This window comes from Symphalangus syndactylus, chromosome 1 (genome assembly GCF_028878055.3).
Source record: "Symphalangus syndactylus isolate Jambi chromosome 1, NHGRI_mSymSyn1-v2.1_pri, whole genome shotgun sequence".
Taxonomy (NCBI): domain Eukaryota; kingdom Metazoa; phylum Chordata; class Mammalia; order Primates; family Hylobatidae; genus Symphalangus; species Symphalangus syndactylus.
The window spans coordinates 35,727,569-35,799,340 of NC_072423.2; the positions used below are offsets into that span (position 1 = coordinate 35,727,569).

Sequence of the window (71,772 nt, forward strand, 5' to 3'; positions counted from 1 at the left end):
CACACAGGACCCTCGCCATTCTTCTTTTTTTTTTTTTTTCTTCGAGACAGGGTCTCCCTCTGTTGCCCAGGCTGGAGTGCAGTGGTGCGATCTTGCCTAACTGCAACCTCCGCCTCCCAGGTTCAAGCAATTCTCCTGCTTCAGCCTCCCGACCCTTGCCATTCTTATGTTGAATTTTGCATCATAGGCCTTCAACCTGTGAGAAATCTCAATAAATCACGTAATCCAGCTTCTTGCTTTTACAGAGAGGGTTTTTTTTTTTTGGTTGATAAAGCAAACATACCAAAAAATTGGAGATTATATAAGTTTAATCTCACTTGTGGAAGTGTATCTGAGGTATCTGTACCTGATGAAAGCTGAGGGTAGCAGACCCAGGACCAAGAATGCTTTGAATTTTTCAGATGACAGATTCATTGAGCAGAAAAAATTCTTGATTTTGTTCCAGGTGGTTTAGTTGATGACTCATTTATTATGAGCTTAAGCAAATTATGGCAATCCATCTTCCTTTTGCCAAATATCTGATTTCCTTGCCTCTCTTTGCAATTGGAAGGAAGTGCCCATGTGGCTAGTTGTGGCCAAAAATATGTAAGAGGAAGTGTGCTGAAGGACTTCTCGTAAACACTTGGCTTTTCTGATTAAAAAATGTGGTTAGTGTTGCCCTTTCCCACTCATCCAACCCTGAATGTAGAATGATACCTGCAGACATGGTAACTATCACAGACAAGCAGAAGGAGGAAGCCCTGGCATAATGATGACAGCAGAGTAAGTAAAAAGATGGAAAGAATGGAGATCCTTGATGTCAGCCCTGAGCAGCCGACCAATGCTAAGGACCCCTATGTTTGGGTTTCTCTGTTGTGTTAAAAAACTGAAAGTATACAAAAACAAAAACAAGATTCTTCTATGAGTTATATATCCTGATACTTGATTGCAGTTAAAACCTTCCTAACTGATAAGGCCAGTAGGAATACATCAATGACCAGATCTCAGTCCTGTCAAAAGAACTTACTAGGTGCTGGGCACAGTGGTTCACACCTGTAATCCCAGCACTTTGGGAGACTGAGGCAGGTGGATCATCTGAGGTCAGGAGTACGAGACCAGCCTGGTCAACATGGTGAAACCCCATCTCTATTAAAAGTACAAAAATTAGCTGGGCATAGTGATAGTCTCCTGTAATCCCAGCTACTCGGGAGGCTGAGGCAGGAGAATTGCTTGAACCCAGGAGGCGGAGTTTGCAGTGAGCTGAGATCGTGCCACTGCACTCCAGCCTGGGCAACAAGAGCGAAACTCCATCTCAAAAAAAAAAAAAAAAAAAAAAAAAAGAGATAATTACATAGCTCGGGTTGGGGTGGGAAGAAGTAGGACATAATTGCTGTCTCATTTTAATGCCTCTCTGGGCCTGATAATTTAAAAGGGGTCACATTACTCAAATAAGAAGTATTTATATATATTCTTTTCTTTCTCAATGTCTTCTTCACTTGCACTAAATTGAAAGCAACCTGACGAAAAAGTTAAATTATTTAATATGTAAAGGAATAGCATTTTGATTACTTTGAAGTATTGACAGTATCTCAAGTTAATAAAATCTTCGTAGATTACTTAAGTGAATCTTACTTTCATAAACAGATAAGCTTTGTTTCTATGATCTACATGGATTTTACTTTAGTAAATAGATAAGCTTTGTTTCTATTGGTACACCAGAAAGGATATTCCTCAAATACCTGAAGGTGCTAAAAATTTAGATCTTTTAAGATATTTAAACCTTTCCCACATCAAGTTTGTTTGTATACCAATTACTGCCATTTGTCAGTTGCAAAAGTCAAACTTCAAATTAATCCTTGTCTGAATTACCATATATTCAAAATTGTGAGAGTCAATTAACTTTTACTACATATAAAAGATTGTTACTTGGATGAGGATGAGCATATCTAAAGTGAAGAGATGGAAACTAATTGGCTCAGACCACGACAGGAGATCTTTGAAATTGTCTTTCATTTTCCAAAACCATTGCTTACATAAAGCCGTCTTGACCTGTACTGTTGTGAGGATGGTTTATGAACAATAACAGGGAGGTTGAGCTAGGCAGATGGTATTGGAGAGACAGGGAGACCCTGCCTTGGGGGCTGGGGAGTGGAACGTGTGCAGATGACAGGGCCAGGGGAAATAAGGCTAGAAAAATAAAGTGGGGCAGAGCTTGGAAAGCTTTGAGGATCTGTATGAGGAGCCTGAACTTAAAAAGTTCTTGAGGATTCTAGGAAGGTCCACAAGATGTGAAATGATGTGAAGTGCACAGAGAATAAAATCAGGGCAATTTGTTTTGATTCCTTAATTAATCTATACACTTCTTCTATTTTTCATCTATTTGATCTCCTTGGCCATATTGTGCCCAAGATGTGCATTCAGAAAATATTCTAAAGGTCGGGCATGGTGGCTCATGTCTGTAATCCCAGCCACTTTGTGGGTCCAAGGCGGGTGGATCACTTGAGCTCAGTAATTTGAGACTCGCCTGGCCAACATGGTGAAACCCCGTCTCTGCTAAAAATACAAAAACTGACCAGGTGCATTGGCACATGCCTGTAATCCCAGCTACTCAGGAGTCTGAGGTAGGAGAATTGCTTGAACCCAAGAGGCAGAGCTTGCAGTGAGCCGAGATCTCGCCACTGCACTCCAGCCTGTATGACAAAGCAAGACTCCATCTCAAAAAAAAAGTGTGTGTGTGTATAAATATATATATACACACACACACATTTACATATACATATATTTATACATATATATGTGTATGTGTATCTATATATAAAATTGTTTACTGAACCCAAACCAATGAAGTGACAGGATTACCAAGAAACATATGCTCGAGGTTGAAGCCAGGAGACTCTGGAATTTTTGCAAATCTAGGGTGTCTCTCTGTCACCCAGGCTGGAGTGCAATGGCACGATCTCAGCTCACTGCAACCTCCACCTCCTGGGCTCAAGCAATTCTCTTGCCTCAGTCTCCCTAGTAGTTGGGACTGTAGGCATGCACAACCACACCCAGCTAATTTTAAAATTTTTTGTAGAGATGGAGTTTTGCCATGTTGCCCAAACTGGTCTTGAACCCCTGGACTCAAGTGATCTGCCTGCATTTGCCTCCCAAAGCACTGGGATTACAGGCATGAATCACTGCACCTGGCCTGCAAATCTTGCTAATTGATATTAAAGATAACTTGGAAGACAGAGGGCAGGTGGTTCTTCCTTCCCCCATTACCAGTTTAAATGAATAATGTGGCCCCAGCGCACCTGAGGCTGAGTAACATCGGTATAGGTTCACCTTCGTTACTTTCTCTTTTGTTCAGATCTGCAGGTTGTAGAACCCCAGCCTCAAAGAACTGGCTGGCTACTTTTAGAAAGCCCTAAATTCAAAACTTGAAAGCAGAAAAAATAGAAAATGATTTTTCATTTGTATTTCCTGTAAAACAACCAACTCTTGTTACCTAACTTTAAAATCTCATTGATTTTACAGAGCTTCCATCTTTATGTCACCTTTCCAGAAGCTTATTGATTAAACAGTGTGTGTTGTCTTTATTTACCCCCTGCCCACAACCTAGCCTCACTCCACAGCACGTCTCCTGGGTGTGCCCTGGAGCTTCCAGCGCTGGAAGCTTTCTGGTTGATAATGCCTATTTTGATTGCAGCAGTAAAGTCACCAAGGACTAGAAATCCCCTGCTTCCCACTTTAGCAACTGAAGCTCATTTCGTTTGTGATTGTTAGATATTTAGGTGGAAGAGCAACGATGGCTGGATGTGGGGAGAGGAGGGAGGAAAAACATCATAAAGGGCTCTAGCTAAGAGCTTTCCAGAAAGACAAGGGCTTTCCATTCAGTATTTGGAGTTTACTTATGTAAAATATTTTAGCAAAATTGCTATAGCTCTAAGCTGCATTGTCAAGTCACACCATGAAGACAAACATCTCATATAGCAGGTCCTTGCAAGGAAACAGCAAAGGGAAGGTGGAAGGGTTACTCCCTACTGCCAATGACTGGTCATAGGCAAGCTTTGGCTATTAAATTAATTCCCCATCAACATCACAAATGCCCAGGGTAGGGGGGCCACTGAAATAATTATGGTAGATCAGTCCCTTTCATGACCATTAGTGCAATTCTGCAAAGGCTCCCAGGCCACTAACTCTTTCAGCACACCATCTCAAGAAGTATCCTAACTATACTCTTAGATGACCATTTGGGGTACATGTTTGGGCGGGGGGTTGTAAATAATTTCCTACACTGATGATGTGGTGTGCCTTAGTGGTGGGTAAGGCCACATTCTCATCATCAGTAAAGAGATCATGCTATCATTAGGAGCTGCCCAACTGGAAGAGTGTCGCCACTGTAATTATTTATTAATTATAACTCATTGAATAGTGGTGTTACCCCAAGAAGTTGCTGTGGAGACCTTCACCCAATGAGTGACCATCTTTTGCTCAACAGAGAAAGTCTATTGTCATAAACAAGTTAACACCCTACCACACACAAATTATAGCAGTACTAAACAAAATGTATGTTTATTTAAGCTACTATTACATTTAATTAGTTGCTGGGAAATAAGAAATTCATTTTCTAACAAGCTAACTCATTATAATTCCTGTCTTGCTTCTGTAGAATCACATTCACGTGTTATGAATGCCTCAAACAAATGTTTGCTTCCGTGAAAGTGAAAAGAAACACTAAAAATGTGATAAGGATTTTAAAGACTCAGAGAAATGAAAGAATAATTTGCTAAAAGTCCATCATGTGCCAAGTACTGTGCTGGGGGCCATGGTTTGGAGTCAGGTCCCCCAAAAGCTGAAACACAGGCCTTGCTTTCCACAGGCTCACAGACCAGGGGCAGGAGATTCCCATGTGATAATTTGAATATAAATTGGTTAGTGCTAAAGGCCTTCTCAGAATTGCAGAGGGCATGGGGAGAGATTGGTCAGGCTGTAAGATCCAGGGAGGATTCTCCTTGTGGGGTTTAAACAAGGCCTGGAAAAAATGCTTAATTGGGGTGAGGTGGGGGAGCAATAGAGAGGGTTGCATAGTCCTAGACATGAAAATAGACAAGATGCCGGGCGCGGTGGCTCACGCCTGTAATCCCAGCAATTTGGGAGGCCGAGGTGGGTGGATCCTGAGGTCAGGAGTTTGAGATCAGCCTGGCCGACATGGGGAAACCCCGTCTCTACTAAAAATATAAAAATTAGCCGTGTGTGGTGGCGGGCGCCTGTAATCCCAGCTACTTGGGAGGCTGAGGCAGGAGAATTGCTGGAGGCCAGGAGGCAGCGGTTGCAGTGAGCCGAGATAGTGCCACTGCACTCCAGCCTGGGCAAAAAGGCAGGACTCTGTCTCAAAAAAAGAAAAAAAAAAAAGAAAAAGAAAATAGACACGAAATGTAGACATTTTCGAGGAAGTGAAAGGAGCTGACTGTGATGAAAGTGTGAGTCTGTGATGTCTCTGAGCTGGGAGGACAGCAGAAGGGAAGCAGATGTGGGGCAGCCATGTGGCCGGGTTAGGATACTGGCAGGCCTGTGCAACCCCGAGAGCAAACACCTCCTAAAATTCTCCTGGGACATGTGTCTTTCTGGTCTCACCTTAGTCCTGCCCCTGATTGTATCGAACAAACATCATGATGAACACTGGACAGAAGAGCCCAGCTTGCAACTTCTTTAAGGGCAGGAACCATATCGTTTTTTCAATTTTTTTTTTTTTTTTTTGAGACGGAGTCTCGCTCCGTCGCCCAGGCTGGAGTGCAGTGGCGCAATCTTGGCTCACTGAAAGCTCTGCCCCACAGGGTTCATGCCATTCTCCTGTCTCAGCCTTCTGAGTAGATGGGACTACAGGTGCCCGCCACCACACCCGGCTATTGTTTTTGTATTTTTAGTAGAGATGGGGTTTCACCGTGTTAGCCAGGATAGTCTTGATCTCCTGACCTCATGATCCGCCCGCCTCGGCCTCGCAAAGTGCTGGGATTACAGGTGTGAGCCACTGCACCCGGCCTTTTTTTTTTTTTTTTTTTTTGAGACAGAGTCTCCCTTTGTTGTCCAGGCTGGGGTACAGTGGTGGGATCTCAGTTCACTGCAACCTCTGCCTTTCAGTTCAAGTGATTCTCCTGCTTTAGCCTCCCGAGTAGTTGGGATTACAGGCACATGCCACCACGCCTGGATAATTTTTCTATTTTTAGTAGAGATAAGGTTTCCCCACGTTGGCCACGCTGGTCTTGAACTCCCTACCTCAGGTGATCCACCTGCCTCAGCCTCCCAAAGTGCCGGGATTACAGGCTTTAGCCACCATGCCTGGCGTTTTTCAATTTTATATTTACCTGCCTATTCCCTGTGCTCTAGTGCTGGACAGAGAGACTGGGACCTAGAAGATTCTCAAAAATGTTTATCGAATGAATAAATATTTGTTTAATGACACAGTCAGGGTAACCAAGGCAAATCTGGTAAGCAAATGAATATGGGAGTTTTAAATAATCAGTCTCCAAATAGAAATTCAGCAATAAAAGAGTATTTGTTGTGTTAATGTGTCAAGAGAAGACCTTGGCCTGGAATGAGTTCAGTATTTAAAACCCATTTTCCAAGGGGTAGAAGAATGGAATGTGTATAACTTTGTATCAAAATGTTTATAAGTTGTAATCAAACTCAAGGTCTGATGCTTTGACATTGGGACAAATACATGATTCAAAAGGCAAAACTGCAAAGCAGAAAAATGTTTTGTAAAATTTGTAACAGTTAAAGTGCTCTCCTCTGACATCCTTTACTGAAGCGAATTTTTTAAAAGTCATTTAATATAAATACTTCATCTTAAAAATAAACATATAAATGTCACTCTTTTCTTAGGTTTGAGGTTGCTATGTTACTTAATTACATTAAATGTAATTTCTGTTAATCAAAAGAAAATCTTTTTTTTTTTTTGCCCACTTTTTGTGGAATAGTGTATGTGTAGTCTAAGTGAATATTCATTTGAGGCCGGGTGCAGTGGCTCACACCTGTAATCCTAGCACTTTGGGAGGCTGAGGCTGGAAGATCACTTGAGCCCTGGAGTTCAAGACCAGCCTGTGCAACATGGTAAGAACCCATCTCTACAAAAAAAATAAAAAAATAGCTGGGCATGGTGGTGCATGCCTGTAGTCCCAGTTACTAGGGAGGCTGAGGTAGGAGGATGGCTTGAACCTAGAAGGTCAAGGCTGCAGTGAGCCATGATTGCACCACTGCACTCCAGCCTGAGTGATAGAGTGAGACCTGGTCTCAAGAAAAAAAAAAAAAGTCATTTGGGAGAATATATTCTTAGCATAAAATTTATAATAATGAATTCAGTTTTACTTTATCATAATGGTGGTTTACATTTCAGAAACAAACGGAAAGCTAGAATTCTCCTTTATCTGGGGACTGAAATCAAAATGAGAAAGGCAGCAAATGTCATTCTTCTACACCCACTTAGTATGGTAGAATCAAGCAAGGACAGTAGGTTTCTAACAGCCCCTGGGTTTTTAAGTGATGGGCAGCTCTGCCTGCACTGTATTTATACTCCACTAGGACCGAATTAATAAAAGAAAGTGAGCTTAATGATATTCTTTTTCTATGATTAAATATATTCACTGTCCAATAGATACATGAATGTAGTATCTGTTTGTTTCCAGAAGCAAGAATTGTGAGGTAGAAATGCCCCTAGAGAACAGAGGTGCATAGAGGGTCTGTCTCCTGGGTCAGCACCCAGCCTTCACCACCTGTCTCCTGCCTCCCTCCCTTCCTTGGCCCCATTGCTATATCAAAAATCCCTGCAGTCTATTTTTTCATGTATTCTGCTGGGGGCATGTACACAGAAATTAAACAACACCTCTTAGACTTGTTTTTTGTTTTATTTTGAGACGCCTGTAATCCCAGCATTTTGGGAGGCCGAGGCGGGTGGATCACCCAAGATCAGGAGTACGAGACAAGCCTGGCCAACATGATGGAACCCCGTCTCTACTAATAATAGAAAAATTAGCTGGGCGTGGTGGCACATGCCTTAATCCCAGTTACTCTGGAGGCTGAGGCAGGAGAATTGCTTGAACCCAGGAGGCAGAGGTTGCAGTGAGCTGAGATCATACCATTGCACTCCAGCCTGGGTGACAAGAGTGAAACTCCAACTCAAAAAAAAAAAAAAAAAAAAGAAAGTAATAAATGCTTTCAGTGAGAAAATTCAAATAATATAGAAAGGTAAACATTTGAACTGAAAGCTTCCTTCTTCACCCAATTACTCTCTTCCTAGAAGGCTCCTGTTAATAATTTCTCAAGTGTCTTTTCAGAAAAAAGGGCTATGTACCAGCATATGTTTCTTTTTGAAATGTACATAAATTGAATTATAATATATTTTATTTTATACCTTGCTCTTTTCACTTAATAAACTTTGAACATATTTTCATTATCAGTATCCACATTATAGATCTTCTCATATTCTTTTTATAATGCTTCCTAGTATTCTATTGTATAAAGGTATTCTAATCTATTTATATACAGTGTGCCCTGCTGGTGGACATTTGTAATAATTTATTTTGCTGTTACAATGAATACCCTTCAATGAATACCCTTTTACATATAACTCGATATCATCTTTCATATGAATTCATGAGGTCACTGGGCCGTTGCATATAGTTACATAAGTTGTACACTGCATAAAGTGCCTTTTCTATGAGGGCACCATTCCGTTTGTAGACATCATAAATTTAAATAGTTATTATGATACTTTTCTGGAAGACAGACATAAAATCTCTTGATGAGGGGATACTTTATTCTAATTTCAGCAAAATCACCATGGCCCTGGGTAAATCAATATTAACAGAACAACTGAGTCAAAGGGCATATGCCGCCAGGCGTGGTGGCTCATGCCTGTACTTTGGGAGGCCAAGGCGTGTGGATCATCTGAGGTCAGGAGTCTGAGATGAAACTCAAACTCAGGAGTTTGGCGAAAGCCTGTCTATAGTAAAAATATAAAAATTAGCCAGGCGTGGTGGCGCATGCCTGTAACCCCAGCTGCTCAGGAGCTGCCTTAAAAAAAAAAAAAGGTATATGCACATGGACTTTAGATGAAATATTGTCAACTTTCCCTCCAAAATGGTTGTACCAAGAGAGATGGATTTTTGACAGACAATAGGGCTTGATTTACAAGATCTAAAACATACTGTGTTGTTTTAAGTCATGGTCAACTTTTATTTACCTGAGGTTATAAGAAAGAATGAGAATAGGAATAGCCAAAAGCTACCTCCCCAAAAATTCCCAATGAGAAAATCAGGTAATTTGCATGTTACCTGTTTTCCTTTCCTTTCTAGGGATGATCTAATGCACAAGCCCTTGAAGGACTGGATGCCAGCAGGTGACAAAATAATCTGCTCTAGTTACAGGGCACCTGAAACCTGCATAGTTGGTTCCTGAACATATATATGTTGATAAAAATGTTTGCTTTTGTTTTTTGTTTTTTTGTTTTTTTTTCTGAGACAGAGTCTCGCGCTGTCGTCCAGGCTGGAGTGCAGTGGCACGATCTTGGCTCACTGCAACCTCCACCTACTGGGTTCAAGTGATTCTCCTGCGTTCAAGTGATTCTCCCACCTCAGCCTCACCAGCAGCTGGGACTACAGGCACCTGCCACCACGCCTGGCTAATTTTTGTATTTTTAGTAGAGATGAGGTTTTGCCATGTTGGCCAGGCTGGTCTCGAACTCCTGATCTCAGGTGAGCCGCCCACCTCGGCCTCCCAAATTGTTGGGATTACAGGTGAGCCACTGTGCCTGGCTGTTCTTTTCTTCTTTACTGGAGAAATTAAATAAACAATAATGGGAAAGGTGCAGTAATGCTGTGATGGATTTGTGGTGGGAAGCTGGTATTATGGGATCAAAGACAGGATTGTTGTAATGTATCTGTTGTGGGGTATATAAAAAAAGGTTCTACTCTTAGAGTCTTCTCCAATCTCTCAAGGAAGAGTCAACAGTTCCAACAATAGACTGGACCTTTATGACAGCAGCAGGCTGTTAAAGCACTTTTGGGCATGGGTTTATTGTTTTATTGGTCACATTGTGCCTGACATCACTCTCATTGTCATAAAATGCCTACAGGTTTGTCGCTTTGTGGGATTCGACTGGATTCTACTCTAAGTATAAAATTGAAGGACGAGCCGCGGAATGTTAAGACTATGGTTAGTTTAAGAGGAAGGAATATGTTAAGCAATGCTCAAAACAAACTTAAAATAGAAATAAGGCAGGTGGGGGTGGGGGACGGGGCAGAGAAGAAAACAAGTTGAGAAAAGATTTTTAAAAAGTGGGAGGAAGGAAGGCCATGGGAATAAGAACTCTGCCTTTAGAGGTGAAAGGCAGAATCCATAGAATGACTGGCTGGACAAAGCCCAAGAGGAAGCCAAACATTTAGATCCCAATCCCACCAGCTAGCTTTGGGGCTTTGGGGAAGTTCCCCACTCACTCTTCTCCGCTCCTCCAAGTTTCCCTATATGTCAAAGAAGCACAAGAATGACCCCCTTTCCAAGGTTGGGAGGAGAAAATGACAAATAGTCTAAGAACACTTTGAGGTGTTAAGAGCAGAGATCATAGGCAGTGTTGTCTGCAGGATTAGTTTGACGTCTCATGGTGCTGTTTACTGATTCTGTTATCTTCCACAATAAAACAAGTGTAGCTTTCTCACTGGGCCCTTGCACAAATAGGAAATGTAATGTGAGAATCTTAGAAGTTTGCAAAACTGCATCATTTAGAGTGTATCACTAGCAATTACCAGGGGCAGATAGCAGAGGCCTTATTATGTATTTCTCTCTTGTGATAAAACTCTAATCTGGCCTATGTTTCATTCTCAAGGACAAAATGTGGCTTATTGTTCACTGCAAGCTTGTTTAAAGGACAGAGATGTTTCTAGGTTGATTCATATTCACTCTTCATCAGGATGAGCACAGAGCGAGAAGCTAGCCACGATGTGCTCCTCATTGCCTAGCTCAGGTAAGACAGCACAGAACAGTTTCAGGATTCAACTGATTCTGTTAGACATTGTAGTTCAACACAGTTGATAGATTGCTATAGACTTAACCAGTTCAACTGAAAAATGTTTACAGAAGTTCATGATTACCTTTTGGAAGTAGGAGTGTTGGTGATGGTGTGGAAGTAATTAATATCTCAGGTAGGAAAGGCATTTAAACTTGAACTTATTTTTTATTTATTTATTTATTTATTTGAGATGGAGTCTCGCTCTTGTGGCCCAGGCTGGAGTGGAGTGCAGTGGCACGATCTCTGCTCACTGCGACCTCTGCCTCCCAGGTTCAAGCGATTCTCCTGCCTCAGCCTCCGAAGTAGCTGGGATCACAGACATACACCATCACACCTGGCTAATTTTTGTATTTTTAGTAGAGACAGGGTTTCACCATGTTGGCCAGGCTGGTCTTGAACTCCTGACCTCAGATGATCCTCCCATCTCGGCCTCCCAAATTGTGGGGATTATAGGCATGAGCCACTGTGCCCGGCCTTTTTTTTTGAACTTTTTTTTAAAAGACAGTGTCTTGGCTGAATGTGGTGGCTCACGCCTCTAATCCCAACACTTTGGGAGGCTGAGGTGGGTAGATCACAAGGTCAGGAGATCAAGACCAGCCTGACCAACATGGTGAAACCCTGTCTCTACTAAAAATACAAAAAATTAGCAGGGCATGGTGGCACACACCTGTAGTCCCAGCTACTAAGGAGGCGGAGGCAGGAAAATTGCTTGAACCCGGGAGGCAGAGGTTGCAGTGAGCCGAGATTGCACCATTGCACTCCAGTCTGTGCAACAGAATGAGACTCTGTCTCAAAAAAAAAAAAAAAAAAAGGAAGAAAGAAAAGAAAGAAAGAAAGAAAGAAAAGACAGTGTCTTGCTCTATCACCCAGGCTGGAGTGCAGTGGCATGATCATGGCTCACTTTAGCCTTGACTTCCCGAGCTCAAGCAATCCTCCTGCCTTAGCCTCCTAAGTAGCTAGGACCACAGGTACATGCCACCTTGCCTGGGTAATTAAATTTTTTTTTAACTATAGAGATGGGGGTCTCCCTATGTTGCCTAGGCTGGTCTCAAACTCCTAGGCTCAAGTGATCTTCCCACCTCAGCCTCCCAAAGTGTTTGGATTACAGGTGTGAGCCACCATGCCTGGCTAAACTATTATTTGCATTTGTCTTATACTGAATGTATTCCCAGGCCATGTTGTTTCTTCAGTTTCTTGTCGGATACCTTTTTCTCGTGTGTAAATATCTCTTCTGGTTTAGAAACAATTTGTTCCTTTTCAGCGAGGATCATCTCCATGTAGCAGGGGGATCTCTCATATGGGTTAATCTGACCATGAGCTCTGTAAATACGGTGTACATCTTGGCTTTGTTCAACTGAATGTGCTCAATGATCCAAGAATCTACATCTAAACCCTGAAGTTCAGCATTGCTCTCTGCATTTTTAAGCACATGCAGCAAAAATTCAACACACTTTCGGGCCACCAACCCTGCGTCCAGCCCCATTGTTTGGCCTGGGCACACATGCCAGCTCCACCTTTGTAATGATGGAAAGGCACACAGTGCCTCTGAAAAGTGACATATTTCAGGTACTTGGTGGTTTTTTGGGTAGGCATACCTTGATGGCCTGCGCAGTTACATGGGTGTTCTTAAAGCGAACATAAAGATTTGAACCCCTTGGTTTGCATGATTTTGTGGAGTCTTCTGGGTCAAGGGATAGGCAAACCATTTTCAGAGATTACCCCAGGCCAAGAGGCTACAGAAAGAGCTTGAATTTTTTCTCGCATTCTGGTACCAACAATAACTATCAAGTAACAAAATAGAGAAAATGGAAGGCATAACAGCCAGCTGGAGGGTTGGATGAGACAGCTTACTGTTTATAGAGTTTGGAGAACTGCATCTGGGCGTAAGGAGACCTGGGCCACGGGGCGCTCCTGCTTCCATGTGCTGGAGGGTATTTGAAGCGGAGGGATAAACCCCAATGCTTCTTCCTGCAGCATCTATTTCATTCAAAGATTAGCAGCCAAAAAGACCTTTGTTTTTAGATTAAAACACATAGGTAGAGGAGTGGGAAGCAAATGCGGCATGAAGTTTGGGAAGAGCCTCCCAAGGCTGTCTGCCTTGGAGGCGAGTGGATTGTGGAGGAGTCAGGTTAGGTGGCTCATCGGGGTGGCTAGCTGGCGGGCTTTCATGGCCTCGTGTTCTCGCTGGGCCTGCCTCCTGGGAGGCATTTCTCATATGTCTCTCTGTTTAACAGGTTTCGCTAAGCGCAGGGGTAGATGCTCCATCCTCTACAAAGGGTTTTCCCGAGTGACTGCCCTTTGACTCATTATCACCTCCTCTCCTTGGCTCTTATCAATTCCCGCCTTGTGCTGTGGGCACATAAGCCCCAGTCTCAAGTTCTCTACTGCTCGATTCTCCTTGAGAGCGCAGTCTGAGTGTTCGTCCCACCTGCCGAGCACTCTGCCTCCATGGAAGCAGGATCTCAATAAACACTGGAAGAAAGAAGAAAAGAATGAGAAGCTGGTAAACCCAACCTGTGGCTAAGGAGGTGACTAATTTTACTTCTTTTTAGAAGTGAAAATCAAGAGAGGGTTTAGCTTAGCTGGGGGGCGGGAGGTGGGGGATGTATTTCCTGAAAGAAGATGAGAGGGAGGAAACTTAAATCTCTCCCTTTAAGATAAATTTCCTGGCAGGGCCCAGTGGCTCATGCCTGTAATCCCAGAGGCGGGCAGATCACCTGGGGTCAGGAGTTGGAGACCAGCCTGGCCAACATGGCGAAACCCGGTCTCTATCAAAAATACAAAAAGTAGCCAGGTGTGGTGGCGGGCGCCTGTAGTCCCAGCTACTCGGTAGGCTGAGGCATGAGAATCGCTTGAACCTGGGAGGCGGAGGTTGCAGTGAGCCAAGATTCCCCCATTGCACTCCAGCCTGGGCGACAGAGTGAGACTCTGTCTCAAAAATAAAATAAAATAAAAAAGATAAATTTCCTGATTACACATTGTGCATGCACACACACAGGGAAGTGCTTCTGAAATACCTGAAACTGAAGATAAACCATTTTGATTGGTGACTCTCTTTTGTCCTTATCTCCTGTCTAAACGGAAGGTGAATTGTGGATTGCTTTAGCTTTGCCTGTTGCCCTTTTCATCAGTAATGCAGGCTAAATAATTATCCTCTTTGCTTTTTCCAGCTGTGTCAGCCCCAGTGTACTTCTGGCAATAAGGAAATGTTAATTGAGAATGAAAATAGAGTCATTAAACCCTTACATTAAATAATTATGGTGTGTTCTTTTAAGGACATCGTCTTATCAATATATAAATATGTTGCAATCAAGTTATCAAACTTGCCCTCTAGTTTCCAAAGAACTGTACTGTGACCCAGGGCCAAATAAGGAGAATCTTAGACTCTTGTGGACATCATGCGTTGATTTTGATGCTTCCCAAGTTTGTGGTGTGTTTGGGATTCTCTAGGGCAGTTAGCTGCATCCAGGCGCTTTATGAGAAGAGTTTAGTAGAGCTGAAGTCAGCACAGTGCAAGTATCAGAAAGGCTCCTGGATATGAATTCCAGTTCTGGCCCTGATATTCTTTGTAGTTTTAAGTCAAACAGGAAAATTTATCTGCATATTTGTTCTCCTATTTAGCAGTAGAGAAGATACTATTTCTCTGTCAAATGTCTTAAAACATGAATACAAAGAAACTTTAGACACAGGGGGTTATTAATAGTGTGTCTGTTGTGTTTCTGTTCATGGGGAGGAGGGGATGTAAATTTCAGTTCTGATTCACAAAAGAGATTTTGCAGAGAATCTTTACAATCATACTTCGGGCTTCCTTTCTCCAGTCTCCTCTGTTCTTTGGATAATCTTACTACCTTTTTGGTCATTCTAAGCACTACATGGATTAGTTCAGTATATAGATTATGGCCGTATAAACCTCATCCTCACTCTTGGCAGATAACCTAACTCTGGTTTTACTGAAAAGATTAAAGCTAATTTGGAAGAATTAAACTCGCCTATTCCTCTCAGTTTCGTGTTGATGTATCTTCATCTCTGTGGCTGCCTCCCAGTTGCAGACAGAGGCAGCCACCTTTCTTCCTCCTCCAGAGCTAACCCTTTCCCTTGTGCCCTTGATGCCCCCCTCCACCTCTTCCTATTACCACTACTTGGCACCACCCACATATTAGGGCTCCCTTGCAACCACTTTCAAACAAGGCCAGGCTTTATTCCATTTTAAAAAGCACACAAGAAAACCAAAATGCTTTTGCCTGACCTTGCTGTCTCTTCTAGTCTATTTATTGCTTTCCTTTTGCAGCAAGACATCTCAATTTCCTCTTTCCTCATAGCCCCTTAGTTCTGCAGTCTAGCTTCCTTTCTCTGTCACTCTATTGAAATTGTGTCCTCAAATGTCACAGTGGTGCCCTTGTAACTTAATCTGAAGAGGGTGGTGTTTTAGCCTCATTCTTCTTATTTTCTCAGCAGCATCGATTTTCTTTCTTTCTGCCTTTTTTCTTTCATCTTCCACTCTGACATAGTTCTCTGGTTTATATTGTTCTGTTTATCTCCTAATTGGGTTTTCTAGACCAGTTCACCGCATAGCATCATGGCTGAGTCCAATTTCTTACATTAGCCTGCCTGTGGCTGAATTTTAACTGCCACGAATTAACTGCATGACCTTTGTCAAGGTAATCTCCCTGTGCCTCAGTTTCTCCAGCCTTAAAATGGACACTATAGTAGGAGTATTAACCTTTGGTTTGATGTAACAATTGAATGAAATAGTCTGTAATATTTATCCCGACATCTGGCACACAGAAGTTTTAATTGAATGTTATCTATTAACATAACAATAAGTGCCTCAATCTTTTGAAAATATAAGTCTTCTTTTTTCCTTTTAGGACATATTTTCTGTATGACCCAATACAGAGCGAGACGATAACTTATTATTGTTAAATAGATTTATGCACATAGTTGGAGAATCCAGGGAAGGAGGGATGATGAGGGAGAGAGGCTCCTAAATTCTACAGGTGCTGTAATTCCCTGGTTTTAATTTTGCTTTGCTTTTTACCGATAGATCATTTTGAGAGCTTAAATCGCTCCTTTCGGGACATATGGTGTTTCTTGAGCAGGAAGGGAGGTCAGCGGTTAAAGCTTGCGTTGTTGGTGCAACAATCAGTCACGATGAGGCTGCTTGGCATGGAACACAGTGTCCCATCCTTAGATTAAATGCACTCTAACAGGATTATGTAAGGAAGAAGGCAGCCAGGGCGGCGGCTCTGTGCAGGGGCCGCCTGGAACCCGTCCATTGAGTCATGCCGCCATCTCGCGGCCGCATGGGGAACGGGCCTTCGCAGGGCGGTTTTGTTTGGTGCAGAGGGAAGGTCCCCAGAATTGCCTTCTGCAGAATTTCTGCAGAAAGTGTCGGCCAGGCTGGCATGAGGGAAGAATGAGGGGAAATCACAGCAAGGAGAAGGAAAAACACCTCAGCATGGCTTGGGGAAGCAAAGGGCGCAAGTGATGCTTGTGCCAGCCTACAATATTCTCGTCGGTTTCATTCCAGAACAAAGCCCTCCCCTGCCCAAATACTCTATACTAACTTTGACTTCCCCTCTTATTTGATTCTCACTTTCCATCACTCTGTGCCGACCCGTTATCCTGAACAGACCCTGCGTCACCTCCTAATTTCCCTTCTTGTATGTTAGGAATTCAGGGCTGGGAAAATTTCGCCGAGTCATCACATTTGGCTACTACCCGGGAAAGCAGCCCTCCCGAGTCAGGAACGGGCTCCAGTTCATCACGTGGCAGCCGCCTGCAGGAGCCGCAGGTAAGGGACACTGTTGGCCGGGGCAGCCCAGATGCAGCGGGAGGCGTCCTGGCTGCACTTGGGTTCCCAAAACCTTTCTGGAATGTCACTCTGGTCACCAGTATCAGAGGGAGTTCGACCTCTAGGGGGTAGGTATTTGGTAATGTTCTCTTTGTAAAACTGAAATGGGCAATGTTGACCAGGAAGCTGATTTTGTTTGCTTTTCACAAACTATGTTAATCGATCAATAGATGAGTTATAGATCATTCTATTGTCAGCAATATAATAGAATGGCAGGGACTCAGGGAAGATACTAACACTTCAAACTGAAATGTCCATGCGGTCTGTCTTCCCTCATTCAGCACACAGGACATTGCTGAGGAGCTGAACCTAGGCTTATAGCACAGTGACTGAAAGGATAGCTTTCAGAGTCCTAAAATCTGCTCTGCCACTATTTGACTTTGAGTTAATTGTTCAACATTACTTTTAGCCCCAGTTTCTTCTTTTCTAAAATGAAGATGATTTTTTAAATATTAATTTTTATTTATTTTTTTGAGACGGGGTCTTGTTCTGTTGCCCAAGCTGGGGTGCAGTGGCGCGATCTCGGCTCACTGCAACCTCTGCCTCCTGGGTTCAAGTGATTCTCCTGCCTCAGCCTCCTGAGTGGCTGGGACTACAGGTGTGCACCACCATGTCTGGCTAATTTTTGTATTTTTAGTAGAGGCGGGGTTTCACCATGTTGCCCAGGCTGGTCTTGATCTCCTGACCTCAAGCAATCTGCCTGCCTCAGCCTCCCAAAATGCTGGGATTTATAGGCATGAGCCACCACACTCAGCCTACTATTGTCATTTGTAAGTTCAGTGTCAGAAGGATTTTTAAGCAATCTAACAGTTTCTTCTGCTCATTTTACAGATGAGGAGATAAAATCAAAGTGTTTTATACTTTTGGCCTTCGTAATATACCTTTTGGCTTCAATAAATAAAAGGATTATTGACCAAAAATCTAGTATTTTGAATCAGAATCATTCAAGTTTGCAAAAGCAGATGGGAGTCAGTGTAAAGCATAAAACAGTCTTCTAAGTTACCCCAAATCCATGTATCTTCAGTAAGATCAGGTAGAAGTACAACATGGCAATGAACACAAGCCCCAGCCGGGGTCTTGAGGTTGGTGAAAACCAGGGGGTCTGCACAAAGCTCACTCAGGAGTATGTTCCAGAGGAAGAAGAATTCGTTGAAGAACGTGTGCAGAGATGAGTAAAACTATAAGCAGAGCTGTGTCTTTGGCTTCCAAATGGCCAGGTGACCTCCTGGTCTTGGTCATACAAAGCTAGGCATGTGTGGTGACCATAGAAACCCACCAGAAAATGTAATTCTCCTAGGAAAGAATGCCTGTCTTACGGGTGAGTGGGCTTGGAGGAGGAGTTAGAACATCCTAAGAAATCTTGGAATCTGTATACTACATTCATTCACAGTGTGTTTAAAACGATCGTCTCTGAGATCCTGTGTTGCAACAGATGAGAATGATCCTTTTGTTTTTGTTGGATTGGGTGTAAAGGACTTAATGTTTTAGAAAGGAGGGAGGCACTGCAGGCAAGAAGGAGGACATGGGGGTGGTGGGAGTTCTTTAAGAAGCTGCAAGTACGAGAAACACAAGGCTCCAGCGAGGGGCCTTGTGACCTTGATTTAACTCCTAATTTGTTTTATTTTTTAAGGAAACTTTTAACTGAAGAATAGCATCCGAGAAAAGTTGCATAAATCATAGACAAACAGCTGCTGTGATTTTAATTTTTTTTTAAAGTGAAATTCAAAGTGCTTCACAAACATATGGTATCAATCTCTTGTTCTCTGCAAAGACACTGACCTCTTTCCCTTTCTCATCCCTCGGCCCCAGCTCCCTCCCTGCCTTCCATGGTTTCTACTACTGCATGGGCTCAGCTTAGCTTTATTTAATTTCCAGGATACAGGTTCTTCTATACCAACAGGCGTATAGCATCACCAGGCACCACATACAAAAAGTGCAATGCTCAGGCCTGACACTCCCTGAGATTCAGATCCAATAATTCTGGGGCAGGCCTGAAGTTTATTATTATTATTATTATTTATTTTTATTTTTTAGAGACAGGATCTTGCTCTGCCAACCCAGCTGGAGTGCAGTGGCGCAATCATGGCTTACGGCAGCCTCAGACTCCTGGGCTCAAGGGATGCTCAGCCTCCCAAAGAGCTGGGATTACAGGTGTGAGCCACTGCACCCACCTCTGGCTTGGAGTTTATAATACGTACCCCGGGGAATTCTGATATAGAAGGTGCAACCAACACTGAGAAATGCTTTACCTTTCCTGCACCCAAGATTGAGATGATCCCTGACAACCTGTAAGATTAAACTACATCACAGTTTTTCTCTTGTGATGGGGAGGCAGAGTTTGCTAGAAGAGGTAATGAGCTCAAGATGGAACTCTGTGAGTTTCTCTAACCACAGATTGAATCTTCCAGGTGGAGCCACTCAGTTCTTATTTACTTTGCCCTGCACGGGGAGCATGACCTTGAGTTCTACTTACGCCTATGAAGGCAAGGCTGGCTGCTTGGTTTCTGAAGGCTGGGGAAGCTGTCTTGGCTGGCTAAAGCCCTTAGCTGTTATGCTAATCTTGCAAGAGAAGTCAAGCAGAAAGAACAGGGTAGCAGGTTTGTTTTCCTACCCAATGGAAAGGAGCTTCAGGCATGATTTTCTTATGCCTTGGAACAGAGATACCAGCTGTTTTATAATGAGGCCCGTGCCCTCCTTGGTGAGTGGGCCCTCAGCTTAAGGGAGTTTTGCTTCTTTTATTTTGATTTTGAAATTTGAGATTTTTTCATTTGAAGGTAATCTTAATGCTATTAAATTCATAAATATGCTAATTTAAATACCCAATCCTATTTATCTAAAATAGACATTGCAAGCATACAAATATCTATTCTCTCCACATGTCAGCACCCATTCAGATCATGGTTTGGAAATGGGAAGAATAGAATTCCCTTAAACTGCAAGTCAGCTGGTGTTTCTTTACTGCTACCGTTAGCAAAATTTATGCAAAACAGTAATTCACAATGGTCTTCTTTATTTGTTAACTCACAAGGAAACACCCTCAAAACTGTATTTTGTTAAAGTGTCTGTTGAGAAATGTGGAAAAACTGAACTATATAAATATTGAAAAGTGAAAAATTCCTTAATTTTTAATTCTTGGAGCCACTACCACAATTTACAGGGCAATATACCTGATGTAATGAAAAGAAAAAGAAAAAAAGCTACAGCAGATAAAAGACCATAGGGATGTTCATCTAGCCAACGCGACATTGCATTACCAATAGCTGCAGTTTTTGCAAACTGTGGCTATGACAGTCCTGAACAAGAAGGGTTTTCTGTTTAAGCTGCAGTAACTTTTCTAGCTATGTATCATCGTTCCTTCTGTGGCAGATTTTTAGTTCCTAATGCATTTGGGACGACTGTTTCAAGGTAACTTGCTGCTTTCCCAAAACTTCTTGTTCTTTCTCCTGCTAAGAACTGTAGCCCTTTTCTGCTGTTTTTATTTTTTATTTTTTTGGAGACAGAGTCTCACTCTATCCCCCATGCTGGAGTGCAGGGGCATGATCTCGGCTCACTGCAACCTCTACCTCCCAGGTTTAAGTGATTATCGTGCCTCAGCCTCCCAAGCAGCTGGGATTACAGGCACCTGCCACCATGCCCAGCTAATTTTTGTATTTTTAGTAGAGACGGGGTTTCACCATGTTGACCAGACTGGTCTCAAACTCCTGACCTCAGGTGATCCACTCACCTCAGCTTCCCAAAGTGCTGGGATTACAGGTGTGAGCCACCATGCCCAGCCTCCTTTTCTGCTGTTTTTAGAACCTTCTGCTACCATATCCACCATTTCCACTACCAGATCCATAACCATCACCATAGGGACTGCCTGAGCTTCTTCCACCAAAACTGCCCCCTTTCATAGGTTCATAATTTGATCGCTGTTTCCAAGATCATTATAGTTCCCACCACCACCGTGGTTACCACCACCAAAATTTCCTCCTTCATTGTAACCATCATATCATCCACCACTGCCACCATATCCACTACCTTGGTTTCCATATCCTGGTCCACCACCACCACGGCCTCCTCTACTATTATGACCAGGATCACCACCCATAGTGGCTACCATCACCTCCAAATCCATTCTATCCACCGTCATCTCCTGCATAACTGTCTCTGCTACCATCACCTTCACCACCATAGCCTCCTTTCCACCAACGTTCCCACCACGGCCAAAATTATCTCCACCACCTCCGAAGTTTCCTCCATGACCAGCCAAGTTGCCAGATCCACTTCCATGACCTCTTTATGACCCAGTAGACTCCATCTCATTTAGAAAGGACGCTTTTTACTTCACAATTATGCCCATTAATGGCGTGGTATATCTGAATAACAATTTCATCAATTGTTTCATGATCATCAAAAGTTACAAGAGCAAATCCTCTCTGTTTTCCAGTCTGCCTGGCTTCCATGACTTTTTTATTTTTATTATTTTTTGAGACAAAGTCTCACTCTGTTACCCAGCTGGAGTACAGTGGCATGATCTCAGCTCACTGCAGTCTCTGCCTCCTGGGTTCAAGCAATTCTCCTGCCTTAACCTTCCGAGTAGCTGGGATTACAGGCACGTGCCACCATGCCCAGCTAATTTTTGTATTTGCAGTAGAGACGGGGTTTCACCATGTTGGTCAGGCTGGTCTCGAACTCCTGAGCTCGAGTCATCTGCCCACCTCAGCCTCCCAAAGTGCTGAAATTACAGGCATGAGCCACCGTGACCGGTTCACAACTTCTGTGGTTTCAATCTTGTCACACTTTTCAAAGGAGTCTCTCAAATTATATTCTTCTGTCTCTTCCTTATTACTTCCTAACAAACATTTTCTTTACTGTTGGATGGGCACCAGGCTTTACAGAACCCTCTCTAGAAACAGCTGTCTTTGGTTCCACTATATGCCCGTCAACCTTGTGTGGTTGAGCACACTTTGCTGCACGAGCCTAAGTCACAAAACCAAGGCCCCCGAGATGTTTTGTTTGGGAGTTTCTCCTTACCACACAATTTGTGGATGTGCCCCATTCCTCAAAATGGTCTCTTAAACGGTCCTCTGTAGTTTCAAAGCTCAGGTCACCAAGAACCAGTTTTCTCAACTGCCCTGATTCCCACAGGTCATGGCTCTCCTCCCCGCCGCCACCTTCACTGGCTGCAGGGGCAGATGGTGATGGCCCGAGTTGGGCTGGGGGCAGTCGGGTGACAGCTTTATCTCCACTTTGAGTGTTTTTTTTTTTATTTGAAGGTAATCTTAATGCTATTAAAATTCACAAATATGCTAATAAATAACCAATCCTATTTGTCTAAAGTAAGATTGTGTTCAACCCCTCGTTCAACATGGGACAGGAGTTTTGCGTCTTTTAAGCTCCCTGTACCCATTGTCAAGCACCTGTCGGCTCTGATCCGGAGCACCTGACCTGAGAATCATTAGGTTCTATTGAAACATAAAGTCGTTAAAAGAAAAGCCCCTGAAAGAAACAACCAAGGGTGTTTTTTGACTCTATGTGAATTTTAAATTTTTAAATTTTATTTTAGTTTCAGGGGTACACGTGTGGGTTTGTTATAAAGGCAAATTGTGTGTTGCGGGGGTTCGAAGTACGGATTGTTTTGTCCCTCGGGTGATAAGCATGGTACCCAACAGGCAGTTTTTCCATCTTCACCCTCCTCCCACCCTCCACCGTCAAGTAGGCTCTGGTGTCTGTTGCCTTCTTTGTGTCCACAGGTATTCAACGCTTAGCTCCCACTTATAAGTGAGAACATGTGGTACTTGTTTTTCTGTTTCTGTATTAGTTTGCTTAGGATAATGACCTCCAGCTCCGTCCTTAATGTGAATTTTAAAATCCCTTTATTCTGGAGAGAAGCAACACCGTACTGCTGTGGTTTCTTTCTTTTAATGCAGTGGTTCTCCAAGTGTGGTCGCCAAACCAGCCACATCCCAGTGTCACCTGGGAGCTTGTTAGAAATAGAAATTATTAGGCCCTGCTGCCGATGCACAAAATCAGAAACTTTGGGGCCTGGGCCTGGGAATCTGTGTTTTAACAAGTCTGCTGGGTGATTCTGATGCACACTGAAGTGTGAGAACCACTGGTTTAATGAGGAAGCCTGTGGGAATACCTTCAATCAAACAGAGAGAATCTCGGTTCAGCCAGGTAACTGATGGAAAGAGAAACTCTTGCTAATTGGTGGGGGTGCAATTTTCTGGGGTTTTATTTTGGTTCCCCATTGCAGTGATGAGAAGATTCCTGTTGGCCAGATATGAAGGAGATATAGGTCCTGGAAGTTAGGCGGTGAGGGAGTGTTTTCATGGACCTCTCCAGAATGGAGCAAATCCACCTGGGGTTTCATGGACCAAATCCACCCAGGAAGCAAGGATGGCAGAGAAACTGAGTCCCCATGCACCTCCAGATCAAGTGAGTCAAATGTTCCAAAGTACAGCTGTTGAAAAGGGTCAGGTTGCATCAGAGAGGAGTGTGTCTTGGTTTGGCCAGGACATTTCCAGCTTTAGCACTGAAAGTCCCATGTCCCTAGAAGCTCCCCAGCCCTGAGAAAACCAAGGCAGTTGGTCACTGGTCACCGTAGTTCAGTGACTGCCTGCTGGAATTACTTGGTGGGCTTTAAAAAATATTGATGCCTGGCTCTCCCTCCAGAGATAATGGTAGACTTAGTCTGGATATTTAGAAGTTCCTCAGGTGATCCTAATGTAGCCAGGGTTAAGAACGGCTGCAGCTGCTTGCCTGCCATTTCTCCTATTAAAAAAAATAAAACACAAAACACACACAGGTCAATGGTTCTAATGCAGTTGGACCCCTACCATATATTATATACAAAAATTAACTCAAAATGGATCAATGACCTAAATAGAAATGTGAAAACTATAAAACGCTTAAAAGAACATATAGGGGTAAATCTTCATGACCTTAGATGTGGCAATAGATTCATAGATTTAACACTAAAAGCATGAGTAAAAACAACAAAAATAGACAAATTGGACTTCATTGAAAATAAAAACTTTTGTGCACAATGGACATTATCCAGAAAGTGAAAAGACAGCCCACAGAATGGGAGAAAATATTTGTAAATCATATGTCTGGTAATAGTCTCGTATTCAGAATATATAAAGAATTCCTACAATTCAGAAAAAGACAAATAACCCAACTGACAATGAGCAAAGGATTTGAATGGAAATTTCTCCAAAGAAGATATATAAATCACCAACAAGCACACGAAAAGATGCTTAGCCTCATTAGTCATTAGGGGAATGCAAATAAAAACCACAAAGGACAGACCACTTCATACCTACTAAGATGGATCTAGTAATAATAACAATAATAATGGAAAATAAAAGTTGGTAAGGATGTGGAGAAATTGGAACCCTCATACGTTGCTCATGGGAACGTAAAATGGTGTAACCACTGTGGAAAACAGTTTGGTGGTTCTTCAAAAAGTTAAACATAGAATTACCATATGATGGCCAGGCTTGGTGGCTAACGCCTGTAATCCTGACACTTTGGGAGGCTGAGGTAGGTGGATCACTTGAGGTCAGGAATTCAAGACCAGCCTGGCCAACATGGTGAAACCCTATGTCTTCTAAAAATACAAAAGTTATCCAGGCATGGTGGTGTGCACCTGTAATCCCAGCAACTCAGGAGGCTGAGGCAAGAGAATCCCTTGAACCAAGGAGGCAGAGGTTGCAGTGAGCTACTGCACTCCAGCCTGGGAGACTCTGTCTCAAAAAAAAAAAAAAGAATTACCACATGAATTCTTTTTCATGTGGTAATTAAAATTCTTTTTCATGTGGCCATAAAAAAGAATGAAATACTGATACATGCCACAACATGGATGAACCTTGAAAACAATATAGTAAGAAAAAGAAGCCAGTTATAAATGATCACAATAATGTATGAGTCCATATATGTGAAATATTCAGAATAGGCAAATCCATCAAGACAGAAGGCAGATTAACATTGCCTGAGGCTGGGGAAGGATGGAATAGGGAACGAATGCCTAATGGGTGCAGGGTTTTGTTTTGGGGTGATGAAAAAGTTTTAGTATTAGACAGAGGTGGTGGTTGCAGAACATTGTTTAAATGGCTAATTGTATGTTACATGGATTTCACCTAAATTAAAAGAAAATCATCAGGTTACTCATACCTACAAAGTACAATTGAAATCAAGCTCTTTAGAAGTCAGAGTCCTCCACAGCTGGCCTTTAACTAGCCTCTGTAGCCTATCTTCTGCCTCTCTCCTACTATGTTAATTGTTACTGCTACCATCACCATGTACTGCATGGGATCCCGTTGACTCCCAGTGTGTCATATACGCTCTGCCTCTGCTTCCAAGCTGACCAGTGTGCTTTGGGAAGTCTCCACCAGCTTTTCCAGCTCGTGGTCCTCTCTCGACTCCAGTGGCTCTTAACTTTATGCCCTACACATGTATACATATGCAACAAACCTGCACGTTGTGCACATGTACCCTAGAACTTAAAGTATAAAAACAAACAAACAAAAAACAACTTTATGCCTTTACCACTCAGAGCATAGTACCTGCTTGGAATCCCCTGGGAGCTTGGAAGAAAGGCGGAATCTTGAGTTCCCGCTGCAGACACACTGAACAAGATCTTCAAATTATTTTAGTGCACATTAATGTTTGAGAAGTGCTGGTTTGTACTAGTTGGCCCCAAGTCAGGCTGTGGATCAGAATCACTTGGTAAGCTACGTTTATGTATATTATATTCAATAATACATGCACATGGTAAAATTACAAGCTGTACATATACAAAAAAGGTAAAAAAAGTAAGTTCCCCTCCAATTTCAGTTCCTCGGATTTCCAGCCCAGAGGCCATCTCTCTTAATGTTTCTTGTGTATTTTTCCTCCTTCTATGCATATGCAAGCATATATGTACATATGTATTTCCTGCCCTCATTTTGATTTTACACAAGTGGTAACATACTGTACACATGGATTTGCACTTTTCACTCAACAGTATATCATGGAGATTATTTTAGCACATGTTGATCTGCCCAATATTCTTCTTAGTGATTGCCTAGCAGTCATTGTAAAGTTGTATAGTTGTAATATATGTAATTTATTTATGTTCAAACCATTGGCTGGGCACAGTGGCTCAAGCCTATAATCCCAACACTTTGGGAGGCTGAGGCAGAAGGATTGCATGAGCCCAGGAGTTTGAGACAAGACTGGACAAAGTAAAAAAAAAAAAAATTAATTGGGTGTGGTGGCATGCACCTGTGGCCTCAGCCACTCAGAGGCTGTGGCGGGGGGATTGCTTGACCTGGGAGGTTGAAGCTGCAGTGAACTGTGTTCCTGCCACTGCACTCCAGCCTGGGAGACAGAGCAAAACCCTGTCTCGAACCCCTGCCCCACTCCCCCTTCCCCTGCCCAAACCATTAAAGAACACAATATGGTTTATTACAGTGCTATGGTGGCTATCCTTTGTGTATATCTTTGAACATATGATGTGCTAATATCTATAGGATTAAAGAATTGCCAATTACATGTGCTTTAAAGTGGTAAGAGATAGTGCCAAATCCTCTCTAAAAACAGGTACCGATTCACATTCTTGGAGAACTTTTTTTTTTTTTTTTTTTTTTTTTATTATACTTTAGGGTTTTAGGGTACATGTGCACAATGTGCAGTTTTGTTACATATGTATCCATGTGCCATGTGAGAACTTTTAAAAACACAAAATTTGAGGCTACTCTGTATTTCAATTCATGAGAACTCTGTGGGCAGAGCCTGGGAATCTCCATTTTACTTCTTTGGTGAGAGTGATAAATCTGCAGAATGGAGTGGGGAACTAGAGGGCAGATCCCCCTTGACCCCCAAGCTGCTATTCCTCTTGGGCTGCCTTGGGTTGCTATTTATCTATTTGACTGTTCAATCTCCTCATCACGGTGGAAGGTTCCTAAAGACAGGCCTCGGGATTGCTGCCTCTTTATATTCTTACCCCAGTACAATGCATTGTACAACAATGTTTGTTGATAATGAGTGTCTGTGGCTCATGTGATTTTTTTTTTTCTTTTTTTAGTTCCATGGACCAAAGACAGAGGGGAATCCTGGGCCAGCCCCTTTCCACCCCTACTTCCCAGCCCAAGCAGAAAAGGACATCAATAATATGTTTCTTTTCCAAGGTCTGACACAAAATATTATGAACAAATTTCTCCTCCCAGCAGCTGTTTTGTAAGATGTATGTTTGCTTGGTCTGCGGTTAGTTAGGCCTGCTCCACTGAAGTTCCTTCTGTAAAAACTTTGATGACAGTTCTTTTAACATGGAAAGGATGTTTACAGGATGACAGGAAGATTAGTTGAGAATAATTTAACTTGCTGTTAACTTAATAAACAAATACGGAATGAGGCCGGGTGTGGTGGCTCATGCCTGTAATCCCAGCACTTTGGGAGACTGAGGCAGGTGGATCACTTGAGCTCAGGAGTTCTAGACCAGCCAGCAACATGGCAAAACCCTGTCTCTACCAAAAACACAAAAATTAGCTGGGCATGGTGGCATGCACCTGTAGTCCCAGCTACTCAGGGCTGAGGTGGGAGGATCGCTTGAGCCCAGGAAGTAGGGGTTGCAGCGAGTTGAGATTGTGCCACTGCACTGCAGCCTGGGTGACAGAGTGAGATGCTGTCTTAAATTTAAAAAAAAAAAAAAAAAAGGTAAGATAAAAAACGAATGAACTGTAACGAAAATCCAGGAATACTAATGAAGCTTGGAAATCACCAAATCTCATCCATAGCACCACTGAGATAGCTGAATCTCAAGCCAGTCTCCCCCTCTAGGCCCCTTTCTAAGGATGGTGGGGTGGTGGCTTTTGTCTTCTTTGATCTTGTCTGGATCTTTCATCATCTTGATTCTGACTCTAGTACATGTTGCTGTATTCTGGGTCCTGCTGTACACCAGGGTCTTCCTGCATGAGAGCTCGTAGGCTTGCTGCAAAGGCTCAGAGACTAGCCTATCTCTTGCCCCATCCCTGGCCCTGCAATTACTTAGAGTTTAGTGTTTGTGTTTGTTTGTTTGTTTGTTTCGGAGACGGAGTCTCGCTCTGTTGCCCAGGCTGGAGTGCAATGGCGTGATCTCAGCTCACTGCAACTTCTGCCTCCCAGGTTCAAGCAATTCTCCCTGCCTCAGCCTCCCAAGTAGCTGGGATTACAGGTATCCGCCACCACGCCCAGCTAATTTTTTGTATTTTTATAGAGACGGGGTTTCAGGGTTTCGCCATGTTGGCCAGGCTAGTCTCGAACTCCTGACCTCAGGCAATCCACGTGCCTCAGCCTCCCAAAGTGCTGGGATTACAGGCGTGATAGAGTTTAGTTCTTGAAGTACAGGTTTCTGCATCAGACACACAGTGTTCCCCAATTTGCATTATTCATGTATTTCTCTTCCTGCTCTTAATTGCATGCTCAGATGTATGCATTCTGGAGTTGGGATATCCTTTAAATGCCCTGAAATGTTTGTAGATGTGTACTAGATCAGTCCTGAAATGTTTGTAGATGTGTACTAGATCAGTCCTGAAATGTTTGTAGATGTGTACTAGATCAGTCCTGAAATGTTTGTAGATGTGTACTAGATCAGTCCTGAAATGTTTGTAGATGTGTACTAGATGTTTGCAGATATGCTTTTCTAATTGTGTCAAGTGCTATTGAGAGGTTGAGTAAGGTGACTACTGAGAACTGACCCTTGGAATTAGTCATATGGCAGGGTAGGGGCGAGGGGACATTAGGCTGATTGCAGAGGGTTCAAGAGGCAATGGGAGGAGACAAACGGGAGAAAACAAGTATAGATGTCTTTCAAGGCATTTGGCTATGAAGGAGAGCAGAAAAATGGGAAAGAACTGGAGAAGAAGGGGTAAAGGGAGCTCTTTGAGGAGTTACGGCACACCTTTCCGTGTGAAACGGATCCCTATTCCCAGGTCACATCAACACTGATCAAGTCCTCTTTTTTCAACTTCTATCACACCCATAGCTGCTCTAGAGCCCCTCCCCATAATCTCCTAAACCTACCTCAACACCAGCCTGCATTATCTTTATTGCCCTCTTTCTCCATCAATTTCTTCATTATGTAGACCAAATGAGTACTTCTCCAACAAAACCCAGGCATCTTTAGTAGGAGAAAGAAGGGGTAAAATTGAGCAGGCAATCGCGGGATTGCCCTCCCTCTTTAGAGGGAGGGATTGAGGTTGGGATTGGGTATGACTCTGAACACTCCCAAATTAATACATTTTTGACCCATCACCCAGGTCTCTTGGAAACTGAGGTTCCAGAAGCGGGAGCCTCTGAAGAATGTGTTTTTCATCTTGGCAGAAAGAGCTCGGGACCCCAATGCTAAAAAGCGTCACATGGCAATGAGAAGCCTGGGAACCATGGCCTGTGAAGCCCCTGACAAGGTAGGGAAGGAGAGTGGGGCTCAGCCAGCCCCCCAAGCCTCTCCAACCCTCTTGGTGTGGAGACTCCAGGGCTGGAGTATGGTCTCTGTTATATTAGTTATCTATGACCCCGGAACAAACCATCGCACACTTAGCGGCTTACAGCAACACGTGTTGATTATCTCGGGTTTTCATGGGTCAGGAGTCCAGGTGCAGCTCAGCTGGGTCGTCTGCTCAGGATCTCATGAGGCTGCAATCAAGTGTCTGCCAGACTGCATTCCTTCCTGAAGCTCAGGGTTCACTTACATGGTTGTTGGCAGAATTCAGTTACTTCCCGTTGTGGGACAGAGGTTTCTGTTTTTTTGCCTGCTGTATGCTGGGGGCCACTTTCAATACCTAGAGGCCACTCTCTCACAGCAGGCAGCTCACTTCCTCCAGGCCAGCAGGAGGGTATTGCCTCCTCCTGTCTGCTAAGATAGAGTCTTATGGGCTGGGCCGTAGTGGCTCATGCCTGCAGTCCCAGCACTTTGGGAGGCCAAGGCAGGCGGACCACTTGAGGTCAGGAGTTCAAGACTAGCCTGGCCAACATGGTGAAACCCCGTGTCTTTTATATTTTTGTAAAAATACAAAAAATTAGCCAGGCATGGTAGCATGCGCCTGCAATCTCAGCTACTCGGGAGGCTGAGGCATGAGCAGAGGTCACACCAGGCACTCCAGCCTGAGCGACAGAGCGAGACTCCATTTCAAAAAAAAAAAAAAAAAAGAGTCTTATGCAATGTAAAGTCATGTCCGTAGGCTGGAAGCGAGTCACAGGTTCCTTCTGCACTCAAGGGGAGGAGACTCATTCAGGGTGTCACTCATTCAGGGTCATCTTAGGCTCATGACACTTCAGCAATATCAGCTGTGGGAGACAGAGCTGCAGGAAGGATAAACTCACAGCTGTTACCCTTCCTGGTGAATTTAAGTGATTTTTTTCTAGTAATTTATGTTTGTTTCATAAAAGATATTTTTCCCACCTCCTCCTTTACCATCTGCCAACTTCAGTGCTCATTTTGTCTCCTCCCCAGTATAAAGGTACCTAGTTCTCCCCAGGCCCTGAGATCACCCAGGTCTGCCGCCCTATTTGAAGAGCCCCACCCAGCCTCACCCACCCACATGCCACACTCCAGATTGCTCTTTCTGTTTTCCTTCCTAGGCTGAGTTGGGCTCTTGGGTTGGGTATATGGAAGCATTTATATTTTAATGAGAGTTGTGCAGATCTTGAAAAACACCCTGGTCTGTTAGTTCAAGTCCTAGGTTATTAGTAGCTTAGATGTGGGGTTGCTTTTCAACCTATGGGGAGCAATTCCTGTGCTATTAATGCTTTTCAAACCTTGGTGACAGTTGAGAAAGTATAAGAAAATTGTCCTCGACCTGCTGGTGTATGGACTGTATGACCCTGTGAATTTGGAAGTCATCCATGAGAGTATGAAGACTCTGATCGTCATTCTGGGCAAGATCCAGGGGAAAGGTTTGGGTTCCTTCTTCATAGACATCACCCTTCAGACCAGGACTTTATTAGATGATGTAAGTATATTAGAAAAATTCTGGGTTATTGAAATCAAAATGGGATTAGAAATGTGACTGTGGGGCTGGGTGCTGTGGCTCACGCCTGTAATCCCAGCACTTTGGGAGGCCGAGGTTGGTGGATCACGAGGTCAGGAGATCGAGACCATCCTGGCCAACATGGTGAAACCCTGTCTTTACTAAAATACAAAAAACTAGCTGGGCATGGTGGTGCACGCCTGTAGTCCCAGCTACTCTGGAGGCTGAGGCAAGAGAATCACTTGAACTTGGGAGGTGGAGGTTGCAGTGAGCCGAGATCGTGCCACTGCACTCCAGCCTGGCAATAGAGCAAGACTCCATCTCAAATTAAAAAAAAAAAAAAAACAAGAAAGAAAGAAATGTGAGCTGTGGGTGGTTTGTTGCTGTGGGAACAAGGTCTCTATTATTCACTTATTTATTAACACATCTTGTTGGGAGACTAGTACTGTGCTAGGGGTTGGGAGGACATATAAAGATGTATAGAATTTTATCTCTACCCCTCAAGGGTTTTTTTTTGTTTGTTTGAGACAGAGTCTCACCCCGTCACCCAGGCTGGAGTGCAATGGCGTGATCTCGGCTCATTGCAACCTCCACCTTCTGGACTCAATTGATCTTCCCACCTCAGCCTCCCAAGTAGCTGGGACTATAGGCACATGCCACCACGGCTGGCTATTTTTTGTATTTTTGGTAAAGATGGGTTTTCACTATATTGCCCAGGCTAGTCTCAAACTCCTGGGCTCAAATGACCCACCTGCCTTGGCTTCCCAAAGTGTTGGGATTACAGGCGTGAGCCACTGTGCCTGGCGAGTCTTCGTCTTAACAGAGAAGTGGGTATATGTACACTGATGATAATGTACACTGATAATGATGTACACTGATTGACCAACATGTAGTCAATGCTGTCTTATAAATGGGGCAATAGCAATGATTAGCATCTAATGAGCCCTCACTGTGTGCCAGGCACAGTGCTAGGCAGTTTACATGAATCATCTCATACAATCTTCACAATAACCCTGTGAGATGGGCACTGAAATTATCCTCACTTTGTAGACAAGGAAACCAAGGCACAGAAAGGTTAGGACTTGCCCAAGTTCACAGAGCCAGGAAGTGGACATGCCAGCAGTTCCTCTGACTATAGGGCTACACTCAACTACCAAATGACAAATTGGGCTAAGCAAAAAGTGCACCAGTACATTGTTCAGCCCGAAACTGAGAAGAGTCAAGACCTACAAAACAGCAAACAGACCTTTTATTTACTCCCAGAGAGATTTGCATCTCCCCATGCCTTAATTCTCTCTGGAGCCACATGGTGAGAGCCAGATGTGTCAGCAGCACAGAAGGGGAGAAGAGGCCTTGAACTTATGTAACTTGGAGCTCATATAGGAGCTGGGCACATGTGTCCCACCTGCTCCAGAGACACAGAGGGATTTTTGCTCTTGAATGTAAGCCAGTGCTCTGTGGGGAGGGAGCGGGGGAAGGTCCCTACTTACCACCCTGGAGTGTAAGCAGATGTCTCCGGGGAGATGGCTCTGAATCTCTCGGAGGTGCCATCTGAACTTCCAGGACTTGTTTGTCATTCAACCACTTATTTTTTTTTGAGACAGGGTCTCTCTCTATTGCCCAGGCTGGAGTGCAGTGGCAGGAACAGAGCTCACTGCAGCCTCAACCTCCCAGGCTCAAGCAATCCTCCCACCTCAGCCTCCTGAGTGGCTGGGACCACAAGTGCATGCCACTATGCCTGGCTAATTCTTGTAGTTTTTGTAGAGATGGGGTCTCACTATGTTGCCCAGGCTGGTCTCTAACTGGGCTCAAGTGATTCTCCTGTCTCGGCCTCCCAAAGGGCTGGGATTTCAGGCATGAGACATGTGCCTGGCCTTCAACCATTTTTTTAAACCCTGGTTGCCTGGAATTTTTGAGCAGAAATTCCTGGCCATGTAGAAACACAGAAATTCTTATGCAGAGCTGTTTGCTGACAGTTCACATCTCGATTACAGATAGCACTCTTCACTATCTGAGGCCGTGCTGCTCACCCGTGTGTGTGTTCCCAGTTAGATGGTTGTCAGACTCCTAGGGGGGTGAGCATCTGTCTTACATGTCTGTACATCTTAAAGCATTAGGGTATGGCTTTGAACGGGGTACATTCTCCATTAAAATTAGTTAAACACACACACACACACGCACACACACACTCTCACTGATAGAGCCGTGAAGATAATACAACCCTAAGCCAGGCATGGTGGTGTGTGCCACTTGAGCCCAGGAGTTGGAGGTCAGCCTGGGCAATGTAGCAATAGCAAGATGCTGTCTCTAAAAAAAAAAAAAAAAAAAGCAACCCTAAGACAATTTCTGTATGCATCATGTGCTAAATTTTTAAAAGATACTTCACAATATGATTAGTGGTCCTCAGTCTTGCTGGGTCTCTGTGACCCCCAGTTCTTGGTGCTGCTTCCGCCCTGTGAAGGCCCACCCCAGCCCTCCTCCCTCTGGTTTACCTGCAGGAGGACTTCGACTACAAAACACTGATATAAAAACCCGTGCACCAGGAGTCAGGTGTTTAGGTTACTACACTGGCTCTGTTACCTGACAGTGTGATTTTGGGCAAGTTCCTTAAGTGCCTTGGGCCTTGGTCTCCTCACCTGGAAAGGTAATACTTGGACCAAACAGCTCACCTTGGAAAGAAAGAGAGGGCAGAGTCCACTGAAATGCACTCAGGGACAAACCAGCCAATCAGACTGGAAGCAGGGAGAGGTGGGAGGGTGTTGGGTGAAGAAACATGATTATTATATCCACTGCAGATAGGAGAAACTCAGACCAAAAGCAGAGAGAAGAGACTTGGCAAAAATGCTGGAGTGATAAACAGGGAACTGGTTGAATGAATTTTGGTGCAGAAAAGAAAAAGAGAAAAAAGAAAAGAAACAGAAAAATGAAAACTCCTTTATGTATTGATGTAGAAAGAGCTCTCAGACTGATGAAAACTCAAGGTGCATAACAACAGTGGCATGTGCTTCCATTTATGTAAAAAAGAGGGAAAGGATTATACAATTTATACAATATACATCTTTCTTCTTTATTTTCTGGAGAGATACACACAAAACATAACTTTATTAGCTTGTGGGGAGGAAAATTTGGTGGCCGACGGAGAGGAGTAGGAAGTAGACGTACTTTTTCTGTAAAGCTTTTTGGTTATTTTGAATTTTGGGAACTTTATAAATGTATTCTATCTCCAAAACATGAAATAATGAACAAAAAATCTGGGAAGGTGGGAGTAGCACTAGTGATTTCCCAGGCTAGTCCTCTCGTCTGCTGGAGAAGAGGTTCACTGAAGCCTTTGGGCCCTCTTCAAGCCACCCCCACCCACCGAGATAAATGCTTTAGACCAGATCTCACTGCCCACCGAGTAATGTACAGCCAAGATCAATGGCTGTGATGTGTTCTGATTGACAGCTGTGATGTGTTCTGACCGATGGCTGTGATGTGTTCGGATGCAGTTGCCTTTTGGTAATGATCTGGCTTTCTTATTGTTTCATTGACGGGGACCACAGGAGAACGACAGTCTGAGATACTCGGCCTTTGTTTTGTTTGGGCAATTGGCTGCCTTTGCCGGGAGGAAATGGAAAAAATTTTTCACCAGTCAGGTTAAGCAGACACGAGATTCCCTCCTGATCCATTTACAGGACAGAAATCCACAGGTTGCCAAGGTAAGACCTTGACTCTGCAATCAACAGAGTGACATCTCTATGCTATTCATAAAGGGAGTTGCGAGTTGAGACGCCAGACACTGGGGTTCCTGCCAGCACTGCTGTAGATACTTAGCAGCGTTTCTGTGTGCATCCTTGACAAAGTGCCTCTTTGGTGGGTAATTTCTCTTTGAGCAAGAGTGTTAGTTTCCATCTGCCCCACCTGCCCAAGCCCAGCACCTGTCAATGCTAGATAAGCTCAGGGTAATGGGGCTGGGGGCAGAGAGGCACAGATTTAATCAATGGTGCAGTAGCCCACATAATGAGGATATTTATTCATGCCCAATTAGCTTTTGTCATTGTGCCTGGTATAGATTTCCCACCCATGGCTTCTTTTCTTTTCTGTTCTTTTCTCTTTTCTTTCCTTCCTTCCTTCTTTCCTTTCTTCCTTCTTTCTTTCTTTTTTTTTTTTTTTTGAGACAGAGTTTTGCTCTTGTTGCCCAGGCTGGAGTGCAATGGTGTGATCTTGGCTCACTACAACTTCCGCCTCTGGGGTTCAAGCGATTTTCCTGCCTCAATCTCCTGAGTAGCTGGGATTACAGGTGTCCACCACCACGCCCTGCTAATTTTTTATATTTTTAGTAGAGATGGGATTTTACCATGTTGGCCAGGCTGGTCTCGAACTCCTGACCTCAGGTGATCCACCTGCCTCAGCCTCCCAAAGTGTTGGGATTACAGGCCTGAGCCACCTCTCTGGGCTCCACCCATGACTTATTAATTTCTTCTGGTAGTTTTGTTTTATTCTTGGAGAAAATTGTATCCCAACAAGGTTGGATCAACTTCAGGCCTGCTTTGGAGTGGGATGTGGTGAACATTTCAAAACAATTGGGAGCAAAGCTTTCTACCAAACCACTTGCCTTAAGTTACTGAGAGAGAGATTAAATTTAGGAATCCAGTACTACTTTTGATGGGATAGTAACAAAGGCTGTGCTAAACTATAAAGCTACACCCTTCCCACCAGTCCCCAAATTATAGACATGGCCATTTTATAAGCATACATCCTTTAAGATTCAAATTTTGAAACTACCTGGAAGTTACTTTCACACTTTCAGTGGACCCCTGACCACAGATTGGATGCAATCCTCTAGGATACTTTTCCTTGGTTGGGATTATGGAACTCTCTAATAAATAAAATAGTAATATCATTTTTATCAGGCTTGCAAAACAACATTTCGAGCCTGTTCTCCATATCTGAAACTAAAGAAGGAATACAGCTTCCCGAGTGAAGAAGATCAAAGGAACACTAAGCTCTACCGGCAGCTGGTGAGTGAGCCAGGGTAGGAGAGAATTCTCTTCTGATCCCTGCCCTCCTGGTGGTTAACATGGAAGGTGGCCAAGCACAAGAAAGAGTTACCCCCCATAAAACGACTCAAGCCAACTATGTTTATTTTTTTATTTTTTCTTTTTTTCTGGACAGAGCCTTGCTCTGTCACCTAGAGCAAGCGCAGTGGCACCATCTCGGCTCACTGCAGCCTTCATCTCCCACGTTCAAGCGATTCTCGTGCCTCAGCTTCCTGAGTAGCTGAGATTACAGGCGTGCACCACCACACCCGGCTAATTTTTGTATTTTTAGTAAAGATGGGGTTTCACCATGTTGCCCAGGCTGGTCTCAAATTCCTGATCTCAAGTGATCTGCCTGCCTCAGCCTCCCAAAGTGCTGGGATTACAGGCATGAGCCAGCATGCCCGGCCAAGCCAACTGTGTTTTGATTGTAATTGACCCATCATACAATGTAAATGGCAAAATGCCTAGAGGATCAAGCACAAAATATATTGGCAGTTCCAGTTTAGGTCACTAGCTGGATACAGATGATGCCTCCACCTCTCCTGCTTATCCACATGCCCTGCACTGACCACTGCCTACTAGTTATATTGTCAAGGAAGTTTGCTGAATCCTGCCCTCACGCGTACATTTGCTAATTTCTTTCAGAGCCACTATCATCCAGAGATCCTGCAGTTCTTCTACGCAAATAAAATTCTGTAAGCACAGAGCAGCAGGGAAATGGTTCTATATGAGTGCATTGCTGAGCCATCATGTTCCCCTGTTTTATCTCACTGGATGCCTCTTCTGCTTGCCTCTTGGGATTGTAATGGAAAAGAAGGTGCTGGGAGAGCAATCAAACGCAAAAATAATACATGGAATTGTATGATTATATCTAAAGTAAAACTCTAGACTGCTTTCACTTATTTCATTTCCTCCCTATACAAATCTGATGAGCAGGTACACACTTTCTTTAAAACATTCCAAGTGTATATAGATTCAGTGCTTATTTCTCAGCTTTTTCTTTCTTAAGTTCATCTCTGTCACCTAGCTTTTCTTTTTACTACTCAATTTCTGAGGCTTAGGAGAATACTTGTTACCTTAAGGGTTTTTTTGTTGTTGTTGTTTGTTTGTTTGTTTTTAGTGTATTTGCTATTGATACTTTGCTATTGATACCTTTTCTTGCCAAGATTTATTTAAAGTTGGCCAAGATACCAAGAAGGTGGCTTGCAGGGGTATCTTTGGCTTCTCATAATTTTAAACAGTCATTGCTTTCAAGATCATTCTAAACAAGAATTAATAGACAGAAAAAATCTATAAAGCATGTGTTGAAAATCCTCAGGCTCATGATAACTTATGGGATAACAATAGTAGGTAACACTTACCGAGTGCTTACAATTTAGTGGGCACGGTCAAAGTGCTTTTTGTAAGTTCTATTTAATACTTGCAACAACCTTATGAGATAGTAAGTACTACTATTGTTCTCATTTTATAGATGAGAAAGCTAACACATAGGGAAATTAGGTAACTTGCCCCAGATAACTCAGTAAACAGTGGAGCTGGAATTCAAACATGTATGGTTTGACTTCTTGAGCCCATACTCAATAATCATGCCATCCTGCCTCTCCGTGGAATAACTGATGGATGGTTAGAAATGTTAAAAACAAAACAAATGCAAACGTCTCTGCTTCTGCTCCTCTACTAAGCCCAGTTAACCTTTGATTTTATATGTACTAAGTATACATTTTTATTAATTTATGTGAGCTGAGTGTATGTTTTTATTAATTACTTTTTGGCTATTATTGCCAATTATTTTGGTGATCAATCCTAGTTATCTGAGGAGTCACATCACTCATAAAAATCACAAGAAAAATCTCTTAGTCCCTCTCACCCACCTTCTAACCAGATTGCATCCCAAGCTTCTATAGAAACCCATGAACTCAGTATCCAGGCCACACCCAGAGCGTTTTGTTCAAGACAATTTAAAACACGAGAGATTATAAAAGCTACAGCCAGATCTTAAATGGCATTCTGAGAACCAGGAACTCAATTTTCTGCTGTAGCTCCCAGGGACAGGGTGGTGTGACACAGATGTGGGGATAAGGAGAGCCCTAGGTGAGACAAGGACGTGGGAGATGGCAGACGGAGTGGCAAGTGCCAGGCAGGAATGGATTTTCTTCCTTTCTGTTTTGAATCTGAAGAACATGACAGCAAGAGATTTTAGGAGGGACACAGGCTCAAGAGCAAATGGGTGGTTCTGAGCTGTAAGCCCCCTGCCCCTCCCCAGCACCCACTCCCCAGATGTTGGCCTCTTTGAAATTTTGTTGCAAGGTTGGTTTAAACTTGATGCAGTTCCATTAAGTGATCAGTGAGTGGTCTGAGAAATGGCTGCATGTGGTTGGCATTCAAAAAGGTGGGGATGGGGTGAGATGGGTGGGGTTATGTGCTCTAGAGTAGAAAAACCTATGCAGAGGCCGGGCGCGGTGGCTCACGCTTGTAATACCAGTGATTTGGGAGGCCGAGGCGGGCGGATCACGAGGTCAGGAGATCGAGACCACGGTAAAACCCCGTCTCTACTAAAAATACAAAAAAATTAGCCGGGCGTGGTGGTGGGCACCTGTAGTCCCAGCTACTTGGAGAGGCTGAGGCAGGAGAATGGCGTGAACCCGGGAGGCGGAGCTTGCAGTGAGCAGAGATCACGCCACTGCACTCCAGCCTGGGTGACAGAGCCAGACTCCATCTCAAAAAAAAAAAAAAAAAAGAAAAACCTATGCAGTTAATGTCCCTCTGTCAGTTAAAATTGTGGAACACGCAGTTGGGTTATTTGACTTTTAAGATTCAATGGTAGCCTTTTATTTTGGTGGCCCCCAATGAGTCATGCCTCCTGATACTCATGTCCTTATTTAGTCCCTTCTGTTCGAATCTGGGCTGCCTTTGTGACTTGCTTTAATCAGGAGATTGTGATAAATGGCACTCTGCCGGGCCTAGAAACCCTGGCAGTTTCCTCGTTTGAACTGCGGGGGAAGCCAGCTGCTACATAAGAAGTTGAACTACCAGGAACAAAGGAGAGTGCCTGAGATCACCATGTGAAGGAGAACGGAAACACCCAAACCACAGCAGAGTCTGAGGCCCAGACACATGACACAAGTTGTCCCTTCCAGACAGACCCTAGCTGTTGAAGCTACTCCAGCTGCCACCATATGGAAAAGAGACGAGCGTCTCCATCAAGCCCATCTCAATTGCAGAAGCATGAACAAAGAATCAAATGACTGTTGTTTTAAGTCATTAACTTTTGGGATAATTTGTCACACAGCAATAAGTAACCAAAGAAGATTCCTTATTATTAACTGTTGTCTTGGCTAATTTTGTTTTGCTCTTCATAAGTCCTCTTCGAGTTTAAATTCTATTTCCAGAAATTTATGTTATCATGAAATTCGGTGGCAAGAGCAAGGGACCATGTTTTTTTGTTTGTTTGTTTGTTTCTGTTTCTCACCATACCTGTCACAGGGCCTGGCCATGTGATTAAGGAACATTTGCTGAATGATTAATGATTCCAAATTGTAGAGGGAATAAAGTCTAACGTCCAGTCTGCCATTTCAGGCTTTCAACCTTCCTTTTCTTCTGTTACTCTCTTTGCTTTAGCCAAGTTTGGGTCCTTTCTCTTCTCTCAATATGTCTTGTTCTCCTACACCCCCTCACCTTTGTTCAATCTGCTATTTCACCTGGACTAACATGCACGCACACACACATTTCACGTGTATATCTTATCTGTACTCCAACACCTAGGTCAAAGTCCTGATCCCCCCAATCAGGGGAGAGCTTGAGTCTCTGAATTCCCAGAATATTCTAGCAATATTATACTACTTATATCTTATCTGAAAAGTTTTTTTTTTCTGTATGTCTTTATGTTCCCCTCCCCCCCACCCCCCCCCCGTTAGATTGAAACTACAGAAGGCAGGGCTCTATCTTGTACATCATTGTATCTTCCCAGTGACTGCAAAAGTACTCTGTAAATGAATGTTGATTGGGGGAAAAATGTCAGAAAGTAATCTGAAGCTGTCACTCCTTCCTGGGAGGAGCCCATTTTGACAAATGAGGGTCATCGATTTCATTCCTTATAACCAATGTACAGGTTACTTTTATGCTTGTGCATTTCAAGTTTCCCCTTCCCCGTGTTTATTTGAATGCCAACCCAAAGGTAATGTTTTGACATTTCTTAATTTTGAACATTAATTTTGAACTTATTGAGCAGTTGAATGAAAGAAAGAAAAAAGGAAGTTCAAGTGCCCTGCCCTCAATGCTAAGTGCTCAAGGTAAAGAAGGAATGTTCAAGTGCCCTGCCCCTCATGCTAAGTGCTCAGGGTAGAGCTAGGCTTGGTCCCCTGTGTCCCTGGTGCTCATGAGATGGGTCTTCTTTTATTTTTGAGATGGAGCCTCGCTCTGTCACCCAGGCTGGAGTGCAATGGCACGATCTTGGCTCACTGCAACCTCCACCTCCCGGGTTTAAGCGATTCTCCTGTCTCAGCCTCCTGAGTAGCTGAGATTGCAGGTGCCTGCCACCACACCCGGCTAATTTTTGTATTTTTTGTAGAGACAGGGTTTCACCATGTTGGCCAGGCTGGTCTCGAACTCCTGACCTCAAGTGATCTGCCCACCTTGGTCTTCCAAAATGCTGGGATTACAGGTGTGAGCCACTGCGCCCAGCTGAGATAGGTCTTTCTTAAAGGGGAGAGGGAAGTGGTGGAGAGAGAGGAGAGAAAATGACAAAGGAGGAGGCTGAGAATCTAACAGGTGTGACCAATTCTGCTAATCAATGAGAGCAGAAGCCTGTGAACTTCCAGTCAATAGACCACTTAATTGGGGGAACACTTCACACGTTATAAAAAAGCACTAGAGTGTTTTGAAAGTGAGAAACAACAGCTGTGTAGTATAGCTAGCGGTTAGTGTTGTACGGAAGACATATTTGTGTGTTTCTGCGTTTTCTAAGTTTGCTGCAATGAGCATGTATTACTTTCATAGTTATAAAACACATGCAAAAGTGCCCTTTTAAAATGAAAAGAAGTCCATGAATGTAAGTGATATATATGCTTTGGAAAGCCTGGGACAGTCATTGTTTACTCTCAATAGTATGTGTTTGCCTTTGTCCTTTTGAGACATTTTGTTTTAATCTGTTGATGACAATAACCTGTTGATAATATAACTTGACAAATAAAATGACTTATGATTGATTATCATTTTATTTATGTTACTGAACTTACATTAAATTCATCTGACCACAGTAGAGTAAATCTTTTGTTCCTTTATTTACATGTTAAATGGTTTCAGAAAAACCCTGGCTTCTAAATAAACCCAACACATCCTAATTTACTGAGGAGGGATGATTTGATATGCAAAGGCACCTATTATTTACCAAGTTAAGCACAGACTCCCAAGCCAGACTTCTAAGATTCCTTATAATAAACACCAACCTAGAATTTCCTGTGATGCTTCAATTCCTACTGTCTGGAATACTTTCCAGTTCCTTGGTTCTATCAGCCATTCCCTGGACTGATTCCAAATGCCCTCTTCTTCAGAGGTAGAGCAGAGCTGCTGGGCTCTGCCATTTAGCCAGGTGTGGGCAAGTCAGCGCACCAAGCCTCAGTGTGCTGATCTGTGAAATGGAGACAATAACCCAACGTATAGAATTGCTGGGCTGCAAAGATTCAATTAAGTCACACCGAGCACTTGGCAGAGTGCTTGGTACATAGAAGGTGCTCAGGAAATGTTATTTTTGTTCCTCATTCCCAAAAAACTCTCCGGACATTATTTCTTCTCTTATTGAAGCTGCCCAGGTCTTCAGACAGGTCCATTGGTAATTTGAGCATTAACCTGATCCACTAGTCCTGCAGGTAGCCTCCATATCCTTTATTAGTTCTCCAAGAATGTGGCTTTGAGCCTTGCCTGACATGGGTGTTCAGTAAAGACTGGTTGAATTCATCGAGTTGCAAATGCTGGCATTTTGACCAAGTAGGAATCTGTCACCTGATAGGTTTTGGAATTTTAATACAGATAAGAATCATAACAATGAGAATAGCAAGTGGTTCTTTCCCACTCGGCCCTTTGGGATGCTGTGATTGCTCAGAACGGGAGCAGTGCATTTTTATGCTCTAGAGATGGTTTCAATAGGCCCTGTTCATTCCATCCTAATATTCCCAACAGCTCTGTTAAGAATTCTGTATTGTATCTTTTAAGCAAGCTCTTGTTAATAATTAATACCCTACCTTCTTTTTCTGAGGGTGATGCTATTAATCATGTTCCTTTCAAGCAGATGAATTTCCTACAGCAGTTTGCAAATGTTAACCAGGTAATGGCGCAAATATCTCCCTGCAAGAAGAAAATGTTTTTCAGAAATGCAGATCAGAGAGTTAAAAATGTCATTTCCTAAGCGACACTGCTAGAGGCACATGCCTCTGCCACAGCAAAAACGCGATCAGAAATCCAAAGCTTTTCAATCCGCCTGCCTGACTGCATCAGCAGATATAACCAGCCGCTGGAAGAGGAGAGAAGCTCAATTCTCAAATGTGACATCATGCGGGCTGAAAGGACACTACATTTGGCATCAGAAGACCCAGCTTTACACTCTGACTCTATCATTTACTGGCTGGTTATCTTCAGCAAGTCACATAACCTCTCAGAGCCTTGGGGTCTTCATTTATCAAGTGTGGTAAAACCCACAGCACAAGATACTCTGACGATCAGATGAGACAGTCCATGTAAACTGTGGAACATTACTCCCAAATGGAGTGTTCCTGCTTACATGGTAGCCACTCATGATTGGAGCCTATTTAAACAAGGTGGAGGATGGAGAGAATGAAATACAATGTTAACACAGATCTCAATGTATTTATTTATTTGAGACAGAGTCTCGCTCTGCTGCCCAGGCTGGAGTTCAGTGTGGCGCTATCTTGGCTCACTGCAAACTCCGCCTCCCAGGTCCAAGCAATTCTCCTTCCTCAGCCTCCCAAGTGGCTGGAATTACAGGCATATATCACCACGCCCGCTAATTTTTGTATTTTTAGGAGAGACGGGGTGTTGGCCAGGCTGGTCTTGAACTCCTGACCTCAAGTGATCCGCCCGCCTCGGCCTCCCAAAGTACTGGGATTACAGGCATGAGCCACTGTGCCCAGCCTACTTGTGGCCTGGTGCCACAGATTTTAATTTAAAATAAATAATAAAATAAATAAATAATAATAAATAATAAAATAATATAAATAGTATAAATAAAAATAAAAAAATAAAAGCACCAAGTAATCACTATGCATAAATATCTTAAAAATATAAATGCAATAAAATTAGGTAGATGCATTATTTTACATAAGGCTGTTTTTTCCAGATACTAAGTACCAATTACATGTCAAATAGGATTCAGTTTACAAGTTTAACACCTACCTATTTTGTACAATTTAGTTATATCCAAACTTTTTTGGTATGATAGAAAGAATAACATTCAGAAATTGTGGAAAACCTGACTCTTTTCCCTTAAGCTACTCTAATAGTAAGATCAAGTTTAAGTAGCCTGGGTGTGGTGGCTTACGCCTGTAATCTCAGCACTTTGGGAGGCCGAGGCAGGTGGATCACCAGGTCAAGAGATGGAGACCATCCTGGCCAACATGGTGAAATCCTGTCTCTACTAAAAATACAAAAATTAGCTGGGCGTGGTGGCGCATGCCTGTAGTCCCAGCTACTTGGGAGGCTAAGGCATGAGAATGGCGTGAACCCGGGAGGTGGAGCTTGCAGTGAGCTGAGATCGCACCACTGCAGTCCAGTCTGGTGACAGAGCGAGACTCCGTCTCAAAACAAAAAAAGGAAAAAAAGTTTAAGTAAAAAACTAATTAAACTCCATTAGGGAAAAATGAAAATTTTATATGCTTGGATTTAAATCTACTAGAGTGACAGCTGATTTACTAGCTCCCAACAAGCCTGAGAAGAGGAAGCCCAAGAATGTGAGATTTTCTGACGAGTAAGATCTACACACTATGCGGAGTGATGGATTAAATTAATTCAAAGCTAGTGAGCTCATTTTACAACTTAAAGGAACAAATTCAATTTCCTAAATAAAAATTTTATGACTTCCCCGTCTCTACTAAAAATACAAAAAATTAGCCGGGCATGGTGGCAGGCGCCTGTAGTCCCGGCTACTCGGAGAGGCTGAGGCAGGAGAATGGCGCGAACCCGGGAGGCGGAGCTTACAGTGAGCCGAGATTGCGCCACTGCACTCCAGCCTACAGAGAGAGACTCCGTCTCAAAAAAAAAAAAAAAAAAAAATTTATGACTTAAGGGAACAAACACAATTTCCTATAGTAAACACGGTTTGCTTATTTACGTGGTTAAACTATTTGTATTTATGTCCGGTGTCCTCCCATTAACTATCAATAAACGAAGAGAGGGTTTTATTATGAAGGTAATAGAATTTGCATAGTTAAATCTGTTTAATCTTGGGCCGGGCGCGGTGGCTCACGCTTGTAATCCCAGCACTTTGGGAGGCCGAGGCGGGCGGATCACGAGGTCAGGAGATCGAGACCACGGTGAAACCCCGTCTCTACTAAAAATACAAAAAATTAGCCGGGCGTGGTGGCGGGCGCCTGTAGTCCCAGCCACTCGGAGAGGCTGAGGCAGGAGAATGGCGTGAACCCGGGAGGCAGAGCTTGCAGTGAGCCGAGACTGCGCCACTGCACTCCAGCCTGGGTGACAGAGCGAGACTCCGTCTCAAAAACAAACAAACAAAAAAAAACAACAACAACAAAATCTGTTTAATCTTAAAAGACCTTTGCCCTACCTGGATCTGTGATTATACCAGGACTTAACGATTAACCTGCTCACTCTTATCTTTCCCAAGAAAAGTAAGGGCTGGCCTACCATTTTGGATTTCCCAAGGCTTTTCATTAAATAAGATGGAGACTTAGATGGGAACAAATGAGGTCTGCCTAAGAAATAAAAACCTATAACTTCCGGTTTCCCCAGCATTGATGCAAGACTGTCTCCAACTGGCTGTGTGACTGCCCCCAACGGGCTATAGGATGGGGAGGAGTCTGAGCTGGTGGGGTTGGTTTATCCATCTCTAAAGGGTGTTCAAATCTTGCCCTCTCTGCTTCTATGTGTTTCTGGAGCTGGAGCCTGTGGTGTGGCCAATGGCAGGCAGCCTGTGGCAGAAAGTTGAGCTTTAGAGCTTCTACTTTCAAAGTTCTTTAGATAAGAGAGCAGTTCATGATGATTTCTTAACTGAAGAAATACTGTCAGTATTTTTTCATGGATGGGCTTTAAACAATCATTAAAAGTAAGCAACAAACAGACAGGCAAAGCCATTGCCTAGTCTCTAGTTCACTCCTCTGCTTTCCCCATTCTGGTCCTGCCCTGGCTCCACTGGGTGGAGTACATCCAGCCTGTGTGACATGTGGAGTCTTGCAGAAAGAGGCAGTGGGCAAGATATCTCAGCTGGTTTCCCTCAATGAAGGGTTTGGCTAGGATGGGATTTCCTGTAGGGCATGTGTGGTGAGGGGGTGGAAATCATTTCTCATCTCAAAACGTAACCCCTCTTTCCCCACTGTGAATATAGCCACCCCCAGAGCCTATCAGGCACATCCCTTGCTCTTTTTAATAAAGCCCTTTCACTTGGGGTAAGCTCTGTTAGGTGGACATGTACTATTCAGCTTAGTCTTCATGCTCTGCCGCTGGGGTATTATCTGCCCATAGCCTGTTACAGCAGGTTTGAAGGCTGCCGGAAGAACTGCAAGTACCTCATGCTGTTGTGCCCTCTCTAGAACAATTTAACAGCATGAGTTGTATTAACATAGTCAATTAGGATTGCTGTACATCTCCCTCCTGCCACGAGACTCATTTATTACCAAATTTAAGCATATTTCTTTGACTGATTTTTTCAACACTGTTAGGCGCCATTGATTCCAAAAATCTGGGGAGTACATATTTGTGTGTGTGTGTGTGTGTGTGTGTGTGTGTAATACAGGGCTTAAGTAATGCTTTTGCAGAAAGAGAAACTCTTCCAAATACACACTATTTATCAAGGAACCTGTATTTCAAGGAGTGCTAGAAAATCCAGCAAAGCAGCTGTTAAACCACTTCCATCCCACCATGACAAATAGTCCAATCTAGCCAGGATTCCTTTCTTTCTTCTCTCCCTCTCGGCACTTACAATTTAACAACTAACTTTTGGACTCTAGGGACTTATCTTCTTCCAATCCATAATTACATTCTTAAGAACTCAGTCCCTTGGAGACTCACCAGGACCTTTGCATTCTTTTGATCTACATGAGGAGGCGTTCTATATTAAGAACTGCTGATCTTTTCCTGGGACCCCCATTTGGAAGGCTGTCTGAAAAATTCCGCTTGCATGGTTGGCCTGATATGAGCTAACATCTCTCTTCAGCTGCTGTGGAATGTTCCTTGGGAGGCAGGTGCTCTAGGTGCGATTATGGCTGACAGGGACGTCAGCCAGAGGAGGCCTCTGCTTCATGGGGGTGGCACATGCGTGTGGCACTCCTTGTTTCTCTGTAGAACCCTGTGACTCCCCTTCTCACTTCCCCCTCCTGAAACTCCCTTTCACCAGGGGCCCTCAGCCCCGCATGTACCCCTTGCAGCCCCTTAGCCTGCTGCCTTATACCATGGAGCAGGCGGAGAGCTCCCAGTGTGGGGCACTCTTGCCCAGAGTCGGGGGAGGCAGCAATCCTCCGTGAACCTGCTCTTTTTGGTCTGGCCTTGGCTTTTCTCTGCTATAATCAATAACCAATAATTCCACATCCTATTTTCTGAGGGCCCTGTTCACCCTGACCTCCAAGGAGACAGAGTTGTCGGATCATTTCATGTGAGCAGTGAAGCTGGGTGTGGTGGCTCACACCTGTAATCCCAGCACTTTGGGAGGCTGAGGTGGGAGGATTTCTTGAGGAGTTCAAGACCAGCCTGGACAACACAGTGAGACCCCATGTCTAAATATATATATATATTTATATATACATATATATACACATATATATATGTAGATGTATAAATTAGCCAGGCCCAGTGGCACATGCCTATGGTCCCAACTACTTGGGAGGCTGAGGCAGGAGGGTCACTTGAGCCCAGGAGGTCGAGGCTGCAGTGAACCATAATAGCACCACTGCATTCCAGCCTGGAAAACAGAGAAGACTCTGTCTCTAAAATGTGTGTGTGTGTGTGTGAGTGCAGTGATTGTGCAGGATCCTTCCAAAGGATATTTGCATTGTTTCCTGGGCCTCTAGTGTATGCTGTCCAATATGGTAGTCTCCAGCCACAGGTGACTGCTGAGTAATTTAAAGATAGCTAGTCTAAATTAATAAGCACTGTAAGCATATGAAAAACACACTGGAAGGCTGGGTATGGTGGCTCACGCCTGTAATCCCAGCACTTTGGGAGACCGAGGCAGGTGGATCACCTGAGGTCAGGAGTTTGAGACCAGCCTGGCCAATATGGTGAAATCCCATCTCTACTAAAAATACAAAAAAAAAAAAAATTAGCTGGGCATGGTGGCGGACGCCTGTAATCCCAACTACTTGGGAGGCTGAGACAGGAGAATCACTTGAACCTGGGAGGCCGAGGTAAAAGTGAGCTGAGATCAAGCCACTATACTCCGACCTGGGCAACAAGAGTGAGACTCCATCTAAAAAAAAAAATACACACTGAATTTTGGACACCTACTATCAAAAAAAGAATGTAAAAATATCTTATTAATAATGTTTTATATTGATTATATTTTGAAATGACAGTATTTTACATATACCAGGTTAAATAAAAGATATTCAAAGTTAATTTCATCTGTTTCTTTTTAGTGCTTCTTAATGTAGCGTCTAGAAAATTTTAATTATCTTTGTGGCTTGCATTATATTCCTTTTTGCACAGTGCTGCCCTAGTGTATGTTTGAAAAGCCAGGCAAGCTACTCCGGAGCCTGAGGCACGAGAATCTTTCGAACCCAGCATGTGGAGGTTGCAGTGAGCAGACATGGTGCCATTGCACTCCACCCTGGGTGACTGAGGGAGACTACACCTCAAAATAAATAAATAAATAGCCAGGCAGATGGGGAGAGATTTTGAGCAGGGATCCTGAGAAAACACATTTTTTTTTTATGATGCTTACTGGCTCACTCCAATAAGGGTGGCTCTGATGGGGGTTTGGTGGGCGTGAGCTACTGCAGTAGTCTCCTGTCCTGTAATGTGAGGTGTGGGGTGAGCAAGGAGGGAGGAGGTAAAAGAGAAAGCTAAGTCGCTGGCAGAGGCAGAAATTCCTGCCCCTGGATCGGACAGTCATAGCCCTGACGCATGGTGGGCCTCATCAACTGGGGGCCGGGGCTGGTAGTGCAAGAAAATGCCTGAAAGCTCAACTGATTTGTCCCTCTGCCCCTGGGAAAATATCAGTTAAGTCATTTTGGCACCTGTGGGGATAGAACCAGGCTGGAGTACTGTGCCCCTGCCACCAGCTCTGTGACCTGGTGCAGGGTGCTCTTCTTCCCTGGGCTTCATTTTGCTGATCTTAAATTGAGGGAGCTGAATCTGTTCAAAGGCCCCACCACCCCCGACTCTGCATGCATTATTGTGTCACCTCTCACAAAGTTGAACACTTAACCATGTTCCACTTCAGGCTGAGGGACCCATCACCCTAGTTTGCCCAGGACTGAGGGTTTTCCTGGGTCACAGGACTTTCAGTAATAAACTGGGACAGTCCTGGGCAAACCGGGACAAGGCCAGTGGCAGAGCTGGAACTGGAAACCAAGTAGTTACTGAATGGTGTGTGTGGGAACATGGAGGGGGGTTGAACAGGAAGGGACTGGTGGGGGAGCTGAAGAACGGAACGCTCCTCTTTCTTCTTCCCTCAGCCGCCCGTGGAGCAGCAGCTGTCTCTAGAATGACTGATGGGTGCAGGAATGGGGAGAGAATATACAGGTGAGGGTTTTTGGCAATGCACTTACGTGCCTCTCCTAGCCCTCAGCTGCTGTATGGAGCCCACTTGGCCTGTATGGTCGAGGGTAAGGTCCTTAATGGGTCTGCTTCTGCCCACTCATTCAGTGTGAGGTTACCAGAAACAGACTGTCCCTTCCTGTACCTCCCATCCTAAGTAGAATCATTCTAGAAACAAGACTATCACAGGTGAGTGTGAAAATAGTTGTTATTACTTTTATTTTTATTTTATTTTTTTTGAGATGAAATCTTGCTCTGTCGCCCAGGCAGGAGTGCAGTGGCGTGATCTCGGCTCACTGCAACCTCCGCCTCCTGGGTTCAAGTGGTTCTCCTGTCTCAGACTCCTGAGTAGCTGGGATTACAGGCGCCTGCCACCACGCCCAGCTAATTTTTGTATTTTTAGTAAAGACCAAATTTCATAATGTTGGCCAGGCTGGTCTGGAGCTCCCGACCTTCAGTGATCCACTCATCTCGGCCTCCCTAAATGCCGGGATTATAGGCGTAAGGCACCGCATCGGGCCTATTACTATTTTTAAAATTAGGAACTTTTTCTCTGTTGATTAGCAATTATTTTTTATTCTGTTTCCTCAGTACTTGGTGGGGACAGCGCCCCATGTGCATCAATCACTGCAGCTGAGTAAAAGGCTGCACTTACAGTTCCTAGCATCGAAAGCCAGAGCTTTATCCAGGACACAGCTTCCTGGGGGCTTCTCTGCAGCGCAGGCCAGGCTGTTGCTTAGGAATCCCTCAGAGTGGTGGTTAAAACTCCACATTCCTGAAAATTCTGAATGAGTAGGTCAGAGGTGGGACAAGGGAGTCTATGAGGGTGAGCTTTGAAAAGCTCCTGGTGAGTTTGGTGCACAGCCTGGTTTGGGAGTGAGCAGTGGTTCACAGTCCAGGCTGCACCTTAGAATCACCTAAAAATCCAATGCCCAAGCTGCCCCACAGACCTATAAAATCAGACTTTTGGCCGGGCACAGTGGTTCACGCCTGTAATCCCAGCACTTGGGAGGGCCAAGGTGGGCGGATTGCCTGAGCTCAGAGTTCACGACCAGCCTGCACAACACGGTGAAATCCCATCTCCACTAAAATACAAAAAATTAGCTGAGTGTGGCAGCGTGTGCCTATAGTCCCAGCTACTCAGGAGGCTGAGGCAGGAGAATTGCTTGAACCCGGGAGGTGGAGGTTGCAGTGAGCCAAGATTGTGCCACTGTACTCCAGCCTGGGTGACAGAGAGAGACTCCATCTCAAAAAAAAAATCAGACTTTCTAGAGGTAAGATCTGGGTATCAATATTTTTAGAAAAGCTCCCCAAGAGCTTTAAAAATCTATCAAAGTGTATTGATGAAGACATTATGCTAAAATCAATAAAACAGAAACTAAAGGACAAATACTGTATGATGCCACTTAAAAGAGATTCCTAGAGTAGTCAGATTCATAAAGATGGAAAATAGAATGGTGGTTTCCAGGGCTGGGGGGAGGGGGTATGGAGAGTTATTGTTTAATAGGTACAGAGTTTCACTTTGGGAAGATGAAACAGTTCTGGAGATGGGTGGTGATGATATTTACTCAGCAATGTGAATGTGCTTGTGTTAGTTAGTTCTCATACTGCTATAAAGAAATACCTGACTGGGTAATTTATAAAGAAAAGAGGTTTAATTGGCTCACAGTTCCACAGGCTTTACAGGAAGCATGGCTGGGAAGGCCTCAGGAAACGTCCTATCATGGCAGAAAGTGATGGGGAATCAGGCACGTCTTACAAGGCTAGGGCAGGAGGAAAAGAGAGGTGTGTGTGGTGGGGTGTGCTACACACTTTTAAACAACCAGATCTCACAATAACTCACTCACTATCACAAGAACAGCACTAAAGAAGAAATCTGCCCACATGATTCAATAACCTCCCACTGGGCCCCACTTCCAACATGGGGGATTACTCAAGATATGCACAGGGACACACACCCAAACCATATCAGTCCTCGATGCCACTGAACTGTACACTTAAAAACAGTTAAAATGGTAAATTTTATGTTATGTATATTTTACCACAATCAAAAAGAGGGTGTTGACTAAAGTGTGCCTTTGTCTTCCTAGTCCCTTAGTTCTCCCCAGAAAAATTGAGAGGTGACAGCATGCTGGCAGCCCTCACGGCCCTCGCTTGCTCTCGGTGCCTCCTTGGCCTTGGCGCCCACTCTGGCTGCGCTTGAGGAGCCCTTCAGCCCGCCGCTGCACTGTGGGAGCCCCCTTCTGGGCTGGCCAAGGCCAGAGCCAGCTCCCTCAGCTTGCAGGGAGGTGTGGAGGGAGAGGCACGGATGGGAACCCGGGCTGCACGAGGTGCTTGCAGGCCAGCGCGAGTTCTCAGTGGGCATGGGCTCGGCGGGCCCCTCACTCGGAGAAGCCGCAGGCCCCACAGGCCAGGGTGGTGAGGGGCTTAGCACATGGGCCAGCAGCTGCTGTGCTCGACTTCTTGCTGGGCCTTAGCTGCCTCCCTGCGGGGCAGGACTGGGACCTGCAGCCGGCCATACCTGAGCCTTCCCCTGGCCGTGGGCTCTTGCGCAGCCCGAGCCTCCCCGGCGAGCGCCGCCCCCTGCTCCACGGCGCCCAGTCCCATCGACCGCCCAAGGGCTGAGGAGTGCGGGCACAGGGCACTGGACTAGCAGGCAGCTCCACCTGCGGCCCCGTGCGGGATCCACTGGATGAAGCTAGCTAGGCTCCTGAGTCTGGTGGGGAGCTGGAGAATCTTTATGTCTAGCTAAGGGATTGTAAATACACCCCTTACAGGATGTGGGTGGGGCCAGATAAGAGAACAAAAGCAGGCTGCCTGAGCCAGCAGCGGCAACCTTCCATACTGTGAAAGCTTTTGCTCTTAGGAATGAATCTTGCTGCTGCTCACTCTTTGGGTCCACACTGCCTTTATGAGCTGTAACACTCACCGCGAAGGTCTGCAGCTTTACTCCTGAGCCAGCGAGACCACAAACCCACCAGAAGGAAGAAACTCCCAACACATCCGAACATCAGAAGGAACAAACTCCGGACACGCTGCCTTTAAGAACTGTAACACTTACCACGAGGGTCCGCGGCTTCGTTCTTGAAGTCAGTGAGACCAAGAACCCCCCAATTCCGGACACAAAATCATATTACCCAGTTTCACATTACCTAGTTTCTTCATTATCCTTCCAGACATATTCTATGCACTTATAAGCACAATGAAATATAGGTATTTTTTTCACACCGATGTGGAAACATTACACTTTTACATGCTGCTTTTTTTTTTTTTTTTTTTAATGGAGTCTCACTCTGTCACCCAGGCTGAAGTGTAATGGCACAAGCTCAGCTCTCTGCAACCTCTGCCTCCCAGGTTCAAGCGATTCTCCTGCTTCAGCCTCCCAAGTAGGTGTGCACCACCATGCCCAGCTAATTTTTGCATTTTTAGTGGAGACAAGGTTTCACCATGTTGGCCAGGCTGGTCTTGAACTCCTGACCTCAAGTGATCCACTGCCTCGACCTCCCAAAGTGCTGGGATTACAGGTGTGAGCCACCACGCCTGGTCTACATGCTGCCTTTTTAATTTTTAAAAATTTATTTATATTATTAATTAATTTGAGACAGAATCTCGTTCTGTTACCCAGGCTGGAGTGCAGTGGCTTGATCATGGCTCACTATAGCCTCCACCTCCTGGGCTCAAGCCACTCTCCCGCCTCAGCCTCCTGAGTAACTAAGAAAGCATTTGTAGAGGGGTGAGGAGGGAGTGGAGGGCCAACTGCCTTCACAGCCCCGGTACCTTGGCTGCCAAACATCTCCAGCCCTGGGTTCTGCACTCACAGCAGTGGTGGCCGCCTCAGTCAGAGGGGGGACACCAAAGCTGCTCAGTGACCAGAGGAGGGCGACAACATCCTTGCTTTTCACCCTCTAGGAGCCATTCTTTCAACAGACAGGTTTAGACTCTCCAGACCACACTTGGAATTCTCACAGCAAGGAAGGCTTTGTTCTGTTGCAGGGGAAGGAAAGGGAACCACTCTTCATAGCGAAGGAATGCAATTTCTTTTCATTCATATCTCCAGCCTTTAAATGGGTATTTGTTGAAGCCTTTTGATGTGCTTTGTGCTAATCGCCTAAGGATTACACTGCCTTGTCATATGGGAGCAGTAGCCTCTGCCCTCCTGTATCTCTGGCCACAGTGGTATCTTTCCACTGCGAGGTGCCCCAGCCCAGTCCACTCACCTTGGCTTGCGCTGCTCCAAGGGAAGCACCTCTCCCTGCTTTCCTGGGCTGGCTAATTTCCCCTCACTGTTTCAGAATCCATGCCATGCCCCTTCTGTGTGTGTGTGTGTGTGTGTGTTTGGAGGAGGGGTGTGTACAATTCACATAATATAAAATTAATCATGTAACCATTTAAAAACGTACAATTCAGGCTAAGCTGAAATGTACACTGATTATGGGCTCACACATGTAATCCCAGCACTTTGGGAGGCCGAGGCAGGCGGATCACTTGAGGTCAGGAGTTTGAGACCAGCCTGGCCAACATGGTGAAACCTCGTCCCTACTGAAAATATAAAAATCAGCCAGGCATGGTGGCACATACCTGTGATCTCAGCTACAAGAACTGCTTGAACCTGGGAGGCAGAGGTTGCTAGCGAGCTGAGATCATGCCACTGCACTCCAGCCCGGGCAAAAGAGCAAGACTGTCTAAAAAAAAAAGTGTACAATTCAGTAACATTAGTACATTCATAATTTTGTGCAACCTTTACTACTATCTAGTTCTGGAACATTTTTATTACTTCAAAAGGAAATTCTATACCCTTTATTCAGTCACTCCCCTTTTCCCCTTCCCCCTAGTCCCTGGCAATCACTAATCTGCTTTCTGTCTCTATGGGTCCTGGACATTTCTTATAAATGGAGTCATACAATATATGGCCTTTGTGTCTGACTTCTTTTGCTGAACATGTTTTTAAGGTTCATCCACACCGTAGCATGCATCAGTACCTCATTTCTTTTTATGCTGGACAATATTTCTGTGCATGGATTTACCACATTTTGTTTCTCCATCCGCCTGTTGATGAACACTAGTTAGATTGTTTTCACCTTTGGCTGCTGTGATAAGGCTGCTATGAACATCAGTATACATGTATCTGTTTGAGTCCCTGCTTTCAAGTCTTTTGGGTATATATCTAGGAGTAGAATTGCCAGGGCATATCGTAAGTGTATGTTGAACCACCAAACTGTTTGCCACAGTGGTTCACTATTTTTCATTCCTGCCAGCAATGTACAAGTGTTCCAACTTCTCCACATCCTCACGAACATGTATGTTCCATTAAAAAAATTATGTCCATTCTAGTCAGTGTGAGGCGGTATTTAATTATGATTTTGATTTGCATTTTCCTAATGACTAATGATATTGAGCATCCTTTTATGTGCTTGTTGGCTGTTTGTATATCTTCTTTAGAAAAATATCTATTCACGTCCTTTTCTCATTTAAACTATTGGGTTGTCTTTTTGTTATTGAATTGTAACAGTGCCTTATATGTTCCCAATACTAGACTTTTATCAGATTTTTAAATATTTTCTCCCATTCTGTGGTCTGTCTTTTCACTTTCATGATAGTATCTTTTGATGCAACAAAGTTTTACATTTTTGTTTTTGTGAGACAAAATCTGGCTTTATCACCCAGGCTAGAGTGCAATGGCATGATCTCGGCTGTCTGCAAACTCCGCCTCCCAGGCTCAAGCCATCCTCCCGCCTCAGTCTCCCAAGTAGCTAGGACTGTAGGCATACACCACCATGCCTGGCTAATTCTTGGATTTTTTTTTTTTTTTTTTTTTGTAGAGATGAGGTCTAATAAAAGCCAACTAGATCTTTCAAACTCAATTCGTGGAAATTTTGTTCTTTGATAATCTGAACTTTATTAAGAAAATAAATTTCTCACTGTTTCTTACTTTTTTGTTGTTGTTGTTGAGACTGTCTTGCTCTGTCGCCCAGGCTGGAGTGCAGCGGCGTGATCTCGGCTTACTGCAACGTCTGCCTCCCGGGTTCAAGCGATTCTCCTGCCTCAGCCTCCTGAGTAGCTGGGATTACAGGAGCCTACCACTAGGCCCAGATAATTTTTGTACTTTTAATAGAGATGGGGTTTCACTATGTTGGTCTGGCTGGTCTCGAATTCCTGACCTCATGATCCGCCAGCCTTAGCCTCCAAAAGTGCTGGGATTACAGTTGTGAGCCACCACGCCCAGCCTGTTTCTTACTTTTAATTGGTCTTTGTTTGCCTCTCAATTCTTAAGCCTCCCCTCCTCCAGTAACATTTCCCCCACCACATGACAGCCACCCACTTTCATTGGCACTTCCTTTACCTTATCACCAATAACTCCACTTTCCATAATCATAGTTTCAGAAACCCCAGGCTCCAACCACCACCTCATATGTCATTAGGGAATTGCAAATTAAAAAAATAAGGTATCACTACACACCTATTAGGATGGCTGAAATCCAAAACACTGACAACACCAAATGCTGGTGAAGATGTGGAGCCACAGGAACTCTTCTTCACTGTTGGTGACAATGCAAAATAGTGCAGCTACTTTGGAAGACAATTTAGCAGTTTCTTATATAGCTAACATAGTTTTACCATATGACCCAGCAATCATACTCCTAGGTATTTACCCAAATGAGTTGAAAACTCAGGCCTATACAAAAACCTTAACACAAATATTTATAGCAGCTTTATTCATAATTGCCAAAATTTAGAAACAACCAAAATATCCCTAATATATATGAATGGATAAACAAACTACAGTACATCATGCAATGAAATATTATTTAGTAATTTAAAAATGAGCTGTGATGCCACGAAAAGATATGGAGGAATCTTAAATGCATATTGTAAGTGGAAGAAGCCAACCTGAAAAGCCACATACTATATTATTCTAAGTATATAACACTCTGGAAAATAATGTTTCTGTCTCCACAGTCAAAACTATGGAGACAGAAAGATCAGTGGTTGCTGGGGGCTAGCAAAGACAGAAAAACAGGTAAACTTGTAGAGTACAAATAATTTTTAGGGCAGTGAAGCTGTTCTGTATGATACAGTAATGATGGATAGATGCCATTATACATTTGTCAAAACCACAGAACTGTACAAACCAAAGTGTGAACCCTAATGTAAACTGTGGAGTTTAATAATAGTGTATCAATATTAGTTCATCAACTGTAACAGATGTATCACACCAATGCAAGATATTAATAATAGGGGAACTGAAAGGGGAAAGAAGGAAGTGAATGGGAATTCTCTGTATTTTCTGTTCAATTCTTCTGTAAACATAAAACTCTTTAAAAAAAAATTTAAACCTCTTCAGCCAAAAAAAAAAAAGAGAGAGCAAGTACTTTTTCTGTGCCATTGTTCCCTTTTGCTGTCTTTGAATGTTGTTTACTTGAAAGTATAGTGCTGAGAACTGCTATATCCATCCCATCTTGCAACTATGAAGGCACAAAGTGGAGAACAAAATCCAGCACCTTGAGGTGAGCAGAATTAAACAAAACAAAACAACAGTAAAATTGTTTTTAAAGATGTTGAAGATTTGGATTAACTGTCCCTGAAACTGTCCTATCTCCAGACTTCTTGTTGTAAGAAAATAAATTTCTCAGTGAGCATGGTGGCTCACACCTGTAATCCCAACACTTTGGGAGGCCAAGGCGGGTGGATCACCTGAGGTCAGGAGTTCAAGACCAGCCTGACCAATATGGTGAAACCCCGTCTATACTAAACATACAAAAATTAGCCAGGTGTGGTGGCGGGTGCCTGTAGTCTCAGCTACTGGGGAAGCTGAGGCAGGAGAATTGCTTGAAACCAGGAGGCGGAGGTTGCAGTGAGCTGAGATCATGCCACTGCACTCCAGCCTGGGTGACAAAGCGAGACTCCGTCTCAAAAAAAAAAAAAGAAAAGAAAAGAAAGAAATAAAATAAATTTCTCATTATTACTTTTAATTGGTCATTTGCCTGCAGTTGAAAACATGCTAATTAAAATATGACATTTAGCCCATTTCATACATAGGTAAACTGAGGTTAGAAGTTCAGCTCCTTGCTCAAGAACATACAGCTAGAAAGTCTGTGATTCAAGTCTGGTTTTCCTAACTCCTGATGGTCCAGTCTTTCAATCTAATGTGCACTTCTCTTGTATGTGGGCAGAGCATGTGACTTGCTTTTAGCCAACAGAATATGACAAAGGTGTTAGAGAGACTCTTATTGCTGGCTTGATGAAGTAAGTGGCCATGTCATAGAAGAAAAGAACAGTGGGTAGTCGAACTGCAGGGGACCTCTAGGATCTGATGGTGGCCTCCAGCGGATAGCACACAAAAACCCTGGGACTTCAGTCACAGAGTCCAAGGAAATGAATTCTGCCAGCAACAAGAATGAGCTTGGAAGCAGATTCTTTCCCACTCAAGCCTCTAGAAGAGTATGCAGCCTGGCTAACACACTGGGTGCAGCCTTCTGTCCCTAAGCAGAGGACTAGTTAAGCTATGCCTGGAATCCTGCCACTGCACTCCAGAAATTGTGAAATAATAGATGATGTTTTAAGCTGCTAAATTTGTAGTAATTTGCTACGCAGCAATAGAAAATGAATACACTATCCTCTGCACAAGCCACATTTTGGTTTTCCACAATTATCTAAATTATGTTTTACAAATTCTGACATTTACACAAATATTAGATCTTATATATTACATGGGTAAACAATGGTTCTGGAATGAAGCTAGCAAGAGTTCTTATCTTTTTGCTTTGAGCTGCAGGAAAATACAAAGAAAGATGTCTTTTGAATAGAACATAATTAAATCGTCTTTCTTGAGACCTTGTGTCAATCTGATTAGCACACAAATTGTTTTTTCATTTGGCTCCTCTGGGTTGTAAATATTTCCTTTCTTCCAACTTCGTTGGAGGATGCATCTGAGGGGAGCGTTCCATAGCACGGAAACACAATTACCTATCGGTGAAGAGAAGAAAGGACAAAGAAGGTGTTTTTTAAAGGAGTCCCAAGGGTTCAGGATGCATTTGAAAGGGGTACAGACTAAAGATGAATGGCTACCCATCTAGAAAGAGGGAAGCAGGCATCCCTGATTCCCTTCTCTTCCTAGCAGATACCTGGGGTACATGAGGGAGAGAGGAAAGAGCGTCCTCTTTCCCTCTTCCATCCTTGCATCCCCGAGTCCCAGTGATCTTGGCAGGTCCCGCCATGAATGCCAAAATAGTTTGTACCCATGAAGCAGGGAAGGCCTAGAGAATAGGAGTTATCCACTCTCACCTAAGCCTCTATCCCCCCTACTGTCATGTCAGTAGCCTTGGAGTTCCCTAGACCTCATTTATGCTATGGATATTAATGTGGCCTTTATCCATGAAACAGGAAGCTTGGGGTTGGCTTAATCGGCAGGAATCAGCCATGCTCACCTGCACTGTACCTTTTAACCTCTCCTGTTATTTGTCTCTGGATCCCTCAGATCCAGTTTTTTTTCCTAGGGCTTTGACCTGAAGCTTGGAATTGAGTCTGGGACAAAAATGTATCTCGGCAGGGGTTGCATAGGCTCCTTATCGTAAGCCAAATGCCAAGGTGGAACTGTGGAACTGAGTCCTCCTCCAACAAGGGAGAGGAAAGGATGTCTTGCGACACACCCGGATGACTGGTAGCTATAGTTATGTTTGCTAGGATTTGGGTGCATGGTACTTGGCTTTGGTTAGTTCCCTTGGTCTTACTTTCCCAAAAAGGAACCTTCAAGTGATCCTATTTATACCTACCTGGCAGGATTTGCAGGATAATTGCTAAGAACTAGAATATTGATCCAGATTTTTACATTACCCATCCCTCTTGTTCTTTCTGAGCTGCAACCAGAGATTGCTGGTAGGTTCACAAGAACAAGTGGGGTCAGTCTAAAATGAGTTTAGAATTTAATGACAGATAATAAGTTTGATAAGCTCTGGAACATGATTTCTCCCTCTTTGGTCCTCATGTTTGTTTAAAAAAAAAAACAAATTATGATAGGACTGAGTGGTTTCCAAAACAGATTTTAGTCTTATACTTGGCCTGATTATTTGCATAAAGTACAGCAAGAATAATTATTTCTACATAGGCCTTTGGAGTGACTTTGATGGAACTCTGTTCCCCAAGGAATCTCAGATAAGATCTTTTAAAGCTGAGCCCAGCCAGGGGTTTGTATCCTCAAATATCTGTGAGTTGGGTGATCCTCTCCTGTTAAGGTCCCAAGATAAACTTGGAGCTCCTAGACCTGTTAGAAAGTGACATTCTTTACTGGCCACAGGTCAGGCACCCTGTACAGGGACTGTGAAGATGAGGGTATGAGGCCAGTTTCCCCATGCGGCTTTTATTGGCTCTGCAATTTGAGCTTAACTCCTTAAAGGGAAGCATACCCTTCCAGTAAAAGCCTTAGTAAAATAACCAGTTTCTCCAGTTCTGTCCTTTTGCAAAAGAAAAACAAATTCTTATTGCACTGATGCAAACACCTATATTTCCATAGGTTAAGAATACTCAAAGATAGGTTCTAAGTTCTGGAGGAACCAGGCAGAGAGCAACAAACATGCTCCAAATTTTGATCATAGGATCAAAATGCTTAATTATTAAAGGCTGTAAATAGCTCAAAATAAGTTTCCTTGACTCTGAAAAACAAAACAAGGATCAGCAATATTCCAAGCAAAAGTCAAAAAGTTTGCTTCAGCTTCCTGAGTTCAGTCCATTTAGTTAACGCTTGTTTTGCTTGATATTCATGAGCATTTCAGCTCATGAGTCCTGTACATTTTCCTATATTCCAAAGTCACAATATCCAATTATCAGAAGCCTGTATTTGAGAGCACCTGTCAAAGTCCTACAGCTTATTATGAACTACCTTTTGAAAACGATAAAAACAAGACAACAACTGTCTGTGAATAGCAAAATGTCCAGGGTAGTTACAGTTACAAACACAAATGACAAAGAAGTGTGGTCATCTTCTGTGGTTTACAATAACGTAACATAACAATCTTAGTTATAATTGATAGCATATACTCCAACATTAGAATTTTTGCAATCTCATACAATTTTGGAACACATATTAGCATTATTCACCAAGATATAAACTAAAGAAGATTGAGCATCATTTTGGCAATCCTGTTTACCTAAACATGTCAAATAATCCTATTTACCTCTCTTTTCTGGACACTTCAGGCACCCTCTGAAGTATCTGAAAAGCTAGGTGCCAGGGAAGACAATTTTAAAACTGAAGTTTGATTTTGGGAAGGCTGTTAAATGTTTAAGGTTTAAAACACTTGATATTATGAAATAGAATTCCAGATTACCGTAAGTTATTTATTTTGCCAAAGAGCAGATTAGCGCCTTAGGAAAACTTTGTTATGCTTTTATTTCAATGCTCAATTTACAGAAAAATCATATAATACCCTTTTTTGAATTTAGTCAATATTTTCACACAGAGAACCTCTTCTCCAAGATTAATTTCCACAATTCTTCCACCACTTCTTTGAACCTTCAGCTTTTCCTATCTAACTCAAAACAATCCTTTAGCCCTAGGCCAAAGTTTACATTTCCATGCCTTCTCATAACCTTTTCCAAAAAACAAAACAAAACAAAAACCACATTTTATTGTTTTTATACCCCTTGATTCTAAATCTATTTCCAGTAGTCCACAATTACATGTTATATGGTAATCCCTCCTGTTAGGTAACAGGAGCACCCTAATGGCGCTGGTTCCGGGTTCTTCTTCCTCCCCAACACAGGCCTGCCAAAAGGAGCCAATCAGAGGTCACGCATTCCCGCCTCAGCCTAGACCCAGCCCCTCAGCCAACCAGCGACCCCCACGTAACGTCTCTAGGCATAAAAGACGGAGGCTGCAGAGCCCTCGCTCTCTTTCTTCTTCCGGTTCGGCTTTCCCTCGGACTCCTCCAATAAAGATCTCTTGACTGCAACCGGTGTGGCGTGGTCTGAGTCTGAGCCTACAGAGTCACCCTTTCACCTCCTAATTTTTAACTTTAACGTAAAACTTGGTAAGTTGCTTTAATTGTGTGCTAACTGCAGCCAAGGTTTGCCTTCTTAGTTAAAGGGTGGTTAGTTCCATATGTCCCTAGGCCTTACCAGTTGTGAAGCTGGAAAGTCAAATAGTTCTCAAAACCCAAAAAGCAGTTTGTAACCTCAAAATACTTAACAAACCTTGCATCTGGCCTGCATTTTACCAATAGTCTTTAGGGCTGTTTTTATTTCTTAAAGGTTAAAGTCACCTGAACTGAAAGGTACTACAGCTTTTACCTTGCCTTAAGAAAGTATTTGATCCAAGTGCTTGTGCTTCTTTATGTCAAATTAATTAGAGCTCTTTTTACAGACATCATACACAGTACACACATTCGTAAAAGAACCCAGTCACTGGCTGGGGGACTTTAAGAGACAGGGATAGGAAAACGTGCAGCTATCGAACCTGAGAGGGCTCATCCCCTCAGGCAGGACTGCTAAACAAAGCTGCGAAGTGGTTACCAGCTATGCCCTCAGGATAGAAAACAAGATGGAGGCTTGATTTCACAGCCAAAACTTTGCAGATAATACAGTGATAGTTGGGGGAGGGGGGCGGTAGGGGGCTGGGGGGGTTGCCTAGCCTAGTAAAACATCTTCTAAAAGAAAAAAAAATTTTAAAAGTTAACTTGCTGACTGTGTAGAGAAAGGGAAAAAAGAAAAAATTTAACGCCTGGGGAAGAACGTCTTATTTTATGCAAGTGGTTCCTCCACCTGGGACACAAGTTTTCTTTGTTTTGTTTTGTTTTTGTTTTTTGAGACGGAGTCTCTCTCTGTCACCCAGGCTGGAGCGATCTCGGATCACTGCAAGCTCCGCCTCCCGGGTTCACGCTATTCTCCTGCCTCAGCCTCCTGAGTAGCTGGGATTACAGGCGCCTGCCCCCACGCCCGACTAATTTTTTTTGTATTTTTAGTAGAGACAGGGTTTCACCGTGTTAGCCAGGATGGTCTCCATCGCCTGACCTCGTGATCCGCCCGCCTCAGCCTCCCAAAGTGCTGGGATTACAGGCATGAGCCACCGCGCCCCGCCGGGAGACAAGTTTAAGCTTAATTACTGTCCGATATTGTTAAAGCCCTTGGCCAGGGAAGGGGAACGATGCATGTTGCTGGGAACCAGACAGCCAGATGTGCGGGACCCTTGGGCCATGCATCCCAGCCCCGGCAGGGAGATGGGAGCCATGGTGAGCTCCCTGGTGGGTCCTGAAAAAGGAAGGAAAAGGCCGTGAAAAAGTCCAGGAGCAATGGGTGTGGGGGGCGGTGGGGGTGGAGGCGTGGTTTCCCCTACCCTCAGAAGCCCGAGGATGAAAAGGCGTAGAAGCAAGAGTGAGAGGTTTTGTGTCCCAACTTCACTCACTGCTTCTCGAGCCCACACGTTGCACACCAAAAATGTTGCAGAATTCTCCTTAGTTCAGCTAAAGACGGGGGAGGTTCTTGTCCATCCCGTGGCCACGAAAATTCAGGCTCGTAGATGGCTTAAAGGGTGAGTAAAACAGGGTTTTATTGGGTAAAAAGGGAAAAAGTGGGGAAACAGGGACTCTTGCAAGGCCAGAGTCCCTCCACTAAAGCGCCTCCCGTCAGGCCGTTTGAATCCCAAGTTCCACACAGGAAGAGGAAGGGCCAGGCTCCTCCCCGACGCAAAGGGCGGGAACTTCCTGAGGCTCTACCTCAGTGGGCAGGCTGGCTGGAGTTTCTCCAGGGACCCGCTCACACCTGGCTGTCTCAGTAAGAATCATTTCCTAGCCTGGTCACCCCAGCTTACAAGTATGCATTATTCAAAAGTGGAATGCCATGAAACTGAGGGCTACCGAGGTGGACAGAACACCAAGGCTAAGGTAAACTGCTAGAAAACAAATTACCAGGACTAGTGCTAGATCACAAGATTAAAACTAGTAAAGAATTCTGGGTTTGAGTTACTGGTACATCAGATTTAGTAGGGATAGTTTCAAAGCCTATTCCTTTTTTATTGATACATAATATTTGTACATATTTATGGGGTACATGTGATATTTTTGCATAGGAATGTGTAGTGATCAAGTGAGGGTATTTCAAATATCCATCACCTCGAGTATTTATCATTTCTGTGTATTAGGGATATTTCAAGTCCTCTCTGCTAGCTGTTTTGAAATATACAGTACATTTTTGTTAACTATAGTCACCCTACTCTGCTATTAAACATTACAACTTGTTCCTTCAATCTTACTGTATTTTTGTACCCATCGACCAACCGCTTTCCATCCTCCCTTACACTCCCACCCATATGCACACAGATACCCTTCTCAGCCTCTGATGTGTATCATTCTACTCTCTATCTCCATGAAATCAACTTGTTTAATTCTTGCATATGAGTGAGAACATGCAATTGTCTTTCTGTGCCCAGGTTATTTCAGTTAATATATGACCTCCAGTTTCATCCATTTATCACTGCAAATGACAGAATTTAGTTCCTTTTATGGCTGAATAGCATTCCATTGTGAATATATACTACATTTTCTTTATTCATTCATCCATTGATAGACAGTTAGGTTGATTCTATATCTTTGGTATTGTGAATAGTGTGTCAATAAACATGGGGATGCAGGTATTCCTTTGATGTACTGATTTCCTTCCCTTTGGATAAATACCCAGTAGTGGGATCACTGGAAAGTGTGTGCTTTGGCCCCTGAAGCCTACTAAATTTAAAGGAAACTTTATTGCCAAAAAATATTGCAGAGTTGGCAGATTAATTCCTAGGTCACTCTTTAAGTTGCTTACAGAGAATGGAATGTTAAACCTGGAGTTCTGGAGGCTGAGAAGTCTAAGATCAAGGTGCTGGCATTTGGTATCTAGTGAGGACCTTCTTGCTGCACTGTCACGTAATAGAAACCAGAAGGGCAAAAAGGGATGAACTTTGTGTCCTTGCATGGCAGAAGAACAGAATAGAGCAAACCTACTCTTGCAAGCCCTTTTTATAGAAGCGTTAATCCATTCATGAAGACAGAGTCCTCATGACTTAAACACCTTTCAAAAAGCTTCAAAGCTTCATCTTCTATAACTGCTACATTGGTGATTAAGTTTCCAACACATGAATTTTGGGGGCACAGTCAAACCATAGCAGGAGTTCCTGCTATTTCTATTCCAATGACTGCCACGTGCGGTTTCCCATTCTCCCTTTCTCAAACTGGAGTTTGAATTGTCATTATCCTGTTCTCCTCACATGAGCATGCTGTGAGTTTCCTGAGGTCTCCCAACTGTGCTTCCTGGATAGTCTGTGGAAGTGTGAGTCAATTAAAACTCTTTTTTTCATAAGTTACCCAGTCTTAGGTAGTTCCTTATAGTAGTGTGAGAATGAACTAATACAGAAAATTGGTACCAAAGAAGTGGGGGCATTGCTATAAAGATACTTAGAAATGTAGAAGAAGCTTTGGAATTGGGTAATGGACAGAGGTTGGAACAGTTTGGAGGGCTCAGAAGAAGACAGAAAGAGGTGGGAAAATTCAGAACTTCCTAGAGATCCGTTGAACAGCTTTGCTGAAAATACTGTTAGTGATATGGACAATGAAGTCCAGGTTGAGGTGGTCTCAGATGGAGATGTGGAACTTGTTGGGAACTGGAATAAAGGTGAGATCATTTTGTAGCTTTAAGATTTCATGACTGCCCTGCTGGGTTTTGGACTTTCATGGGACCTGTAGTCCCTTTGTTTTGGCCAATTTCTCCCACTTGGAATGGGAGCATTTACCTGATGCCTGTACCTCTGTTGTATCTTGGATGTAACTAATTTTTTTTATTTTACATGGTCATAGGTGAAAGGAACTTGAGCCATGTCTCAGATGAGACTTCGGACCCAGACATTTGAGTTAATGCTGGATTGAGTTAACACTTTGGGGGACTATTGGGAAGACATGATTGTGTTTTGAAATGTGAGAAGGATGTGAGATTTGGGAGGGGTTGGTGTGGAATGACATGGTTTGTCTCTGTGTCCCTACCCAAATCTCATGGTGAATTGTTATTCCCAGTGTTGGGGAAGGGACCTGGTGGGAGGTGATTGAATCATGGGGGCAGATTTTCCCCTTGCTGTTCCTATGATAGTGAGTGAGTTCTTACAAGATCTGATGGTTTAAAAGTGTGTGACACTTCCCTCTTTGCTTTCTCTCTCTCCTGCTGCCATATGAAGATGTGCATTGTGCCATGATCATAAGTTTCCTGAGGCCTCCCAACCATGATTCCTGTACAGCTGTGGAACTGTGAGTCAATTAAACCTATTTTCTTCATAAATTACCCAATCTAAAGTAGTTCTTTGTATCAGTGTGAGAACAAACTAATGTAGGGAGGGACTCAGCATACAGCTGACAATTAAGCAGAGAATGGATCAGAAAGACTGTCTTAAAAAATGCAGCATTTCCCATTTCCAGTTGCCAGCACTGCTGGCCCGACAGCCCTCTTTATTTTTGTCTAGTATTTGTCACCTCCTGCACATTACATTTTGCTTATTATCTGTCTCTCCTCATTAGAATGAAGAGCAGGGACTTTCTGTATTTTTTTTTATTGCTGTATCCTCAGTACACAAAACTGGGCTGGATATTAAATAAATGCTTGTATGATTCAATTTACAGTCAGGAACATTAAATTTTTTCAAGACAGGCAATAAAAAAGAAATGTGCATTTTAAAGAATTAGGGTTTTTTTTTTTTTTGGTTTGTTTTTGTTTTTTGTTTTACCTCTGTCTGTTCTCGTTACAGTTATTGTGAATTTTGGCTGAGTGTGCCTCTGACTCCAGTTTTCTTGAATGTGGAACAACTTAAAAGGTTGAAAAAATAGGAGATGTGAGAAGTTAGGCTGGAACTTCATCCTAACCAGGAAGAGCTGGGGCTGGGGCAGGGTAGAATGGGGAGTTTAACCAACATCCAGGTACCCAAATCCCTAGGGACACTATAGAGAGCCATGACATTGTCATAGGGTCACATACCAAGACACAGCAGAGGGTGAGGAGCCAGAATGAAAAGAGAGGGGTGTGGAATGCAACATGGCAGGAAGAATCAGTTAAGGAAAAGCTCATGGAAATAAAAATTAAACTATGTGCATATGTAAAGTGATGGGATGATAAAGTTGAAAAATGTCCTAGAAGGAATAACCCCAAAAAGAACAATAGGAAAGTAGAGATAAAATAAATTACTATTCCAGGAGCCTGACATCTAATTGCCACTCTAGAGAGCAACAAAAGAGAAAACACTAAGGAGGAACTTATCAACTGATACATGAATATTGACCAGAAAGGAAGTACATAAGTGTCAGATTAAAAATACCTAGCACAATAAATGGGAAAAAAAAAATCCATATCAAGGCATGTCATTGTGAAATTTTATAACAGCAGAAATAAAAATGTAATCCTAAAATCTATCAAAGAGAGAAAGAGAAAAAATACGGGAACAACAACAACAGGGAGAAGAGGTCAGATACAAAGCCTCAGGAAAGAGCCTGGCGTGATGAGGCTTCCCAGCAGCAACATTGGAAGCTAAGGGACATGGGACACTTTCTGTTCAAAATTCTGGGAGAAAATTGTTTCTAATCTTGAATTCTATTCCCAGACATTATTAATTGAGTATGAAACACAATCAAGACATTTTAGATATGACTTTTTTTTTTTTTGAGACGGAGTCTCGCTCTGTCACCCAGTGGTGCAATCTCAGCTCACTGCAACCTCCACTTCCTGGGTTCAAGCGATTCTTGTGCCTCAGCCTCCCAAGTAGCTGGGATTACAGGTGTGTGTCACCACACCGGCTAATTTTTGTATTTTTAGTAGAGATGGGGTTTCACCGTGTTGGCCAGGCTGGTCTCGAACTCCTGACCTCAAGTGATCTGCCCACCTCTGTCTCCCAAAGTGCTGGGATTACAGGCATGAGCCACTGCGCCTGGCCATGAAACATATTTTTAAAAATTAATCTCCTGCAGTAGTCATTAGTGCTATTCAACAAGTATTTCCATTCTCCTTTTTCCTCTTTGACTTGGTGTGGCCATATCAAATATAAGCAGAAATGACGTGGGATTCCTCCAGGTGGAAGCTTCACTATGCTGTTTCCTTTAGTCTGTCTCAGTGAGCTACAATGCTTGTGATAATGACTCTTTGGGTAGCTTAGATTCTGTAGTGAGGAGATGTGGAACATTGCTTCCAGCTGGTAATCCCCAATGATTATGTCATGGAGTGAGAAATAAACCTTTAGTATTAAAGTTGCTAAGTTCTTGAGGTTGTGTGCTACTGAAGCATAAACCATTCTATCCTGATACACCTCCACACACTCTCTCAGGAGGCTCTTGGAGGAAGTTCATCAAAATTAGCAAGTATAACAAAGCAGATGTGATCCAGTAAACCTGGGATCTAGCTCCAGAGAGAGAAGAAGGGTGAAGGTGTGAGTGACAAGAGTAAAGTAGGTCTGGGGAGTCAGGAATGTTGGTTCTGAGTGGACCAGAGAATAGGGAGCTCTGTGGGGGAAACTCAAGGGGAAAATGGAACTGACAGAAGACTTGACAGGTTGACAGCATATACGTTTTGATTGAAAGATATTTTACAGAGCTGTTGGAGGTTGTGGGAAGTCTTAAAACCATAAGTTTAAGAAAATGATTGGAATAAAAAAAGACAATTATTAACTCCAGTAAAAACAAACTATAAGAAAGGAAATGTAATCAGAGAACATTACTTAGCTCAATAATAAACATAGAGTAATAGATTCTAATGTGTTGTCTTTTTTTTTTTTTTTAATGAGTCTCACTCTGTGGCCCAGGCTAGAGTACAGTGGCATAATCTTGGCTCACAGCAACCTCTGCCTCCCAGGTTCAAGTGATTCTCCTGCCTCAGCCTCCCGAGTACCTGGGACTACAGGTGTGTGCCACCACATGCGGCTAGTTTTTGTATTTTTAGTAGAGACAGGGTTTTGCCATGTTGGCCAGGCTGCCCTTGAGCTCCTGACCTCAGATGATCCATCTGCCTTGGCCTCCCAAAGTGCTGGGATTACAGGTGTGAGCCACCAGGCCTGGCCCAGATTCTAAATATAAACTTAATTCAAAGTCATAGCTTCGTTAGGATGTAAGGAGCAGAAAGGGATGTGGGATAAGACCTCAATTTTTATGTCTGTGATAAGTCAGTAGATGATGTCTAAAGTTAAACCAAGAGAAATCACTGGAGCAGTATTAGACAGTAGATGTACAGTATATGTTAGCTATAATTATTATTACTTGTAGTTCTATGAACTTATAGTGATTTTTATTATAGGATGCTGTGACTGTGTTAGTCAAGTGGCCCATCGTTGTCACCTAGGCTCCCTTGTGCACATCTACGCCCTTCATAGTTGTCCTAGGGGTTGACTAGTGATTAGTGGTGCTGTTGCTGTTATGGTTATTTTCCAATTCACTAAGTGCCAGTCACAAGAAGGGATCCAGGGGCTCAGATAGGAAAAAGACAGGAAGACCTCCTTCACACTCCTGCCTGAGTGAGTGGTTAAGTTGTGATTCACAGGGATATGACTTTTGGTAGTATTTCCCAAGGTGAAGGGGATGGAAACCTATTCTCCTATTTCAGAAAGTTGAGATGTCCCTTGAACAGAATGAGATTCCTTAGGGATTACATTTGTTGGGCAGAATTGAAACTGAGAGATGAACTTAATGTCATTTAATAGTGCCCTGTTCTGGCATTTGTGGGTCACAGGGATGTGCGAGTTAACCTAGATAGCAGAACAGTGGCTGTGATAGTGAAACTCTTGTAAAGAATGCATGAAAAGGTCGGGTGCAGTGGCTCACACCTATAATCCCAGTGCTTTGGGAGGCCAAGGTGGGCAGATCACTTGAGGTCAGGAGTTCGAGACCAGCCTGGCCAACATGGTGAAACCCCATCTCTATTAAAATTACAAAAATTAGCCAAGAGTGGTGGTGCGTGCCTGTAATCCCAGCTACTGGGGTGGCTGAGGCAGGGGAATTGCTTAAACCTGGGAGATGGAGGTTGCAGTGAGCCAAGATCATGCCATTGTACTCTAGCCTGGGCGACAGAGCGAGACTCCATCTCAAAAAAAAAAAAAAAAAAAAAAAAGAATGCCTGAAAGATTGTAACTCTTACAATGTCTAGCAAGTAACTTGAATGAGTCCTGAAAGCAGATAATGCGTTAGCCTTTCTCTAAGTTCATTTAGGCTTCTCTAACAAAATACCTTGGACTGAGTAATTTATAAACAATAGGAATTGATTGCTTAGAGTTCTGAGGTCTAAGAAGTCCAAGATCAAGGTGCAAGCAGATTCAGTGTCTTGTGAGGGTCTTGTTCTTCATATTTGGCACCTTCTGCTGTGTCCTCACGTGGTAGACATGGTAGAAGAGGTAAACACACACACACACACGTACCCCTCCCTCAGACTTCTTTTATTCAGGGCATTAATCCCACTCATGAGGACAGAGTTCTCATGACCTAATCACCTCCCAAAGGCTGATCCTTTTAATATCACCTTGGGGATTAGATTTCAACATATGAGTTAGAGGGGATAAAACATTCAGATCATAGCAGCCTTGAGCCCATGTCTGACTATCAGTAGCAGATCCAAGAGAGAGCAGAAGGAAATTTTAGATGTGCCAGAAGAAGCAGAATTAGGATGTGATAGGGAGGGGGCAGTTCTGTTGGGTCCAGAGCTGCCACCAGAAGTGGGAAGGGTTGGGAGTAGGGTACCATGGGTAGCCTGAGAGCTGTACTCCCCTATTGAGAGTTGAGTGCTACCTGACTTGAAAGTCCTGGAGGACCTCTGGTTGGTTCAGGAGATGAAGCCCAGGTGCTCTGAGAAGCTTCCACAACCAACTAGATTGGTAGATAGTCTATGCCAGAAGAATATGGTTCCCACTCCCAAGCCACAGAGAACTCCCAATCCACCCTCTTTGCCTCCGGATAGCCCTTGCAGGGAGGGGCTGTGGGCTGCATGCACTGGCAAGGCAGGACGGGAAAAGATGAGGCAAATGACTGAGCTGGGGGGAACAGAAAGACCCCAGGGAGAAGCAACAGCTCCCCTTCACCTCCCTGTGCTTTCATCTGTATCCATTTGTTCCTTTAGACCCTGCCTTGTTTCAAAGAAATCAAGACAGATTATTCATCTTCATTGACCAGTTTATAGCTCAGTTCCCCCCTCCTCCATCTAGCCCTAGCATTTCTTTGTGATTTTTCTGTGTCTTGCAAGTGCCCACTTTTTGTCCCTGCTTGATTTTTTTTTTTTTTTTTTTTTAAGACAGGGTCTTGCCCTGTCACCCAGACTAAAGCGCAGTGGTGCGATCTTCGCTCACTGCAACCTCTGCCTCCTGGGCTCAAGCGATTCTCCCACCTCAACCTCCCAAGTAGTTGGGACTACAGTTGTGTGCCACCACACCTGGATGATTTTTGTATTTTTTGTAGAGATGGGCTCTCACCATGTTTTCCAGGCTGGTCTTGAACTCCTGAGCCCAAGTGATCAGCCCACCTTGGCCTCCTAAATTGCTGGGATTACAGGTGTGAGCCACTGTGCCCAGCCCCTGTGCTTGATCTTTTGACTAGTTTTGATTCATGTCAGAAACTAAGAGGTACTTTGTATTTTGTTGTTGAAGAATAAAATAGAGGCCAGGAGGCCTTCTCTAGTAGTTCTGCAGTACAGGCAGTACTTTGGTTAGATGGCCAGATGGAACAGCCCAGATAATTCACACTAATTTAGCAGTCATTTGCACCACTCAGTCGGAATCTAACACGCAGCTTCTTTGCCTCGTTGCTTCCCAAGACCTCAGAGAGGAGCCTTTGGTGCAAAGTGTTCTGGAAGCATGGAGCTTTCAGATGCATTTATTATCACTTATTTGGATGTAATTTATGTTTTCCTCTTAATATGAAAAAGGCTAGAATGTATAATGTTTGCCAAAGATCCACTGATTTTCTTTAAAGGGTTTTAACTATGCGTTGGAAGGATCAGCCTTCTCTGTTCATTGCTTATTTTTCACCTGGAAATTTCTTATGGCAACAGTGAAAGTGGTTGTCCACCCCATACGTCTTTATGAAGCTGACCTCTCTCCTGTCATGCATAAGACCTTGGAAGTTCTGACTTTTAAGCCAGACAAAGCCAGGAAGAGCTGCGGAATCCAAGCAAATTTCATTTTGATGGATTTAAATGGATTCATAGATTGCAGGGAGTACATGAAAAGAATTCATATTAGCATCAAGTAAATAGATAGTCATATCCCATCAAATGTCTGCCATCCTGGTTTTGGGTTAGATACAGAATCATTAGACTTAGGAATGAGGTAATATGTAACTTGAATTCAAGCAACTTCATCATCTGTCAAATGATCTGAATTCAGGATCATCTCTCAAATGTACTTAAGGTTAATCTGTTAGCACTACTTTACTTATAAATGCATATTGCAAGAAGAAATATTCCTTTATCTATGTTCCTAATGTTAAGAAAGCTAGTTTGTTCATTTTATAGGAGTTAATTTGAGCCAGACAAGTGATGTCACAGTGAATTAATTTGTCACCAAGATTGTTGGGAAAAATCAACTTCCTATGACAAATGTAGCTTAGAACTTCAAGTGAACAAACGCTTTTTTCTACAATAAACATCCTCTGTAATGTATTTACATAAAACAAACACATTAGTCTTAAGATTATAAGCCAAAATCTTTGGAACTACAAAAATAAAACTTTCAATATTACAGCAAAGATCATTGGACTTTCTAGCAAACTAGACGAGATTTCAACTCTGAGGACAAGATACAGACTGTTGATAGAATTAGCTTACGTTTTTTGTTCACAGTTGTGTAAATATGCACTTTATTTTCCTTTTCTACCTAATAAGATTTAATGGCTACATCAGGACTTATTTTTTCAAAGCACCTGTATCAACAATCTCTCATTTTTTTAGGGTTGTTCCTGGGCAGTTGCTAACCGGGCCTTGGAAACTCTGCTTTCCTCC

At 43.5% G+C, this 71,772-nt stretch overlaps 1 protein-coding gene and 1 pseudogene across 7 annotated transcripts; one reads left to right on the top strand and one right to left on the bottom strand.

Moving 5' to 3' along the window:
* The first annotated feature begins 10,897 nt into the window (after positions 1-10,897).
* MRO (maestro) lies at positions 10,898-41,138 on the top strand. 7 transcript variants are annotated; one of them, XM_063643600.1, is made up of 8 exons: positions 10,898-10,978; positions 16,696-16,817; positions 26,935-27,037; positions 29,144-29,290; positions 30,653-30,835; positions 34,396-34,551; positions 35,746-35,853; positions 36,520-41,138. In XM_063643600.1, the coding sequence occupies exons 3-8, from the start codon at positions 26,939-26,941 to the stop codon at positions 36,571-36,573; spliced, it is 747 nt and encodes a 248-aa protein (XP_063499670.1). In that variant the 5' UTR covers positions 10,898-10,978; positions 16,696-16,817; positions 26,935-26,938; the 3' UTR covers positions 36,574-41,138. The 7 variants fall into 7 exon arrangements, with proteins under 7 accessions (XP_063499670.1, XP_055154997.2, XP_055154987.2 ...); XM_055299022.2 differs by lacking the exon at positions 10,898-10,978 and adding an exon at positions 13,509-13,526; XM_055298981.2 differs by lacking the exons at positions 10,898-10,978; positions 16,696-16,817 and adding exons at positions 16,875-16,945; positions 22,790-23,039.
* LOC129488204 (large ribosomal subunit protein uL22-like) lies at positions 12,175-12,729 on the bottom strand (annotated as a pseudogene).
* Positions 41,139-71,772: the final 30,634 nt, after the last annotated feature.

Bases quoted from the DNA above. Each gene is read 5' to 3' on its own strand.
- MRO (XM_055298963.2), top strand. From the start codon at position 16,440: ATGAGGGGAAATCACAGCAAGGAGAAGGAAAAACACCTCAGCATGGCT. The intron at 29,291-30,652 runs GTAGGGAAGGAG...CCTTGGTGACAG, and splicing joins CCTGTGAAGCCCCTGACAAG to TTGAGAAAGTATAAGAAAAT. The intron at 30,836-34,395 runs GTAAGTATATTA...CGGGGACCACAG, and splicing joins CCAGGACTTTATTAGATGAT to GAGAACGACAGTCTGAGATA.